General features: G+C 38.1%; 2 protein-coding genes across 2 annotated transcripts; both read right to left on the reverse strand.

Annotated features, from left to right (window-relative positions):
• Positions 1-223: 223 nt before the first annotated feature.
• On the reverse strand, positions 224-28,456 carry LOC113042190 (eukaryotic translation elongation factor 1 epsilon-1). The gene is made up of 4 exons (XM_026200813.1): positions 28,345-28,456; positions 26,704-26,901; positions 4,588-4,683; positions 224-1,522 (listed from the first exon to the last, which is right to left on the reverse strand). Exons 1-4 carry the CDS (start codon positions 28,426-28,428, stop codon positions 1,379-1,381), a joined length of 522 nt encoding a protein of 173 aa, XP_026056598.1. The 5' UTR covers positions 28,429-28,456; the 3' UTR covers positions 224-1,378.
• On the reverse strand, positions 7,033-11,264 carry LOC113042189 (zinc finger BED domain-containing protein 4-like). Its single transcript, XM_026200812.1, has 2 exons — positions 8,775-11,264; positions 7,033-8,188 (listed from the first exon to the last, which is right to left on the reverse strand). Exons 1-2 carry the CDS (start codon positions 10,112-10,114, stop codon positions 8,164-8,166), a joined length of 1,365 nt encoding a protein of 454 aa, XP_026056597.1. The 5' UTR covers positions 10,115-11,264; the 3' UTR covers positions 7,033-8,163.
• Positions 28,457-72,089: the final 43,633 nt, after the last annotated feature.

Here is a 72,089-nt window from a genome sequence, read left to right on the forward strand (position 1 = left end):
CCACTGTGGATATCTCCATTATCTGGTCACAAGGCCTGTTCTGATGACTGCAAGATTTCTGTCGCTTCTTCAGTTTGCTATCCCACAAACACACATTGCTTTGTTTCCGCTGCGGTTCCTCTATGAACACACTGAATGTCAGATGAAAATTCTTCGAATTCTGCAAAAAAATGGGTTGTGTCATATATCCAGAAGGAGGACTCATAAAAAAGGACACTGATAGTTCTGTTTTCCCTTTTTCATTTATTGGCACAGGACAACATTCTGTTGACATTAAAGAACACAAACTTGAGCTTGAGAACAGCAGACATTTCATAAAGAAGGCTTACAGGGAAAGGAAGTATAATAAAAAGAACAGAGAGATCTTTTTGTCAGCATATGCACAGCAGATAAGTAAACGTGCAAAAACACATCTCCCTTTCATAAGATGAGGATTTTCCACCATAAAGGCTACGGACAGAGCAGCTCCAAACCAGATTGGCCACATGTTGTATGCTGTCTGAAGCATTTGGTTTCCTGAAAGATGTTTTAAGTCAACCTTTTAAGATTAATAAAGCTGCCATGTTCTCAGGAACAAGTCTCTTGGAACTGGAAAAGCTTTTTTTTTTTTGTCTTGAACCCTTTATATAAAAAAAAAATGCTTTACATTTTGTGCCAAGAAAACACAAGCACAGATCTTCAACAATGCCTGATTCAAAAATATGATTGAAATAATGATTGAAAACCTTTGACGCAGCCAGTGATTTATATAACAGAAGTGGATTAAGCGATTGAATACTTTAACTGTCTAAAAAAATTCTAAGCTATCAAATAAGGGGATTTTGGGGAAAATTACACACTGGTTGTGGATGGATTGAAAAGTACATGAAAATCCGAACACACCAGCGCTGTCTGTGCAGCTATAGCTGGTAGTCTGCCCACTGCCCCAGAGGAAGAACATGACATCCTGTCAAACCTCAGAGTACTGCCCACACCAGCGCCAAGACTAGGAGAAAGAGGCAAACGAAAATGCCAAATGAGAAAAGATATGTGTGGCTTGAAATGAGGGATATCCATGTTATCTTAAATAATGACTTAAATTAACTGCTTTTCCATTTGCAAAAGTTTTATTTAACCGCAGCCACTATTCTCATTGTTGATTCTTAGGTCCTCTAATCCACATTATTTGAATAAACCTATCACAAACTACACTCATTCTTAACACACAAAAATAACACTGCTAATGGACATGAACTTGCTCACACCAAAAAAAAAAAAAAAAAGAAGGTATTTAGTCTTCTGACTGTTTGGGTTAACATTAGGTTTGTGGTGTAAAACACCACATATTGTGATCATTAGTTCAGGATTATTTGACAATCACAACTAGTTATCAAGGCTTTCAGTGGTGACCACTTGGGTAAACTCTGTTCCTCAAAACCACCACAGGAGGTAAATGGTGTCGTACGCCTGGATAGTGCTGGATATGATCAAACCACCTGGTGATATTCAGATATCGCTCTTTCTCCTGTACAGCCAATTCCACCTAAGAAAAAGTAAGGACAAACATGATAATGTGAACATTAAAGGCAAAATGAAATGTATGTAACACTAGAGGCATCCAATATAATGTCTACAAGAAGTACTTGCCTCCTTAGGCTTTATTAATCAAATGCATTTTTACAGCACTTATCTAAATTAAGATAATATTGACCTATTACAATAATTATATATATATATATATATATATATATATATATATATATATATATATATATATATATATATATATATATGTTTCTTAAGACTAGACTTTTAAGGGTCTTTTACACTGAGAATGATGCAAAAAAGTGACACAAACCACTATCAAATGATTGCTTTTAGCTAATTCAGGCCTACACGAGTTGGCAATAATAAAATTGCATTTCATACCTGGACAAAGGGTGGCGCAACTGACCAATCAGCTGATCGTCCTATCATTTTTAGATCAGTGAGAAGAAGAATGACTTAAATATTGGCACAAAGCACACACAAACTGGTAATTCAGGCCCAGTTATACCCTCTAAGCACTCTAAAATGAAAGCAAGAACACACCTAGTTGAAGGTTTAATAATAGCTATATGGATGAAACAGATTTGGGAAACACTCCAGTTGTTATTGGTGTTTATGTTCTGTGGTGCACCAAAGGTTTCTATTTACAACATGTGTGTGCAGCGTTGAGCAAATTCGCCAATCGCAGACATATCTATTGGTTTATTGAAGACAATGGCCAATCAAAGGTGTCTCGCCGCTGAAAACACGGTTTTGAGTTCTGCAAGCTCGCTAATCCATTCATAGTTTCTAATCAAAAAAAAGTTAAAAGAAAAACAACTACAAAAACAAAAACTTTTATCAGACATAAACATGCTGCAAAGTTTCAAGAAATGACATGCATATTTCTGCCGGATTCCCTCTTGAAATAGCAATGATTAACATAGAGATAAACATAACATTGGACAGGTCAAAAACATAAGTTAAAATGTGCTTTAAAGGGTTAATTCACTCAAAAATGAAAATGATTCTGTTATTTACTCACCCTTAAGCCATCCTAGGTGTATATGACTTTCCTCTTTGAGACAAATCCAATTGGAGTTACATTAAAAATTGTCCTGGATATTCCAAGCGTTACTATTGCAGTGGGTGGGTGTTTCTCTTTAAAAGTACAAAATACATTAAATATAGTGCACACATCCATAATAAAACATCCCTCACACTGCTCCGGGGCATGAATAAAGGCCTCCTGTAGCAATTACATGCGTTTTTGTAAGAAAAATATCCTTAATTAAAACGTAATAAACACTTTTCTCTCACTTCTGCTGACTGGTGCGCACATAAGCTGTTCCGGCAGATGACGTAGGACATTGCATGCGCGAGACTATGAGATACACTAGTCACACATTTTGTTTACAGAACCAAAGTTTTCTTACTTTAGCATAGGAAAACCAGTTTCCTCGAAATCCTCTGTCATTTTTCTAATTCAACTCCTAATTCATGATCTGCATTTTGTTTTGATCTCTCTCCACATTCATCACTAATCCTGCAACGCAACATCCTACATACTGATTCCGCGTATGGCAGAGGTCATAGAAATATGTCACTTGAAATATGGATATTTTTCAAGCTTGGATTCGCAACTGGAGGTCTTTATTCACCTCCTGGAGCTGTGTGACGTACGTTTTATTATGAATGTGCACACTTTATTTAACGTGTTTTAGAGTGTTGAACAGAAACATCCGTCCACTGCAATAACAGAGCTTATAAGTGCAAGGAAAATTTTCATTTTTGGGTGAACTAACCCTTTAAGACTAGATCACCCCTCACTAAGTACAGAAGCACCCTCTGTGATTTAATTCTGAAAGTGTACAAAGAAAATGGATTTCTCTACCAAAAGCAGAAGTTGAGTTTTTATTAAATGAAGAAAGGAAAATAAATAGATGGTGTTATTGGGTACACCCTATTCTTGAGAAAAGAGAAAAGGATGGGGCAACAAAGAATGTTGCATTTTTATGAATGGTGTTATATACTGTTAAAAAAAAAAAAAAAAATCTATATTTACACTTCAGTTTATTGTTAGTTTTATATCTCATTCTTTTGTGCAACAGCAGCACCTCCGGGGGTGTGATCTAATGCTGCCTTCACGTGCTATTGTAATTATCATAAATACCAGTTTCCTAGTCGGCAAGTTACATTGATAAGTTAGTCATGAATATTTGCATATATAACCATTTTATGCATATTGTATTATTGAACAAAGCAAAAAAAAAAAGTATTTATTTGAATGAAATTTAGAAATCTTCAGCCAGCAATATATTTATATGGCTCTAATTTAAAAACTGTTGGATATTGACTTTTAAAAACTGTTGAAGTATCTCCTATACCGTTTGGCTTTAATGAGATTTCCCAAAGAAACTAGCAAGAATGAACTCATGAATGGACCATCAGTTTTCATGTGAATGCAGCATAAAGGTAAAATTTGATTTCCACAGCTTGTTCCATTACAGGGTGACAAGGGGGAAAAAAAAGACTCTAGGAAACTTGTATTTGTCACAATGATGCAACTGGCTCTACAACTTGGATAAACAATTGTGGAAGTAGTACTTTCCACCATGTCCACCATGTTTATCAAAAGCCAAACACTGTGCAACATACAGCAAAAAAGGACATTACCAGGGGGTGAATATATATATATATATATATTTTTTTTTTAGAAACTGTATGTCTAACTGACCTTATCTTCAGGAGATTTAAACTGAGTGACACACTAATGCCTTCTGGGTAATGACAACTGTCTGTCAGTCATTTAGTCAGTGAATTAGAAACACTGAAATGGAGAGATGTGATCTTCTATTCTCTTTCTCTCTAATTCTCATTTAATCCCTTTCTTCCTTTCTCAATGGGCTCCTTCAGGCTCCTTAAACTTCCTTGGCTGCTGTCCTGGGAAATGACATCACTACATGTCTCATCTTTTCTGCCGTGTCAGGTTTCTCCTGTGCTTTAAGCATCTTACTGCTTTAATTGGGCGCCCTGCATCACTTCTCTCAAACGATTGAAGTTCACTGCTGAGGGACTTACAACAATGTGGTGAATGCCGTAATACATGAGGATGTCTGCCAGGGTGAAGTCGTTCCCAGCCAGGTAAACTTTGTCCTCAAGGTACTGGTTAAGATCCTGCAAGGGAAGTATAAAAGGACGTCACTCTGGGTCTGCTGTGCTGCCAAAAATGGGAATTTTGGAGGGTTAATGGGACGTCTAAAAAGCCATTCTTAAGAATAAAAGAAATACATCTGCAGATGCATTGAACATGAACAGATTCAAAGCCTGCTTTAAACAAAGCACATTATATGGTACACCTACAATGAAATTGTTTAACGAATAGTTTAGCAGGATCACCAACATATAAAAGCACCATTACTGTTAGAACACTGTTGTTCCATTTACTGCTGTTTAAGAGATCACTGGCAGTATAACTGGGCTCCAGACTGAGAATAGAATAAGCACACACTATACTTAGCAGACTTTTTAAGTAGAATTTTCACCAACTGACAATATAATCACCACAAGTTCCTTTGCATCAGTATGATGTTTGTTAATTGCATATTTAAACCACATGCAAGTGTTTCTTTCACTGCTATATGGCATCTTTATTTGCTTTGCTTACCATATGCAAAAAAAAAACAAAGTAACCCATGATAAAGTCAGTCAGTCTTGGTCTCCATGTATTACAAGCTATTCTTCCATTTACATCTTAGGTGAAATTAACCCGAGGACCTGAGATGTGACCTTTCGTTTTTGAAAACTTACATCAGTCTTATTATTATTATTAATGTCTCATTGTTCTTATAAAACATAAATAATAAATGGCATTCCAAAGCCATTTATTTGATTATTTGATCAGATATACAGTAAAAACATCAACATTGTGAAATATTCTTACAATTTTAAACAACTGTTTTTTTTTTTTTTCAATCTTATTATATTGTAAGATGTAATTTATTTTGTAATGGCCAAGCTGAATTTTCAGCAGCCATTACTCCTGGATTCAGTGTCACATGATCCTTCCGAAATCACTGTAATATGCAGATTTGATGCTCGAGAAAAAAAAATATTATTGTTGAAATTATTTTATTTTATTCATGTGAAATAAAAGTATTTTGTAATTATACATGTCTTTATGATCACTTTTGATAAATTTAATCTTTTATCCATCAATTTAATCAATCCCTGTGGGATAAAGTAATAACTTATTCAAAACACAAATTTTACAGACTCAAACCTCTGAACGCTGGTGCATATATTAAATATTGGTGTATTATTTTTTTTTCCATTGCTGTTGCCACCATTTGATAAAAAACAATAAGGCCAAGTGCAATAAGGTCCATTTTACGCAGTGCTTAAGAACACCCACTTTCTGTGGTAAAATCACTGCTTGTTGCTTTCTTGATCACCTTAAATCATCCGATCTGCTTTTACAGCTCAAACTATCTGTATTGTTAAAGGCCCCTTGAGAATGAAGGACCTAAAGCTTTGAGGTATTCGAATACTTCAGTGACTGTTAAATGAACAGAAACACTATTTCAGGGACCAATTAGTTGCGTATTCATATTGCTGCAGTACTTAAAATGGACCTTTAAATAAAGTGTGACCAAATTAATTGTAATATGTTGTAGTATTATTGGTTATATGATTGATGGAGTGCAGGCATAGTACAAGTGTGTGTGCTTGTCTGAGTGTGTGTAAAGTGTGTTTCATCTGAACACTGTTCACTGCCTCCATTAGCCCTCAAGACAATGTGCTGTATTGTGCACAAGTGCTGAAGATGCTCCTGTCCCCTGAGACCTGTACAGACACACACACATACACACCACCCCTGCTACAGTATTTAGGCTTTAGAAAGTTTTACATGAAATTCACTCTTGCTTTGTTCAAGGAAGAGTGGCTGGGCAGCCTACAGACACATCTGTGTTACGCTGGACCATGTAGAATTATAAGATGTTGGCCAGGGGGCTATATATTCTGTCTGAAATGAAGCTCAACATTGTGCACAGCTCTGCACTGTACCCAGTGATATGATTTTATTACTTGATTTTATAACTACTATATACCATCAATAATTTCTACATTTGGTTGGAAAGGGATAGTTCACCCAAAAATGAAGATTGTCGTCATTTAATAACCTTCAAGTCATTCCAAACCCTTAGAACTTGCCTTCATCTTTAAAACATAAATTAAGATTTTTTTTTGTCTTTTTATGAAAAGCAAGTACAGTTGAAATCTGTTCATCATTTAAATCTATCGTGTCTCTATAGAAGACTTGTGTTCAGCCACTCGATTCATATGGATTATTTGAAGCTAAACATTTTTGGTTGGTTTTTATTTGTGTTTAAAAAAGAAAAAAGAAAGAAAAACTTTTTTTATGGGTTTTGAACAACATGAGGGAAAGTAAATTGTGACAATTTACATTTTTGTGAACTACAGTATCTAAGGTGCACAAAAAAGGGCATCAATGTTAATGGGACTCCAGATTTATATCCTAAAATGACTAGGGGTGCTCCGATCAGGATTTTTGGGGCCGATCACCGATCCCCGATTGCTGGAAGCTGTATCACCCGATACCGATACCGATCACCGATTACAGGGTCTATTTGAAGCCTTCTATTTATCATGTAGCATAATTTTTTTAACAATATTTAACAACAATGCACATTAAGTATTACAATTAAGAGAAGACAACGCATCATGAATTGACAACTGTGTATTTATTTGGAAGCAACATTTCCAACAAATTAACTTAGCAGCATGTGTTTGGTTATTAGGAACAACTTAGGACTTGACTAATACAACTTTCCTGGAGAATATAATATAAATAAAATAAGATAAGACATAACATCTGAGTCTTTAAATTTAGCTTTAGGCTACTTTTAAAACTGCAACAAAAAAGGCTATAGCCAAAATATTGTTTTAAGTCAGTTAGACATTGGTTATTGTAAAAGACCATTTCAAGGAGCACAGGTAGTAAAGTGCACAGCAACAAAACATTCTAATAACTAACAACTTCCATATCTGTATATCTATAACAGCTTTCTGAGATACTCATTCAGATTTTGTGGGCATTTAGGGAGGTAGAGAGAGGTAGAAAAAGAGAGAGGGGGGATAGAGATTATTAGATTGCCCAAAGCTTACTTCTTAAGCATCAATGGCAGATTTTTCTTTATAAATATAAGCATCTCTGCATTTTTGGCTGACAGCTTGTTCCTCTTCTCATCAATAATATTCCCTGCTGTGCTAAAAAGTCGTTCGCTATCAACACTTGTACACGGTGCACAGAGGTAGGTGCGTGCTGCTTGTGCGAGAGCGGGAAAGCGGCTTTTATTGTTCTGCCAGTAAACAAGTGGCTGTCCACTTTGAGCGATAACTGGCTCTGACAGGTAGAAATTCAATTGCAATGATGCTGAGCTGCTGTTTTCACTGCTACCACATTCCTGATCTCCACCCAACAACTCAGCATACATAGCATGCAAGGAGCCGGTTCGTGGTACTTTCTCTGGGGGTCCGGACCCGCTTGCAGCCAAACTCGCCTCACCATCCTGCTGCTCCAATCCAGTGGCCAGGACATTAGAAAGCAGTCCACGTATCTGGGGCTTGACTGCGTCAGAAAAAATATCTGTCTTTGTACCTTTAATTTACAAGAAAACAAAACATTCATTAATTTATTTAAATTGAATTTGAATTTGTCAAAAATCAGAATCAAAAATACTTTAATTATTGGGTTACAGTTGCTCCATGTTAGAAAAGAAATATGTAACAGCACAGAGAAATTACAAGAAAAATGGAAAATCTATACTAAGAAAATGTTCTATTATTTAATTTTGAAGGTTATGATTGGCTCTTGCTATGATTAGTCAGCCTAGCATACTGCAAAAAATATGCTTTTTTATTATTATTATTAATCTTATTAATAACTCTTCTAAATGCTCATGTTTACAGCAAATTTAACAGAATTTGAAGGAAATACCAGCCTACCCAAAATAACACAATTACACTATTTCAGTAATAATAGCTTCTTGTATCAATCATTTAGACCAAATATGCCTATTCTTGCTATATGAATTAAGGAGCTTACTAGAATAGTCAAAAATATATATATTTTTATCAGTTATGAATTAAAACGTTTGAAATACTCATTTGCATGCTCTTTAATACGCTCTGACGCGCGCGCGCACACACTCACACAAACAAATGTGTAAAATAAGATTTCTCACCTCGGATCGAGGATTGTAGCAATGCTATACAGGCGCTCACATTCAATGTCACGGAATCTTTTCTGGACCGCTTCCAACAACGTGGCTTTTGAAGTTTTTACACCGTGGTCAGTCTCTGCTGTCTTCTCAAGAAGACGAGTTAAAGCTCTGATGGATGGTATAACATCTGCAGCCGATGCAGTGGATGAGCTGATCTGCTGCGTGAGCTCTTCAAATGGGGCGAGTAGCGAAATCATATTTTCAACTAATTTCCACTGGCTACTGGTGAACATGGAGGGTAAGTCATAGTCGGCTACATAAGCACACAGGGCACGTTTCTGTTCCAGCAGACTCTGCAGCATGTATACAGTACTGTTCCACCTGGTAGGTACATCTTGCTGTAGTCTCTTGATAGGCTGGCCCAGTTGTTTCTGAATACTTTGAAGTCGTGAGTAAGCAAGCGGGGAGTGTTTGAAATGACCGACGATGCGTCTTCCAGAAGCGATTATATCAGCGATGCTGCGTTGTGACATGACTCCCTCGGTCACGGCGAGCTGGAGTGAATGCGCCATGCACGGCAGGCTGGGTAGATGGGCATCCCTCATGGCCTTTTCCATGTTCTTTGCGTTATCCCTTAGAATAACATGCACTTTTTCCTTCGGGATTCCCCATGCTTGAAACATGTCGCTGAATGCAGCAACAAGAGCCTCTGCGGTGTGTGACCCTGAAAACTCTTGAGAATGTAGAACAACTTTTTGTAGTTCGAAGTTTTGATTAATGAACTGCGCAGTGAGGCTCAACATGGACATGGGGCATACACTCGCACTCCAAATGTCACTAGTGAAACCAATCGATGTTATGTTGTCCTTCATAAGGCTGTCGACATATGTAAACACGGTTTGGTATAACTGCGGCAGGCACACATCAGTGAAATATTTACGCCCTGGCAGAGTGTAACGTGAATCTAAATAGGACATGAGTCGCTGGAACCCTTCGTCTTCCACAACAGACAGAGGCTGGTGATCTAGGCAAATGAATTCCATTATTTTGTCTGATATCTCTTTATGCTTCTTACTGTCCCTGCTGTAGGGTTGCTTTCTTTGAAATGTCTCTGTTACTGACAGCTGAGTGAGTGGCGCTTGAGTTGCTGAACTGTCTCGCTCTCTCTTTGCGCTAGCTAACTTTGAAAACTGCTCATATTCCTTTACGTGACTAACCTTCAAATGTCTGATGAGGTTGGTGGTGTTAAAATGTTTTGCGTGCTTTCCGCCTCGTGGGATTTGCTTGGTACACACGTTGCATATTGCTAATGTATTATCTTTTTCGCACACCACGTAGAATTGCCAGACCGGTGAAGCCATTTTTAGCAGCGCGTAAAAAAATCGTCTCGCGAGTTTTGCGTCATCTGATCGGCTTTTCTGGATCGGCCTTTATAGAGACGGCCGATCAAACATCCCAAAGCTATAATCGGCCGATTATGATCGGCGACCGATCAATCGGAGCACCCTTAAAAATGACATATTTAGAAGCAATTTTTTTTTTTTTTTTTGCTGAAATAACAAATCGCTTAATATAGAAGACTTTAATTTCACACACCTTAAAGTTTTACTCTGAAACAAAGCTCTCTCTTAAAGTTGATTCATCTGATACATTCTTCCAGGATGAGATCTATTGTGGTCGTTGATGACTCTCGTCATTACTCTGGTGTTGATTCCTGTCAGCTGCAGGACTCCTTTTTCTCCTGCTTTAAATGTTGTGATCCTGCCTTACTGAGTGCAGTGAGTTGGTCAGACAGTGCGTGCCGTGGGCGTCATGTCAGCCCTTCATTACTGTTTAAACTGCCACTATTAACCAGCGATCAGCAGCACTCTGGTCAAGACCCATGCTCGGACAGCCCTATGCCACACACTGACAGCTACTGCCGAGAGGCGTCCATCCTGCTGAGAGCCTGTGTTAACGAGACTGCCTCTCACTGTCCACAGACAGACGTTTTCTACCTTTAATCTCTTCTGAACTGATCTCAGGACAGTGTGTGACCCCTGTTACCCTCTGAATGTCAATTAAAGCCCATGACAGACTGCGGTGTGGATGATTCAGATCCAAACCTCCAATGCTATTATTAAGAATCCCCTGTGACCACATGGGTGCTGAGTTTGGAGTGGCATTCTTTTTGGACACTCAACTGATTCAATGAGAGGATGTCATGTCAATGTTTTTAATCCATTTTAGCTGTGAGTCTTCATATATTTTTCAACATAAAAAAAAAAAAATGTTGATCTTATAAAAACATGATGTTCAATGACATTAATTAAAGTTAAATTAAAATTAAATTAAATTAAAGTTCTGACTGTCTTCAGAAGAGGCTCAATGCCATTTTGCTTTCATCTTTGCTCCATGTAATACCTTATAAAGTATGCCACGTTTCCACCGAAATTACTCAGAACATTTGTACCAGTAACTTTTTTCCCAGGAACCCTCCCCAGACCTGTTGCTTTCTGCGTTTGCAACACGGTGTAAAGTACCGGGAAGATTAGGCAAATAGTCTGGTGATGTAGGTCTGTCAATCAATCAATGCGCATTTGACTCGGGAGTGTGATGTCCACGACAACGCAAATCCGGTAAATCTGCAAACAGCTGCGTACTTGATAACATCAGTTAGCTCGCCTTGGCTACTGCTATTTTCCTCTCTGTATATTTACAATAAAACGAAATAGAATATCAAATACCACTGCCTCCTTTCGTTTTCATCTAAACATAATAACAGCTGCTGAAATTTACTTAGTTCAGGGATATGTCTATATATACAGTCATTACAATGAAACAAAATATATAAATTTTCCTTTTTTTTACTTTCATTTTAACATATAGATAAATAGAATACAGACCAAAGATAACATGTTAGATTTACCCAAAATTAATTATATTTTATGTTTTACCACTAAAGAGACATCAGAGCCAGCAGCACACATCAGAAGGTATAGCCGAGGTGAGGCTGCTTCTCGGCGGATAGATGATCACTGAGCTCTCGCCGATCGCTTGGAGCTAACGTCTCTGAGGTCGGCGAAACACATTTTTAAATAGGCGCTGTCTTTATAAATAAACCACAGATTTGAGTTTTAAACAACTACATTCTCGCTTGAAATACTTTAAAAATTTCATTTCATGACACTGTAACAACAATGAGTTTTACATAGTAATTAACTCAAATGATATATAGGGAATTTGAATAATTAATCAAGAATTTGATTAATATATATCTCAGATGACAGTTACATTTAATTTTATTGATTATGAAAAATAGCTCAATTGCCAATACCAATACTAATCACAGGGCACTGTAATTTACTCATTAATATGTCAATATTACATTCTTCATATCAATTATTGTGATATCTCTTACTATAAATTACTGCAGATCAAACCGTGGTATGTCCTGCACACCACTGTAGACTTATCAATTTTCAATAAAGTTATCACGCCTTATAATTCAAGGAAAAGTATTCTCTGGCCATGAAAATATTATCCTATCCTTATGATAAATTTAGTTTCTAAATTTAGAGCTTGTAGCTAAAGACCAAAACATTTCAGTGACTCGTAATGTGAGTGGGGTGGAGTCCAGGCCAATCGTCAGTATATGGTTTTTTAATAATTAAACTAGTAATACATCAAACTACAAATCACACAGAGTAAAATATGCGTACGAAAATACAGACAATAAACATTTAAGAGACATAACGGAATCCAAATAAAAGAGAGAGAGAGAGAGAGAGAGAGAGAGAGAGAGAGAGAGAGAGAGAGAACGAGAGAGAGAGAGAGAGAAGTGTAGAAAGCGAGAGAGATCACAGAATGAGCTCAGGTATGAAAATCATAGTCAGTAACTTTTAGAAGCCAACAACAAATCAGATCATAACAACACTTTAAACCAGCATTTAAATCTCCATAGAGAAAGTGATACTTGCAGAAGTGTCCCATGTGAGTGTGGCGTGAGATCGGCGTCGAGCTTGTGAGCCTTGCGCGTTGAAACAGCCATGTGCCATGAAACGGAGGCCATGTGACGCGCGTGCACGCTGCGCTTGGCGTGAGCGTGGAGCACGTGGTCCTTTGTTCTGTCCTCGCGCGGTATTTGAAAGGTTCAACAAACATCGTTCCAGAATTCGTCTTCCTTGCGTGGAGAGGCGAATAGTTTAATAAACTTTAGTAAAGAAAAGAAAAGAAAACGAACGAAACGAAAGCTTCCAAAGGAGCCATTAAAATGGCTTTTTCTCTCAGCCCCTGTGCTGAGGGGGTTCGCGCTGTGAGCGCGGCCTATGGCCGCGCGGAAACAACGTTGGAGAGCAGCGTATCCGAGAACGGGGAAGAGGAAGAAGCAAAAAGAGAAGGGTGGACCTTGTTTGGTCAATTCTTATAGCTTGAAATAGTTCACGCCCATTTTCGAGGGAGCATCCAATGAATGTCCGCGATCTGAAGCGGAGGGAAAGTTCCTTTGTCTCGGTTGAGACAAACCCCTGATGATTTAGGGCCTGTCCGATTTCATCAGGAATATTAAAGCAAGTTCATTATTCCAGATTAAATACATTTTTCATTACTTTGCTCTAGATAAATGGGTCTGTCAAAGCATGACGATTAGAACAAGACTAAACATAATAGGTATATGTGATCAAAACATGAAGTTACATTAAATATGTGTAATTCTACATCTGAAAGATTTGCTTAACACATGATAACACTGCAGATGTTGGGAAACATCTAAATGTACCAAAAGGGAATACGTAATACATTTATACAGCATAAAAACTAACAGGTAACAAATTCATTCCATAGAATGCATTGGGGAGAAGATTTGGCTTCTCTCCTCTCCAGTGTGGTCGTAAACTTTACGACCTGCAAAAGTGGGGGTTGCAGAGACATGGCTCTCTTTGAGGAAGTTAAAGTGAGGAAAGACATTTCCTAAAGTATAAGCTTGCAACTTATACTCTTCACATAACAAGGATTAACCATTTTATGCAATCCATAAACATAATTAAAATACATATTAATAATAAAATGAAAGTAAGGAACTTATACGAAAAGTTCCTTTGTCTCCAGTGTTGGAAGAATTTGGGTTGGGGGTTTTCGTTTCTTCTTTGAAGCTCGCATGGGCATCGTAAATAGTTTAAGTCCAGCCAGGCTGGCATTTAGTACCAACAGTCTGAATTTATAAAACAGAATTTAACCCATGAATCGCTGACCTGCATATCTGTTACATCTCCCCCTTTACGTCAGATGAAGTCCCTGTGTGGACATCATCGGACGGCAATCATCCCGGATGGGCAGATGACAGGTGAATCGTGATGGTCATGCAGCAGGTGGGTCATGATGACAGGTGGTTCCTGAAGCTGAGGATTCAGCTTGGTGAGGTTCGGTATTGTCTTTGACTTTGCGTCCCTTTTCCGGGGATTCCATCGGAGACCTCCAGCCACAGTTGTCGTGAGTTTGGCTGTAGAGGTTTGCATCTCGTTGAGTATCCTGTATAGGATGAAGGTCACGCCAAGAGTCAGGGCGGGACCAATGACGGTGGAGATGCACCGTGCAGTGTCGGCAGCAGTCCAGGCTAGGACCGCAGATGACTGGTTCAGAATGGGCTGTCGAGACAGTGCTTGGAGGGCTGTATCGACAGGAGTAATGTCAATGTGTTGGGTGGTACCTTTCAGTACTTGGTCCAGCAGGTTGGCACGGGTGGCGGTGTCATGCTGGTCGTAGGTCAGCATAGCTGAGCGCACAGGAGTGTTGACGAGCCATCTGTTACCCACAATCTCTGCTTGCGTTTCTGTGACTTGTGTACGAGGCTTGGCTTCGGCAGGGCAGCGCGTATCGCTGACCCAGGGTTGCAGCTCGCAGATTCCTTCAGAGTTGTGTCTGAGGAAGGGTTTGCTAAGGCAGAGATAATGAATGTCTTTGGTTAAAGTACACATGTGCATGTTTGGGGCCAGGTACAGCTGTGTGTTGCTGTCGTGGTAGGCCACCACATTTGGAATGTGTGTTTTGGTGTGGGTGTTGCTCTTCCACATCCTGACACTGACAATGTCTTTAGGTCTGTAGACTTGGTTTGACTCGCTGATGAGTTGGTTCAGGAGCACGTTCACTTCTCCCTGTTTGGGGTTTGCGTGCCGTAGGAAGGCGCTATCCAGAGAGTTGGCCAGGTGCATTCGTAGCAGGTCAGCTGGCATGGTGATGGCGTAAGACAGCACAGTTAACACAAGGCTTAAAGATATCATGTACGGTGGGGTTTTACTCGTGGTTAGGCTGTCATTGGAGGAGCTAACCTCCCACAGCATGGCTGTTGTTAATGCTGTAAACAGCTGAGTCTGGGTAAAGTTCTTCTGGAAGACAGTAAACAGTGGTTTCAAGGAGTTTACAGTCTGGTTCGCTGCATTGACACTGGACATAACAATGTTAACATTCTGGCGGCAGCAGCGGCTCTAAGCAAAGCTCCCGGGAACTGTTTGGAGCGGTGGTGGTGTCCACCTAACTCCATTTGTGTAACCGTCACTTTCTCATGTTGGCTGAACAGGTGTTTGACATCGGCCTCAGTGTGAGTGAGGGAGTCCTCTCTCCATCGGAACCTTGTACAGCTGTATTCGGTTACAGTGCTGGGGTAGTGTGCCCTGTCATCGGTAGTCAGGAGTCTCAGCGGTTTTCTCGGTGGCAGCTGTCCTCTCTTTGGCTGACAGCACAGCACGGCAAACCACAGCAGCATCCTGGTACAGATAATAGGGAGAGAGAGAGAGAAAAGGGGAGAAAGAAACAAACAAGGCCTGTCTTTGGTTGGACAGGACAGTCTCTTTGCTTCGTGGGCGGCGACTGGGTTTAGCTCGCCCTCGCCCATGTTTTGCCACATCTTGCTGCTGGCATGACGCTTGCCTCAGTGTTGTGTCAGTGGCTCTGGTGCTGCGTGGTGCAGCACATGCTGCGTCATGGAAATATATTGGCCTTATCCCCCTTTTGCTCCGTGGCATTACACGCCCTGGCATTGTGATGTCAGACGGTGCACAACCCACAATATTGTTCTGTGCACGCAGCATGGTTTGTGTATCATGCAGTGGTCTGGGGCTTTGGTTGTCAGTGACTGTTGACTGGTTGCCAGGGTGGATGGAGGGGTCTGAGAGGTGGTAAAACAAAGTCATTATCAAGGTTTCAGAAGCCTGCATGTCCGCTATGTTGGTCTGTGTAGACAACGGAGCCTGCGTAAGCGATTCTGAGGTAGGCAGTTTAGCTAGTAAAGTTCTTGTGCTGTGTGTAATCACTTCAACCTTGAATGTGGGTGGGTGGGTTGGGAGTGACCACAGAATGTTGTTTAGTGTGCCAGTTTTGGCAAGGGTGTCAGTGTGATCTTTAAAGTCCTCGTCTAGACTTGGTAACTTTGAGTGTCCTTTTTCCTTCTTCCAGTACAAGATCACATTGTGTGTTTTTGTGATGTTATCACATTGCTGGAACAGGTGTTGGTGTTTGACATGCTTGTTTGCAAGTGTGAGTCCGAGTTCCACACATTCAGGTGAGGATTGGAAGAAACCCAGCGTGTGGTGTAAGGTTTGACCACCTTGCAGGTTGAGTCGAACAGCGACCCCTTTGGTGTAAGCTGGTACCACCGTACCCTGTTTGTTGACTAAAGGTACAGAGGCTTGAACTTGGGCCTGTTGTTAGGGCGTTGTACTCATGGCTGGCTGCTGGGGTTCCCGTGACCTCTGTGACCTGACCGTCTGGCTCTGTGGGAGTTCCCGTGACCTCTGCGACCTGACAGTCTGGCTCTAGCAACCTGTGTGGCTGGAGAGAAAGAGGTTCTCGCACTTGAGCAAAGTCTTTTAGCTGTTTGAAGTTCAGAAAAGGGTCAAAGTGTTCTAGCAGGTCTTTGTCGATGAGCAATGTATGAGTGTTCATTGGTGGGACATACATGGGATGTATTAGACTCATCGGAACGAATGTCAGGTGAATGGAAACAACCTGTTCAAACTGGATGTCATCCTGTCTGTACACCTGTACATTCAGTTCATAAGTTTGAGGTGTAAGAGTTCGATCTTGTCCCTTAGCTTCAAATTGGAGTCTTTTGAAAAGGTAAGATGAGATCACCGTCAGGTTTAATCCTGTGTCGATCAGGTCTTCCCTGTTGACTCCTTTTTGACCCACCCCCTTTTTGACAGGGCTGCCCAGGAATGTTGGCATTAGGGCAGGTGGGACGATCGGTGGGTGATGAGGACCGGTCTTGTGTAGCTCGCTGCGAAGGCAGGTAGTCGAAACAGCATTTTCTGGTACCTTGTGTTTGTGGTACCTGGCGTGAGGACCTGTGCTGTCTCGTTCAGGGTGTGCAGGTGTTGACTGTGGAGCTTGGGTGTTGCTGTCACCTTGTGCTGTGACAGTTAGCTCTGTGGTCTGTAGATGACGGGCAGTGTTCTGGGTGCTTGGCTCATCTTCCTTGTGAGTTTTCATGTGAAGAAGCACTTTCAGCACCCTCAGGATCTCTGCTGTCTCAGACGTGGCTGCACTGTGTTGCCCTCTGCTGGCTTGGAACGGTATTGACTCTCTGTAAAGATGTCTGTGACTGTGGTGTTGTAGAGCGCCATCTAGGGTTAACTCCAAGCAGTGCTCAGAGACAGAGACGTTGGGGTTTTTCACAGTCTTTTCACAAATAGTCTTTTGCTTGGTGCAAGCTTTGTGGGCTAAGTTCCGTAACTCTTGTGTAGTTCTGTTACGGGGACACGCTGGGACTCTGAGATGAAAACTCCAACTGGCATGTAGGTTTGGGAGGAACAGAGTTTTTAAGTTGAAATCCTGTTCCATACCTGGTTCGTTGCATGCTCCGAAGTAGGTGTTTCGTAGCTGACTACAGAAAGTCTGTGGGTTTTCAAATCGGCCCTGTTTGAGGTCCATAGCAATAAGGAGCCCATGATCTGAGTTTGGATCAGAGAATTCAAGAATCAAAGTCTGTAGCAGTTGCTGGTAGTACGCTTTGACAGTCTCTGGTTGACGATCCAGAAAGCAATGCACATCACGGCTGGCCGTGATTTTTAACAGGTACAATGTGTTCACATCTGTCACGTTGGCGACCGTTTGCAAATGAAAGTCAATGGCTTGTAAAGAAGCATGAACATCATGTCCTCCTGCAGGATCTGGAATGAATGTAGAGATGCTTCTGGCTAGCTTGTGAAGTTCTCTGTGAGCAGTGCAGGGTTTGGTGACATGCGTTCTCTGGGAGGGTTCTCTTCCCTCCGTTGTTGACAGATGTTCTTGCAAGCTGGCTGGTGATTTCCTTAGAAGGGAGATTACACCCCCTTTTCCAGCTCTGGGTTCTTGGCTGAAAGGGTTGGAGTGGCGGCCCGGGAGAAATTTTGTGGTGTGCGTTTCTCCGATCCAGCCACTCTGTAATCTGTGAGATTGTCTCGATCCAGCCACTCTGTAATCTGTGAGATTGTCTCAGTTCTGTGTGAACAGTGTCAAGTTCATCTTGGAGCTTGTTGAATTTAGCTCGGGCCGCTTGCAAGTGTGTTTTGCAGGCCCAGGTTTTATAGACTCTTTCTTTCAATTCAGTCTCTGCTCTTTTTAGGAGAGCGTCACCTTGCTGGAGTTTTTTGTTGAGTTCTTTTCTGGCTTCTCTCTCCAGATGTTCTCTTTGATCTGTGTCGAGGCGAAGATCTTGCAGGGCATTGTGAAGTCTTTCAACTCCTTTCTGTAGCTCTGGATCTGTGTCGTCCTCTTTCTCGCGCTGGTTCTGGGTCTCGAGGAGAAGCTGATCAAGATGACTCTGGGTTGGGGCCTGGTCCTTCCAGGCCTCCTCCGCGATGTTGCTCCGTTCACTGAGCGGTGCCTGGGCGACGAGAATGGGAACTAGGCTTCCGAAGATCCTGGCGAGTTCTCTGTAGTAGTCGCTTTGGTTTGGATCGCGTGCCATCAGTTCATCTAGCTCGGTGTCTAGTTGCTCTGGGTGCTGCAGGTTAATGGCATCCTTGGGCAGGAAGGGGGTCGTCACTGCTTTCAACCATGTCGAGAGGTGGCCCCCGTGGACTGCTGGACTGGATGCCTGGAACATCCTGATTCTCTGTCGGTGAGAGAAGCACAGCACACACACACAAAAAGACCAATGCAAGTTCGTTCTACGTTTAACGAGCTATATTCATACGGGCTGTGCCGTTTATGAGAATTTTGGGGCTGACTGATGCAAACAGTCAGACAGTTAAGTAGCCAATTAACTTGGGTCAACGAAGGACCTGCAATGGAGATTTGACAGGCAGTAGCCTAGCGGGTCGTGTGATGACACCGGCTGCTGGTGGTCGCTCTACTATTTAACTTCGTTGGTGGCTCCCAGGTTACTGTCTCTATGTGAAATGAAAGAAACAAATCACAACAGAACAGGTGGTAGAAAAAGATCAAAGTGAAACACAACACTTGAAATGAGATGAAAACAATAGAAACACAACGTGTTAGTGAGAATAAGGAGGCCTAAGCCTACTGCTAGGTTTTAAGATAGGGCCAACAGGTGAGTGGGCTATCTGGGTAGGAAACCTAGAAATATGGTGTGGCTTAAAAGAAGTAAAAGGGTCAGAACACTTAAAATATATCCGGGGGAATATCTAATATTCTGTGGCTTATAATAAGTGGATAGGTTTTATCATTTTTGTTTCACCTGGTTGAATTGAAGTCATTCAGGTGGGAACCAGTGGCTTGGTCAACCTCCCCGGTGCTCCCCAAACACTGAACCGCAGTGTCCCCGGTCCTCCGTTACTCTGGCGTGTCGCAGGACAGCACGGCTTGTGACTTTTAGCACAACCTTTGGAGTGCCAAAATTGCTGATGTCTCTTGAGACAAGAGGGACCGAGTTTCACTCGCAGCCAGTATCGGTAACACCGGTCGGGCAGCCTTGCTCACTGGAAACCTGAGATGACTGTCCAATCACCAAGGGAGTTCTACAATCAAATACACAAAGGATGAACAAAGGAAACTTAAAGTTAATTAAGGTTTGGTTTGTTTAACATCAATTGAGTAACTATATGTAGAGAGGAAAGGTAACAGCTTTACCTAATCATGATAAAACAAAACAAAGGAATTTATGATAATAATGGTAATTATCAAAATAACCTAAGTCAAAAGAGAGAAGCAAAATAATAAACATCAAATTAAAAGACAGTAATGAAACAAGGGAGAAGGAGTAGCTGGTTTTCACCACAAGGGGGGGAAAGTACTGTTTATCGGTCTTTAACCTGCTGAGCAGAAAACTTAATTCAAATTAAAAATTCAAAACTGGTTTAAATCAAAATTTAAAATAAGCATGTAAGGATTAAAAGAAAATCTGAATAATATCCTATAATAACCATTGATAGCTTGTAAGTTATCATTAATGATCATGAAATTAATCAAACAGTGTGAGATTAATCAAAGAGGGTAAAAGTGGACATGCAATTCAAAACAGAATGGAAAAGACATAGGTCTGTTAGTCGATTTAACAGGAGACTGCCACTAGATGGCTTACCTTCTAAGGGGTCAATCAGTGGTTGACCTGACACATCTAGATTTCCACTATTAACAATTACATTTTAATTCAAATCATGTTTGAACCAAACTCAAAGTAAATGTAAACAGTCAAAGGCAGGGAACATTCTTTTGTTTCCCTGTAATAATATTCGCACGAGCAAAGCTGTAAATGCAAATAATTATCGAGAATTTAGACATCCAATTCAAATATACATCACAGGGGATTCGAAATTAGCAATCAGAGCGCATTATCTGAAACGGCCACGGGATGGCGACTTTGCACTCATGCAAGCTGGAATCAGAAAGCAGGGCGTAACCTGAAATTTCTGAACCCACGCTTTCCCTCTGGTGTTTAGATAGCGGAATTACAATTTCAGTAGGACTTAGAGATTATCTGATCGTTTGTCAGGCTGATTTTCTGCATCAAAAATCACAAGTAACAAACAGATAGTTTTGATTCTGTGGTGCTATATTAAACATAGGGTGAAGGAAGGATCCGTTCACTTCCAAAACACAAATGTAACAAACAGGAATTTTCCATCTGCTGACTCCAATAAACATTTATCAAAATAGCACTTATGATCTAAATGTTTTAGGTTTAAAAATCGGGTAGCTAAGCCAATTTTAGACCAGGAGTTTTTATCGTTTTATTTTTGAATATTATTGTGGTTTACCACGAATTCAATAACGATATTTAATAACAAGGCCTTTTTACTGAATCAGAGGAACATCGCTCATGTTCAGATTTACATGTTGCAACTAATAAAATATTTCTTCATCTTTTAATTATTCATATTAAAATGTTCTCACTGTAAAAAGATTTTGGTCTTTCTTAACAGGATACTTTTAACATTATACTGCAGATTACTTTCATTAAAATTAACAGTGACTATACTGTTAAGTTTCTATAAATACCTAGGTGCTTACTGACCAGCTTTTTGCCTCAGTCAGTTAGGAGTGAGTTCGCGTCTTGCGACTCATCTCACAAGTAACGTTACATAATTTCATAGCGCACGTGCAGAAATTATTAAAAACCATATACACAGATTGATTGCTCACAAAACGAAGTTTGAAATAGCCGCGTTCCTCCACCAAAAATATGTAACAACAATGAGTTTTACATAGTAATTAACTCAAATGATATATAGGGAATTTGAATAATTAATCAAGAATTTGATTAATATATATCTCAGATGACAGTTACATTTAATTTTATTGATTATGAAAAATAGCTCAATTGCCAATACCAATACTAATCACAGGGCACTGTAATTTACTCATTAATATGTCAATATTACATTCTTCATATCAATTATTGTGATATCTCTTACTATAAATTACTGCAGATCAAACCGTGGTATGTCCTGCACACCACTGTAGACTTATCAATTTTCAATAAAGTTATCACGCCTTATAATTCAAGGAAAAGTATTCTCTGGCCATGAAAATATTATCCTATCCTTATGATAAATTTAGTTTCTAAATTTAGAGCTTGTAGCTAAAGACCAAAACATTTCAGTGACTCGTAATGTGAGTGGGGTGGAGTCCAGGCCAATCGTCAGTATATGGTTTTTTAATAATTAAACTAGTAATACATCAAACTACAAATCACACAGAGTAAAATATGCGTACGAAAATACAGACAATAAACATTTAAGAGACATAACGGAATCCAAATAAAAGAGAGAGAGAGAGAGAGAGAGAGAGAGAGAGAGAGAGAGAGAGAACGAGAGAGAGAGAGAAGTGTAGAAAGCGAGAGAGATCACAGAATGAGCTCAGGTATGAAAATCATAGTCAGTAACTTTTAGAAGCCAACAACAAATCAGATCATAACAACACTTTAAACCAGCATTTAAATCTCCATAGAGAAAGTGATACTTGCAGAAGTGTCCCATGTGAGTGTGGCGTGAGATCGGCGTCGAGCTTGTGAGCCTTGCGCGTTGAAACAGCCATGTGCCATGAAACGGAGGCCATGTGACGCGCGTGCACGCTGCGCTTGGCGTGAGCGTGGAGCACGTGGTCCTTTGTTCTGTCCTCGCGCGGTATTTGAAAGGTTCAACAAACATCGTTCCAGAATTCGTCTTCCTTGCGTGGAGAGGCGAATAGTTTAATAAACTTTAGTAAAGAAAAGAAAAGAAAACGAACGAAACGAAAGCTTCCAAAGGAGCCATTAAAATGGCTTTTTCTCTCAGCCCCTGTGCTGAGGGGGTTCGCGCTGTGAGCGCGGCCTATGGCCGCGCGGAAACAACGTTGGAGAGCAGCGTATCCGAGAACGGGGAAGAGGAAGAAGCAAAAAGAGAAGGGTGGACCTTGTTTGGTCAATTCTTATAGCTTGAAATAGTTCACGCCCATTTTCGAGGGAGCATCCAATGAATGTCCGCGATCTGAAGCGGAGGGAAAGTTCCTTTGTCTCGGTTGAGACAAACCCCTGATGATTTAGGGCCTGTCCGATTTCATCAGGAATATTAAAGCAAGTTCATTATTCCAGATTAAATACATTTTTCATTACTTTGCTCTAGATAAATGGGTCTGTCAAAGCATGACGATTAGAACAAGACTAAACATAATAGGTATATGTGATCAAAACATGAAGTTACATTAAATATGTGTAATTCTACATCTGAAAGATTTGCTTAACACATGATAACACTGCAGATGTTGGGAAACATCTAAATGTACCAAAAGGGAATACGTAATACATTTATACAGCATAAAAACTAACAGGTAACAAATTCATTCCATAGAATGCATTGGGGAGAAGATTTGGCTTCTCTCCTCTCCAGTGTGGTCGTAAACTTTACGACCTGCAAAAGTGGGGGTTGCAGAGACATGGCTCTCTTTGAGGAAGTTAAAGTGAGGAAAGACATTTCCTAAAGTATAAGCTTGCAACTTATACTCTTCACATAACAAGGATTAACCATTTTATGCAATCCATAAACATAATTAAAATACATATTAATAATAAAATGAAAGTAAGGAACTTATACGAAAAGTTCCTTTGTCTCCAGTGTTGGAAGAATTTGGGTTGGGGGTTTTCGTTTCTTCTTTGAAGCTCGCATGGGCATCGTAAATAGTTTAAGTCCAGCCAGGCTGGCATTTAGTACCAACAGTCTGAATTTATAAAACAGAATTTAACCCATGAATCGCTGACCTGCATATCTGTTACACACAATAACAGTTATATTTTGAAAATGATCCGAATAAATGGTGGTTGAACCCAACCAATGCTGCGTGAACTCAACCAATCAGGATGTTTAGCGCCCAAGTCCCACCCCCAAAAGTTCCAGAACTTTGAAAAAAGTAGGGGGGGCATTTTTTTACCCGGAACTTTATTTAGTCTCTGGTTCCTGCGGTGGAAACACACCGAGTACCAGGCCAAAGTCCCTAGTTCCTGGGTAAAGTTCCTGCGATGGAAACGCGGCAGTAGTGTTCTTAATCACATTGCTGCTTGTCCACAGAGGTTACAGGAAACAGCTCTAATTCTGCTGTTCAATTAGTGCCACCTAGTGTGAGAAAGTGGATTTACAGAGAGTTACATTTAAGGGGTCATATGATGCATTTTATTTTTTTTTATTTTTTTACAAGCTGATCGTGAATAGATAAGATCCCTAACATTGCAATGACTGATGTCTCAAACCTGCCCCCCTAAACGGCTCATTCTAATTCGGCATAACTTTGATTATCGCTGTTGCTGCCAGGGCCATGTTGTGAAGATGCTATTTCTTTGTGTAATTGTTTAGCCTTCCAAAAGAGGACCCAACTAGAAATCAGCGGTTAAGATGTCCCAGAAGAGTTTAACCCAAATATTCAGGTGTGTGCAGCACATTTTATGGAAGACTGTTTCCTGATCCTGGGAGAAAAGACTACAATCCTGGCTGTTCTGACTCACAGTCTCTAAGGGTGTACTCACACTAGCCAGTTTGAACCATGCCCGAGTGCGTTTGACCACCAAAGCGCGGTTCGTTTGATTAGTGTGAGGGCTCCGAACCGTGCCCGGGCGCGGCTCGATTAGCCGGCCCTGGCCCGCTTGGAAGAGGTGGACCAGGGCACGGTTCAGTTGGACTCGTGCGCGGTTCGCATGCAGTGTGAGCGCTAACCCTGCCGGAGCACGGAAAAGGACGCGTTGCGTCACAGTTTTGCGACGCTCCAAAACAAACATGGCAGGGAAAGGGTCGCTTTGGTCTACGGCAGAGGTGCAAAACGCATAAAAACTAAAAACTGCGAAGTCCTTGCTGCACTTCAGCTGGTACCTTGCAAACATCCTCATACGAGCAGCACGATTACGTGAAAATTTTCGTGTCACTAAGGCGACACATCTGTTTAACAACAGGCTGTGAGAGGGCTCTGGACCAAACGACACAAAATTATCCACAAAAAAAAAACAGAGCGATGGACTCCATTGTGTTCAGAGAGCGCCGCTCTTCCTGTTTATCCCGAAACCGTCGCACCATAATGACGTAAGCGTGCTCCGGCACGAATGCTGAAACCCTATATGTGAGTGCAGGCCAGAGGGGGAGTGGGGAGGGGGGACAATCGTACTAGATCCCGGTTCATGGCAACCGTGCCTAGTGTGAGTACACCCTAAGTACGTTTACATATGTAAAGGATTTGCCACTGATGATTCAAATGTGAGTTTTAAGCAGTTTAGAGTAGCGCTTAGAGCAGCGCTTGTTGTTTGTCATTTCTCCAATCACAAATGCAGACACGGTTTTACTTTTATGCATAAAAAGACAGTACAAGTAATTATAATCCATAATTATGTACCCACTGGATGCAACAAAAGGTTAGTTTCTAATGGGTTTTATTGTTTCTGTTTTGGCAAGGGGCGTAACATTTCTGTCACACGCTTGAGGCATTCGGCCAATAACAACACACTGGATAGCTGGCCAATCAGAGCACACCTAGCTTTTCAAACCGATGAGCTTTGTAAAAATCAACACGTTTCAGAAAGGCGGGGCAAAGATGAAAAACAATATTATGTGGAAATAAAATTGTTTTTTAACCTTAAACTGCATAAACACATTTCATAACATACACAAAATAATGTTCTTTTTAGCAACATAATATGACCCCTTTACATACAGCCTGTGAACAGTTTTTGTCTGAAATGAGATGTTTACCATTTTATAAAACCTTTTGAAAGTTTTATTTTGCACATCTTATTAGATAAACTATAAAATCGAGACATCATTGGTCATTGTATTGTTTTAGTCTTTTGCAAACAAAAATTCATTTATTTGTCGTTTGTTGATTTTAAATATAAAACTTGGTGAAATGATTTGTGTGTTAGTACTTTTTGAACATTTTCAGTACATTTTAAAAATACCGTGATAATACTGATGACCATGATAATTTTGGTCAATATAACCGTGCAAATAAATTTTCATACTGTGACATCCCTAGTAGTCATTTAAAACAAATATACAGAAATAATTTGATGACAGACGTTGCTCAGGCATTTCAGAAAGATCAAAACAGATGCTGTGCAATGAGATCAGCCTGCTGGTTAGTCAAGTTATCCAGTCACATCATGCAAAATCACATGACTTTTAATGCGCATGGTGGAATTTATTCAATTAAAGTGTTTCCATTGTAGTTTATGTGCATTTTTATTACTGGTTAAAAAACAAATCCTATTCAATTGTGTGCATAAAGAAACATAGCCACCAACACTGGCAAGTAATAAACACAGACAATTTATTATTAATAATAACTATATCTCAGTCTGTAAGGGCTTACAGTTGTACTTAAACAAACAAAAAAACAAACAATACGTTGACTTGCTTATTTGTATTAATCTGTTTGTTCCTAACCTTGTCCTAATGTTAGTTGGGGTTCTATGATTTCCGCTATGCAGAAAACGCAGACACAATCAAGGAATCAGGTCAGAAAAATTTATCATAGGTCAGTACACTTAAAAAAAAAAAAAAAACACTAGTGTCTGTGAATATTAAGCGGGAAAAATACTATTTAATATAACTGATAAAAGACACATTTTGTATATTTATAGCCATGTCATGATGCAATACGCGATATCCATACAGAGTATGTGCTTTTTGCGTATGTGCCCTTTCAGCTGTTACTTTATTTTTGTGCATTTAGAATACATTTTTGAACAAAAGTTTTTAGTAAATCATGATATGTTTGGTAAAAAGTTCTGTGTCAAATAAACATTTGCTTCTTGAACAAAACAGTAGGTTGAGATTGTATTGAAGAATACAAGGGCACAATAAGTTTAAAAAAATATGTGCATGGATAAATTAATAATAATAAATATAGCAATATTCCATAAAAAAAATAATAATTGCCTATTTTGATGTCAAGGTGACTTTTAATATGATATCTCACAGTTCTTTCACATTTAATCTTAATGTTGTCTGAAGCATTGTTGGACATACAACAGTGCAGTATTGTATAGTGTACTGTTTTACTCCAAATCATTGTCACATCTTACCTTCAAAATAACTTTGACTTCTTCTTTAGACGAGTTATCTAGTCGTGTTACTCGGTGTTCGAGCCATTGCTGGACCACAGCTCTTTGTTCAGCGCTGTCTCCTAACAGCTCAGGTCTCTGAGCCTCATGGACCAGATGGGACGCTATAGTGACCAGACCAATCAATGCGGGCCCATTATTGTTTTGGAGAACAGGGACCTACAAATGGACAAATAATAATAAACAAAAATTGTTAAAAATCTACCTGAAAGCAATCAGCAGCAAAAAACCTGATTTCCTAAAACCTAAAAAAAAAAAAAAAAAAAGCTTTATTTTCATGACTATGAAAATTGTAGAGTCACACTGAAGGCATCAAGGGCTATTTGACCAACAAGGAGAGTGATGGGGTGCTGCGCCAGATGACCTGGCCTCCACAGTCACCGGACCTGAACCCAATCGAGATGGTTTAGGGGTGAGCTGGACCGCAGACAGAAGGCAAAAGGGCCAACAAGTGCTAAGCATCTCTCGGGGAATTTCATTTCAGGTGACTACCTCTTGAAGCTCATCAAGAGAATGCCAAGAGTGTGCAAAGCAGTAATCAAAGCAAAAGGTAGCTACATTGAAGAGCCTACAATATGACATATTTTCAGTCATTTCACACTTTTTGCTATGTATATAATTCCATATATAATTCCACATGTTAATTCATAGTTTTGATGCCTTCAGTGTGAATCTACAATATTCATAGTCATGAAAATAAAGAAAACTCTTTGAATGAGAAGGTGTGTCCAAACTTTTGGTCTGTACTGTATATAAACATTCAAGTGGTAGGTTTCGCTGTCAAGAAATTGGCAAGTGTTTCATAAAATTCACAAATTCATATTAAAGAACTAGGCTAAAGTTTGTTAAAGTTTGTACAGGTTTTCAGGTTGATGAAAAGATTTATCACTTAAACATTTCAGAATTTGCTAAATTAATTTCCTTTACTTCATATTGATGTACAGTGCTGACCAGTCACACTCACAGTTATCTATAGTTATAGTTAAGACTAATATTAACATTGATATTAACATGAATATTATACATAATACATTTTATATGTCATGTTATTAGTGTTGTGGTCATGGCTGCAGAGATTTACATTTAAAAATGTTTACTTATATATATATATATGGAGGATCAGACAGCTATTAATGACAGAATTTGAATTTTTTTTAACTAACCCTTTAAATACAATGGCCGTGAGTGTGTGTGTTTTATATGTGCATCTTTAAAAATAGTATATTATATGTTCCGAATGCTCTTTAACATGTTATCTGAAACAGCTTATAAATGAAACAGTTCTTTTATTTTTTCCACATTTCTTTCTTGTTTTCGGTGCTTCAGATCACAGCCACAGCTCACACTAACACAGATCTGACAGTAAGACTACAACTAACACATGATCGCGTGTTTAAATAAATACAATAAAATAAATTTATGAACTTTTGAAACACTCATGCCAAAATCCTTCTTAATACAAATCTGAAATAAATCCCCATTGATTTTACACCAGTCATTCATTCATACGATCTCTAATGTGTCATACCACACGAAAACGCATCTTTAAAATTTATTACAGCCTCGTATCTCCACGTATTTCACATTCATTGTTTGATTCACCTTTTTCCCTCCTTGCGTGCTGTATTTATTTGGCTTTTTTAATCCTAGAAATCTCTCCAACGAGTTTAACTCCCTTAACGCCATCTTGATCACACCGGAAACAAAGCGGACAAATAAAGCGCTCGCTGATTGGTGGAGATCCTCCAGTCGCGCCTCGCTTACGTCATGATGGACAGTCATGTTTATATGATCTTATTATTTTTACTTGGAACTATTAATTGGAATAAGGTCTGGTTGTTACCTAATAAATATATTCTTACAAATAAGATTAAGGAAATTTCGTTCAAGATACTGCATAAATTTTACCCTGCTAAACATTTTCTATCCAAATTTAACAAAGACATTGATGTAAATTGCTCATTTTGTTTTTTGCAGCCAGAAACTGTACCTCATATTTTCTGGCACTGTCGGTATACCAAAAGGCTGTGGTGGGAAATTTCTAAATTTCTAAATAACAAATTAGATTGTAATTTTCTTTTGTTATACGAACATGTAATATTTGGTTTTTTACAATATGAAAAGAGTATGGAAAAGGAAGCGTATAAGTTTCATATTCATAGGTGCAAATTTACTAATCAGAAACCTTTATTTTCTGTGGTATTGAAAGATTTAGAAAATTATATGGTTTCCATTAAGGACAGTACAAACAAAAAAGCTGTTAAAACCATGTATTTGTTGAATAATTTTAAGATTTTGTGAAATGTCAAAGCCTTTAATTCTTTGTTTGGTCCATTGAGTTTTATTTCTATTCAATTTTTGTATTTTACATTTGTGTATCTTTAACCCTGGCATTTTATTTTATTTTCTATTTTTATTTTCTATTTTTATTCTTTTTGTGTGTGTGTGTGTTCATTTTCTGTAATTGTTATTCATGCAATAAAAAAAAAAAATAAAAATAAAAAAATCTTATTATTTTTACTTGCACATTTTTCTTTTTATAAGTTTTCATGCGGAACAACTTGACACAATACGACTTCCAATTAAATAAATAAAATTAATTAAAATATTATATTTGAAGAGTTTGGTTCCAAAATGCGATAAACGCCTTTTTTATTTATTCATTTATTTATTGAGTTTCCGCCAAAATCAGTATTTAATCTGAACGGTATTGAAAAGTCAATTTTTAATTTTACGCAACATGCGATATCCGTGTTATACTGTCATGTTTTCTCTCTATCTTTCCAAACCGCGACAAACGCCAGTCACCCTTCTCTGCGGAATGCCATACATCCGTTCAACCAAGCACAGCGCACCAATCCACCGAGCGGCAACCTCCCGCTCTCTCTCGTGAGGCCAATAAGGAAGTGACTTAAACTGCAATTGATCGACTGGCCGCTTGAGGCTGGCTGCAGAAGAGAGTCAGTCCCATAGACTCCCCATGTTAAAATGCCCAACTTTACAGCAGAAAAAAAACATGTTTACAGCCTGGTTCAAAAAATGATTTTGGTCTATATTGCTAATTTTGCCCTTCATGACAACTGTGAGGGGGATGAATGTTTTTATAACTCATCCGTTTAATTTATATTAAGCCTTAAAGTTCTGCATAATTAAGGGCGTGGCTACTTGAGTGACAGGTGGATTGTGGTTGCTGACAATGCAGTCGCACTAGGTGGGCGTGGCTTCAGCAATCAGTTCCCGCCTTTTTGCCCATTTTCGATTATCCGGGAGAGTCACGCGGTGACGCGCTTCCAAGATGGCGACGGCCCGCTCTGCACACTTTAGGCTTCAAAACCATAGACAGTAAAAGTAAAAAATGGACACAGCGAACCCATTGGAACTCAGTTGAGACAAGTGAAGCCCATTTTTAGCGTTTTTTAGCACTTGCGTTTCAAACGAAGCTTGACGACGTCAGTAACCTGTCTGACAGATGTAAATCTTCTAAGTGGCTGTGCGTGCAAACTGCCATCGTTAATCTTGCAGAGACGGCGAGCTTGAGCGGGGAGTTCTTTGGTGTGAGTGAGCAGGAGTAAGTATTCTGATTAATTATTTTGTATAGTATTTTAAAATGTAACGCCAGTACGCCATATTAAGTTAATTGCCTGCGAGCTTGTCCTCCTGTCTGTACGGTATTGCGACAGAGAGTCGAGTGGTTATGACACAATCGTTAGCCTATTTTTTACAAAAACTGTTTATAGGGGGCCATAATGTCACATAGAAGGTAATGGAGCCCTTTATATATTGTCGTGTATCTTTAGAAATAAATAATGGACAAACGGAGTCTTTAAACGCCTCAGATGTAAAGTTATTCACTGTCAAAGTGACGCCAAAATGAATGGGGGTCAATGGGAATGCTAACTCAAGTGAAGTTCTGCTAAAAGATGGCAGCCCCCACCAGACTTCAACTTCCGGTCGACTTCCTTGCCGCCTGTTCAAAACCGCTTTTGAGCAGTCTATGGGTGACATCACGGACACTATGTCCATATTTTTTTAAAGTCTATGCAATCCACGCATCATAACAGTGGCGGACAAGCTAAGCAATATCACTTTTCATAATAGCAGATGAATCATGTTGCTTGTCAGTGATCTACAACTCTGTGTATTAAATGCCGCTCCAACTGAAAGCGTGAGATGGAGATTTAGGTTAATACTAATCACAGAACCGGTGTTCTGGCTTGACAGACTATATGTGCATCACAGTTGCATGCGAATTATTGTTCAGCCCTAAAAAAAAAAAAAAAAAAAAAAAAAATATATATATATATATATATATATATATATATATATATATATATATATTATAATAATAAATCATAATTTTTTTTTATTATTATTATAACCTAAAGATGCTATGTGAAAGTTAGTGATTTTCATCTTGCCACTTTCTTGGTGAAGAGAACACTTTTTTAAAATCTTTAGAATTAACACAAAATTCTATTACTGACATCGTAATTTCTAAGGGCTACATTTAAAAAATGCCTCTCCTTCTTAATTTGTGGTCAGCCACAAAGGATAAACTACAGTCCTACTCAGCAATACTGTTTGACAATTTGTCAAATTTGCCAATTCAAGCATTTTGGAATTATCTTCCCAGTGAAGCACAACGTACTTAACATGTAAGTAGGCTACATACATACATACATTATTATTTTTATCATTGTTATTATTACTTATGCATTGTTAAAATTAAACTAGCAAACATCTTTGCATTCATAGATAACTCATGGATTCATTCCACTGTATTTTTTATTTTCCAGTTTATTGACATTTAGGCTACTGAGAATATATACATTTTAATTCACAATGGACCCACTCAATCAGCAAATTGTTGAGCGAGTCTTTGTTCTTTTATTGTTCCAACCACAGTTAGGATTTGTAACTTGTATGAGTGTTCACTGAAACAAGACCCATCATACAGATCAAAGAGATGCTGACTTCACAGGAAGGACCCACCGACACAGAATCCAGACTGGTTTTTAGATCCCGTATGGATATATTGTAAACACAATTTTCCCATGTTTGTTTTCATGCAATCATAAGTATCTTCTTGATGGAGATTTAAGAAGAAAAATAATGCCTGTGATCTTGCCATCAGTCATCTCAGGCCCAACTGTACATCAGATGAAAGAGTTGCAGTGCAGTTTATAGTAGCATATATGTATTTACTCATTGTTTTTCATCTAAATCCTAGAAATTTAAATCAAAATGACAGCAAGGGTTTAGAGTTTCCCGAGTCCTGCAGCAAGTTTCCCTCTGCTTCACTTGGCTGTCTGTTTCCCAGCATCCTCCTGCTCGTCCTCCGTGCGGCGTGTCTGTTTGGATTTACACAATCACTGTATGACTCCTCCATAATGAAATGTCAGCTATCAATCAAACCGGCCTCATTAACTCTATAAGGTCCAGGTGTGGGTGACATCATGGAAAGCGAGTGCAACTTTGAAAGTATTGCATGCTTCTCGTGCATCCATCAGTCAAATCACTCTCTGTCACAGATTTTGGTTGAGACTTTTTATTTTTTTATTTGAGGAAGACAGCATGCAGAAAATGCTTCTGATGGTGCTTCTTTACCTAAAGGGTCAACTTGACTACATTTTTTACCTGCTCAAAATACTGGTAATTTAGTCAAGGTGAAATCCTTTTCATTTTAGGGTCATGCATTTTTTTTTTTTTTTTTTGTCACTCCATCATTTACCTCCATTGGTTGCCATGCAATTTGCCCAAACTCAACACTTTGAATAACAAAGAATAATAAAAAAGAAAGAAAGAAAGAAAGAAAGAAAGAAAGAAAGAAAGAAAGAAAGAAAGAAAGAAAGTTCAATTATTGTAGCTTGTCAAAAAAAAAAAAAAATGAAATACAAAAAAAGGTAATTATAACAATTCACATATTTTAATATATTTTTTTCATATGTTATAGTCCTGGCAAGCTAGGGGGTTTCTGTTTTTACATGAATCTTCTAGGCCTACCCAGTTCTTGAGCACAATAGGAGGGGTTTAAAACAATATGACAGAATTTAATCCTAACCCACAGATCCTAAACAGAAACACAAAGCCCTTCTGTGATGTTGTGTCTTGTTTCAGGAATATGCAAGTGTATATCCACAGTCCAATCATAATCATACTTTGACAGAAATTGCAGATATATAAGCTTCAAACTAGATATGCCTATATTTAAACACCCCTTTATGTTATTCTCGTTCTCTCTCCCTCTTTCTCCATTCTAAAAATTGTTTATGGAAACGAATGAAAATCAAAACAGCTGGCCTAATAACACGCATAATGAGCACATATGATACACAAACTATCACAAACGATTAGGTGCCCAGGAACAAGGTAAGACTAATTCTGTTGTTTTCTGCCTCTGCTTTTGTTTGCGCATCGCGGTACGTCAGACAGTTTTCGCCCGTAGCACTATCATGAATGCAGGCCGGCAGCGCCGCTCAGAACGCCGCTGCTGCGCAGTGCCCGGAGCTGCCACATCCAGTATGAGCCGGCATGCAGGACAGCGATCCCCACTCCCGGGAACAATCCGTAGCCTGTGGGAGTTTTCCAATGCCAATTGCGATACACAACGCGGGGTCACATTAGTTAGAAATATTGTGGGGTCATCGATGGTGCCTGTGGGGCTATTCCGCGCTCCCACTATCCCCCTCTTTCTTTATTTCCTTCCCGTTATCCTGATTTGTCTAGTTGAGCCGCGTGTCTCGTGCATAACTGTCTGCACTGCTACCTCTCATAACCTGTAAGTGCAGCGGCTGTATATTTAAACGTACAGCGGGATCGGGCGCAGTCAGATGGGCAGCGGTAGCAGACGTGCTGCCTGTCAGGAGGCATCGGGCAGATCGTGTCTCGGGACGGGACTCGGAACGACTGTGTGACAGGAAGAAGAAACGCAGGCCTGACGCCACAAGAGGCACATATCAGCTGCGGCGGCCGCATGTTTGTGATTGCTCCGTATCTCTTTCTGTCGCCGGTAATCCGTAGATTTGCACGGCACATCACACCGCAGAGCTCGAGAGGGGAGAGTAGGTAAACGGGAGATCTTAAAAAAAGAACATGGCTGTTTTTGGGTATATATATATATATATATATATATATATATATATATATATATATATATATATATATATATATATAAACACGTATAGGCTATTCTTTTTGCATTTTGGTAAATAATTTGCATGATTCCCTAAACATATCAACAGAAAATTTAGAACCTTAAAGACTTTTGAAATGTACAGTTCCTGAAGTCAACATGAAATGAGGTTTTTGATTTTATTAATTTTGAAATTGTTTTCGGTATGAGGAGAGCTAGTCCCTCTTGTACTCAGTTGCTCGGATGGAGCATGAACTACAGGTAGGCTACACACAATTTGAAATCTGCACAGCACATTGGTGCCCAGTTCCACTAACAGATTTCTGTGAGTCAGTCGTCTGAGCTGATTGGCTGATGGCAAAACAGTCACTAGCAACTGTCCTCGCAAACAACTATGGTTGCAAGTTCCGTCATTACCAGTGGAACTTACCACCATAGTGAGCTAGCAATACTTTTGCACCTCTGAGTGTCAACATCACAACAATGCAGTATGCTGTTTCCACGAAAGATCACGAAACAATAAAATAGTAAATGTATGAATTATTTCAAATAAATCATGTACAGAAACATGCATTAGGAAAGTAAAAATTGTGTTGACTTTGAAGTGCAAGGAACAAGCTATTGTTGTGTGAACACAGAGAACCTTTGGCAAAGATGCACATGCATCACACATGCATGTGTGATGCAACACATGCAAATGCACTGCAAGGAGCGAGTAAAATGGCTGGTGACAGGAATAATGGAAAGATGACGGAAATTTGTTGGCATCTCTCATCCTTTCCATCTCTTTTGTGACACAATATTAACATGTCCACCCGACAGAGGGTGAACCCTGGAGACACAGAGAATGCAGGAAAACCGAATGCAAGTGACAGCACAGTTCCTCTGTTTCACAACACGCAGAGCAGCCAAAGGCCGAGGGTCACGCTAGGGGCCTTGGATCCCAGACCGCCGCTCACACCCAGCGCCACTCATTTATGAGTTTTAATTACGCTGTGAAATCGGTTTCCTCCAGCCATGAGGGAAAACATCTACAGGGAAGATGTTGATTGTTATATATTCTGAAAAGTCAATTCATCTTTGTTGCTGGTGCCCACTGGCCATGCAGGTTGTCTGCGAACGAGACAAATTCTTGGAGGAATCCTATAAAGTCATACTTTTTTGCATTGCCCGTCTGAGTAATTAAACATGCACACAAAATATCGGTGTGACAGACACTGTTGAACATACATTGTGCCGAACACTCATACACACAATTACATCACCGAAGAAAGCAGGATTTTTGACCAGTCATCCTTAAACCAATGAACTGGGTTATTTTTTTCAGCAGATCCAGCAGGGAGCACTGTGGGTCTTTCGAACAGCCACAGTTACAGACCTGCGACTGTGATAGAACACAGTCCGTTTAACAGGCAAAAACTTCTGTGAAAGGCAAAGACAGGCTGCTCACAGCCTACTAAATGACAGAAACACATCACGAACAGAAAGGGAAAATGCCCGTTATGTGATTTTACCTGACCAAAAAGAGCATAAAAAAAAAAAAAAATTACATCAACAATTTGTATCTATTAGGAACACAGATGTTGATTTATTGGCATGCATAAGATGTTGTCTGACAAAAAGAATCCATAAAATATAATCATGAACACTCAGAACACTCTAGCAATTGCAATGCAATAGGCCTACTGCAATAATTTTGGTGGATGTTTAATGCATGCGTGTGTTTTAACAATTATGCATTTTTTTTACTTTAATAATTATCTGCAATTATGAATTAAAAAAACAAATTATTTTTGTCTTATAACCAGGAAAATACTGTATATAATTTTCTCTCACAGAACAAACTCAGCACAAATTTGTGTAATTTAAATGCCTTTTTTTTATATATAAAAATCAACACATCCGCCAGCCCTTGTGCATTTGATAATTAAATATTTTGCCTAGTTTGCTAATGCTTTTAGCAACCAATAAAATAAAGTGTAGTATTTATTATTATTATTATTTAAAAGTATTTTACAGATTTCCAAAAAAAAAAAAAAAAAAAAAAATCTGGACCTACAACTGACTCTTACCCCTGCCGAATATTATGCATATAAAATGCATAAATATCACTGTGATAAACCTAGTGTGTTTCCTGTTAAACTGTTTGTTTGTGTTGCAGAGGGAACAAGTGTGTATGTCTGTTTGTGTGTGTGAGAGAGAGACAGAAGATGGCCCAGGTGACAGGTCCACCCTTAGCCCACTCAGTTGATCTATATGAGCTCAACTTTATTGCCAATTTCAGCTTTGGGACAGCTGAGGCTCTGAACATCATAAACACACACACACACACACACACACACACACACACACACACACACACACACACACACAACAAAGAGGAAATAAAGGTCTCAGGGCAGACAGGCATGTCCACAAAGGGACTGTACACATTTCAACACATGTGCACCCAGAGGAATCTTTTATTGCTCAGAGGTTGCTCTTTCAGGGCTCATGTGACTTAAGGGAGCACTCATTTATGTTTAATTTAAATGTCCACATTGTCTCATATACCTCTCCTATAAGGAGAAATAAAATTAGAAACATTTGTTGCCATACAAACCTAAAGAAGAGGTCACATTTTAATGAAATTTCTGGACAAAAATGGTCTATTGTCAATAGCAGTGCACAGATCAAACAGAAATCACTTTCAAATCAAGCAGGCATCTACTGGCCAATGCAATGAATTTGGGTGACCAACTTTAACTGGAGCAACATCTATGTTGGTGCATATGCACCCTTTTGCAATACTGCAGATTGCGCAGGAGATACTTGCAATACTGCACAATGTCCTTATTGAAATTACTCAGTTTTGACCTTGAAAATGTGCTGAGCAATAGCAAATACCTTCAGCTTTATTCATGAAGAGCCATATAGCCAGGTTACTGTGACTTGCTAATATGGATAACATAGCTCAGATACTTTAGTCTTGGGAGAATAGTGAGAAACTGAATTCACAAAGAATATTGTTGTGATTATGTATTTTTGTAGGCAAAACTAGAAGTTAGCTTCACACTGGTACCTTCTCCTTATTTCAGGTAGCCAAAAACCTATAAATAAAAAAATAAAGAAACTTGACGACTTGAGGATGATGACTTGAGGACACACTAAGTGCTAAAATGCTAACTTGTTTCTGGGGTTGTGACCTACAAAAATACACCCCTGCAGCACTCTATTGAAATGTCTGACTTGCGAACTTTGGTATTTTGACAAATGTAAGCATTTTTGCAGTCTCTTCTGGACAATTCTGAGGTCTCTTCTAAAAATCTCCATTTGTTGATTTGCAGATTTACTGAGATGTCAGTTATAAAATGATACAAAAAGGGTTTTGCAGCGCATGCATAAAACAGTGCAGCAAGCTACACATGCTTACAGTTATATACATGGTTAATGTACAGATTTGCATATAAAATTCATAATCATACAAAAAAAGCATCCATACAACATCATAGTAATGAACTCATTTTTTAAAACATTATTCTCAAGTCTGACCGCATTTGAGGCGGCCCTCCTTAACATATTCTTCTTTTTTTTCCCTGTGTGAAGCACGCTGGGGGAAGTCTCAGTGAGCTAGCAGGACCGCCACACTCTCACAGATTTGACAGTGCCTCCTCGGGCTATTCCAGCACGGCTGGTTTGAGAGACAGAAGCTTCTGTAGTGATGAACACCATGAAATGGCCCTGTAATGAATAATCACTTTGGTATATGTTTCAGTCAGGCCAAGACGCCATTAGCAGAGTCTGTCTCACTGGGCGAAATCAATTCACACACAAACACAGACACACACACACACTCATGTTCTCTGTTTACAACACTGTCACATCTGAACTGGATGACTGTGCTGCAAATGCAAAACATTTTGTCTTTTTATCCTTCCCAGCACTAAGTGATCAAGTCAACAGTTTACAGCGCTGACCTGAACGAGATCAGAGTGATTTCATGGCAAATGAAGAGCTTCAGTGAAAAATTCACTCAAGATGGCAGACAAGTCGAGAAAAATATTGATTATAAACATCATTCATTCTGTACCAAAGAGTATTTATGAAAGAAGCTTCCTGTGTTGGACAATGTGCCCAGTGTTTATTTGATGCTGATGTATTGTTGTGTCGTTAGCTTAGCAACATGCTAACATCAAATGGCATAGAAATCAATTGTGTCTCCTGTGCACTTCACGTTGAAAGCTATTTTTTCACACATACAGTTGCTGCCTACTGTACAAATAATTTTCTGCATTTGTACAGCCTCTTGGTTTAGGTTTTACTATCTAGAAAGCAGCTTACTAGGGCTTTTTGAGAGTGTGTGAGTAATTGTCGTATCGCCTTGATTAGGTCCATGATGTGGTCTCTCTCTCTCTCTCTTTCTAATTAGGCTGATCAGATGCTGCTATCATGACATTTAAAGGCCTCATTCTCTCTCCAGTCATGAAGGCCGTTGCCATAAAATGAGGTGACAGGCACACACATCAGATGAACCATGTATAAAAATTTGAGTCTTTTACTGATAGCGTTAACATTCATTTGTGCACTGTACAACTGTAAAAAAATAAAAATAAAATAAAATTAGCTCCAAACCCAGCAAACAGTTTTGCTGTTTACTATCTACATCAACATTTTAAGGTTGCATGCTGGAATATGTTTGTAACAGTCTACATAGTGGCAATTTTTCAACAAAGTTTGATGTTAGCATGTTGCTACACTAACAACGTGATACCCTAATAAGCACAAAAATACAGAGCACAGCCAAATATTGAGTTAGAAATTGTTCATTTTGTTTAGATAGAATTTTGGTAACTGTTAACTTTTGATAAATGAAATATAAACACATTTTTATTAGACGTTGATCTAAACTTGTCTTTCCAAATACAAGATGAGTGTACATATTTTTTTTTTTTCAAACTTTCTATTAAAGTATTTTGTACATATTTTGTCATTATGTATTAATAGTATTTTGTCATCCATACTTTAAAGACATTAAAAGTAATTATGAAATTACATAAAAAAATATGTACTTAAGTCATACTTAAGTGGGGTCCAATGTTCAAATAATTTTATTTAACATAAATTTAGACTGCAATAAACTTTCATTTATTTGCAAATAACATGCAATTAAGTGTCCGGAAACATTTAATTCAATTCAAACTTAAGTATGTTGTTTTAAAGTTCATTATTACCATATTACATACTGTACTCTTTCTAAAGGTTAAAAAGTGTACATATTTTCACAAGAGTTAGGAATTCTGAGAATACTGTGCAATATTGCTTCGTATCCTTTTGGAACGGCCCTTTTGTCTGGAGCGTGTATTTAATTCCTTAAAATGGTGTCAAGATAGCTCATAGGTGTTGTAACTTAACTAATATTTTGGTATTTGAGTTTGGTTTGAAAGCAGTGTTATTAGTGTATAGCCACACATTTAGAAACGGTCCATCATATGAGACTCTGTATGTTTTTATGGTAGAGACTAGTGCATCCGTACTTGCCTAGACCTCTGGACCCCTGGCCACATCCTCCATCAAACCTCCATCAAATCTGAGACATTTTCACTCACTCACTCTCTCTCTCCGGCCCTTTCTCTCCGCTTCATAACCCATTTATCTCCAGATAACTTTGTCAGATTGTCAACCAAACTCTCCGGTGGGAACTCAGCCCAAAGCCTATTAAGGAGGAATAAACTCCGTCCTCACTGGGCACTGACAGGCAATACCTTTCCCGGAGCGTTACTGTGACGATGTTAACAGCGCTCTTGTTACTGTAGCCACAGCCAGACGGGCCAGTAATCACATTTCCAACAGTAAACGACAGACATATTTCATTGATTACATAAAAGAGTAGAATTGCTTTCCCCTGACCAGATGTAAACCTGGTTTAACATGGCTTTGATTGCGTTGGATGTCTTGGCATGGATTGAGGGATGCTGGATAGAAATGTATAGATTAATTAGGAGATGCGGTGCGGTTTTCTCTTTGGCCACTGTGACTCCAGCCTCATGAATAATTAGCGTGTGTTAATGTTGAGTGTTGCTGATTGAGTCAGAGCCGCTTTTGAAGAGCGGTCTGCTGAAGGGGTTATACCGACAGGAGGGAAACGGCTGCCGTAATTGAGTCAGGGAGAGAGAGGCGGAAAAGAGGAGGGAATTTTAGCCCCGTCTGGCCACTTTTTGTTTTTTTGAACCCCTTCATGTTCTAGCCTTGGGAATAGACTGTTATTTCTCACTTGCGTGAACATCTTTGCCCCACATTTATGTCCATAATAACTGAATCCTCCTTGAGAAGATTCATTTTTGTTAAAGAGGACATCCAAATTTGACACAAAAAAAACTTTCACATTTTGCTGCATTTCTAACAACACTTAGACATTTGCCTCTTATGTGAAATGACAGTGATGACAACAATGGCAGCCATGAACCACAAAAGCGGCAGTCGACCACCGCGTTCTTTTCTGCTCTCTCTCCAATGAAACCCCAGTTTAGCGGTGTAATGACCCAGAACTAACGGTGCCCCATTCATTTAGCTCTATCAATGTCAACGTCATACACGCTCACACAAAACCGCATACATCTACCCCATGTATGTATGCACGTATGAGAGTCATTACCCACTATTATATTACCTGAGGTTAGCTCACTAAAGTATAGTTAACAGACATCTAATGCATGTTGTCAGGACTAGTCTCACTTAAGTGCTGAGATGTGAGGTATTTCACCTCTGTTGAAATATTTGTTAAGTTAACATTTTTTATTTTTCATACAGTACAAATGCTAGTTAAAGATAGTGGAAGAACCGAATTTTGTGTCAAATCAAATGCCGTGGAGAAAAAATAAATATGCATCAGCCAACCTCTAAAAAGGATTTAATTTGGGAAGTTAGTACAAGGAAAATTCAGTATGGAGTATGACATTTTCCTATTTTACTGACCCCAATGCCATTCCAAGCTTATATGACATTCTTTTTTTTTCTTTGATTTCAAAGGAGAAATTTAGAACTTAGCTCAAACTGATCTTTTACAAAGAAAGCATGAAGAGATCAGGGGCTGCCCATGTCCAAAAAGCATAGAAACGCCATTCAAGTACTACTCTTTCCTACTTTTCTAAATAACTGTGTGAAAAAAAACAAAATATAACCTGTTAACTTGTTTTGTGCCAAATGCTGCAAGCTCCAAAAAGAAAATTATAAAATAGATACCATCTGGAGATGCATCACAAGACTGTCATGAAGTTACTTGGGTTTTTTTTTTTCAGCTGTGCTGTGTTAGAGCGTGCACAAAGAAAGAGAACTCATCCATGCACTGCTATGAGTGACTGTTGGTTATTTCGCTCAACATGCACTTTCTTCGTGGACAGAAAAATTGCTTCTTTCTGGAATCTTGTGGTGTCAGGCCTGGTATAAATCATAATCCACTTTCATTGTATGGAAAAGAGCATAGACATTCTTTAAAATATCGCCATTTGTTTTCCATCGAAGAAAGAAAGTGAAATATACTGTAGTGATACACATATGATGGAAAAGTCCATTTTCATTTTTGCGTGAAATGTCTCTTGAAATGTATTGTTTATACTGCTCTGCCTGTGACACAGTAGAATATTATAGGATCTTACTGTCCATGGTTATTCAGTGCTGCGTTCAATGATTAAGTTAGAATGTAAAACATTTAAAGGAAAGGGGAATAAAAAGCAACACAGCTCTGCGTTTTCATCTTTCTGCTTGAAATGCACATCTGTTCCTCTGTTACAGATGTGAGTTAGTGTTCTTAGTTAACTCAATTACATGAAGCTTCCTCTTACCGAGCACAGCGAGACTCTCTGACTACTACAAACAAACCCCCAATATAGCATAAAGTTTGCAAGACAGTTAAGATATTTGGGGAGGAAGTTCACTGTTGTGTGAAAGAATTAGCAAGAAGAACAACCGAGATTCAAAGATGTTGTTCAAAGCCTTTATTCTGCCTCTCTCCTTTACCCTGAGGGCACATAGAGACCATCCGTTTTAAAAGCAGCCATATGCATTTAGGTAGTTCCTATCTACTTATTTCCTATTGATATTATCCACTTAAAGAAAGGAACCACAATGATGCATATCTCATGGACTCCTACTTCCTGGAAACGATTGTTCATGACATAGTGTTGTGGCCAGCTATCAGACCTGTCAGTCATCAAGAGAAATGGACGCCATTTTCATTCAAATACTTACACTGTTACTCATAATGCTCTCCAGGGAAGACCATAATCACTGTGAATATATGAGTGATACTTAAGCACATGCCATTAATTTCAGTGAAGTGTAATTTCATTTTTACTGGTGTAAGTTGATGTATGTGGTCTTTAATATCAACAGTTTCATGCTGTGATCAACAGTATTACCTACAACATTTTCATAATAATTTTTAAAAAGCAAAGAAGCGTCTCAGAAACAATGTCAGTTGAGTTCCCATGGCTTACTACTGATGTAATAAACAGCATACTGACTGTAGTGATATATTATTATTTTTATTTATTTTTCTAGTTTTGTAATGTACAAAAGTAGGAATTTCCATGCACCATTAAAATATAATTCAGTTTAATAAATTGTATTATTATTATTATTATTATTATTATTATTATTATTTTATTCTGAGAAAATGTGGAAAATGTCGTTGTCCTTGCACTTTCTGTTTGACCATGTTATGCTGTGACAATTACATTACTGACTGTTATAGGTCTTGCGCAATGATATTTGCTAATTACACATGCACTGGTCAACCCTGTACCATTTAACCCCATAACATTATGAAGAATAATTAATAACATTGTTAAAATTAATGTAATATGTAATGATTAATATAATAGTAAGTTAAAACATGTTAGATAAGAATTAGAGGATTAGTAAATATTTAACAAATTTTACAATTTAACAAAGATTCAGAAGTAACTTGAAAAAAGAAAAAAAAAAAAAACTATATATATATATATATATATATATATATATATATATATATATATATATATATATATATATATATATATATATATATATTAGGGGTGTAACGATACGCGTATTCGTATTGAACCGTTCGGTACGACGCTTTCGGTTCGGTACGCGGTACGCATTATGTATACCGAACGGTTCGTTGGAGTAATTACTTATATTTGGAAAAAAAAAAAAAAAAAAAAAGAGAGAGATAGAAATATAATGATATGCGTTCAACAAGGTAGCCCAATAACCCAAACAACGTAACAGGCAACGCCCCTGACACTCCCGAAGAAGAAAAAAACACCATCTTATATGTTTATGTTAGGCTACTCAGCAGGCGCTCGCTCACTCAGTACACGCTGAAGGCTCGTTGCAAAATAGCCAATGCGTTTAACAGACTAGAAATGAGAAGATCACCCAATAACCAACAGGTCTGGTGTTTGGGTGCACTTTGGATTCCCTTTAAGCTATAATGGTGATGGCAAGAGAGTGGTGGATAAAAAAACAACGGTATGTCGCATCTGCAACATGACAGGGTACACCAGCGGGAATACAAAAAAAAAAAAAAAACACCAGCGGGAATATCTGGGATATATGCGTCAGTACTATCTGGGAAAAGACGAAAAAAAGGAGAAACATGCACGCAGCAAACTATCCCTGCAGCATTTAGACACTATAGCTTACAGGGAATCCAACCCAAACACCAGACCTGTTGGTTATTTTAGGATCTTATATTTCTGGTCTGTTAAATGCATTAGACATTTTGCAACGAGCCTTCAGCGCGTGCTGAGTGAGCGAGCGCCTTAGGGGCCGTTCACATATCGCTCCTAAAAACGCGTGGAAAACGCTAAGCGCGTCTTTCTCCTCCTTTCCAAAGTGCTCGGGCAGAAGCGCTCATGAGGCGTCTGTCTTTGCTAAGCAACAATGACGTGCTCTCTCCATGAGACGCGGAAATTTCAGCGAAGGATAAATGGATTTGCAGCTCTAAAAATCGCTTGCAGTAGCTCTGCTACTAAATTTATTTCAAAATTGCAATCCATATACAACTATGATCAGCTGTTCCTTCATCTTGGCTGAGCTCTCAACCTTGTTACGGGAAAGGATGAAGCTGATTGGTTGGTTCTTGTCACATGACCCGCGGTGCGCTTGCGGCATTCTGAAAAGTTGAGATGTTTTTACATTTTGCTGTATCTAAAACGTATCGAACCGAACCGAACCGTGACATCAGTGTATCGTATCGAACCGAACCGTGAATTTTGTGAACCGTTACACCCCTAATATATATATATATATATATATATATATATATATATATATATATATATATATATATATATATATATATATATATATATTTACACACACACACACACACTTTTTTTTCTGTATTTATATTTTGTAATTAAAGAAAATACGTGAAAATCAAAAATAAAACATTGACATGGTGAGTATAATTTTAGGTGTTTGAATTAAAAATCTGCAAGCACACAAATAGAAGCATCCCATTTTCTTAGGAAGGGTCTTTGTCTGTCTGTGTGTCAGGGCTCAAGTGTCCAGTATTGGCTCAGCTAGTCTTTATTTCTGTCACAGTTATCTGATCAGAGCCTCAATCTCTGTAACTACACTCTCCCTGAGTCCTGCCCAGCCTGAACCTCCTGACAACACACATATCATTATACTGTCTGAGTACTGCGCTACCTCTGAGTGGAGCTGACACAGTAATATACCTATACATCCCCTGATACAAGCACCTCCGTCCCTGTCTCCCTCTCTCTCTCTCTCTCTCTCTCTCTCTCTCTGTCTCTCTTTCCATTTAGTTGTACACTGACCCTGTTTTATTGGTTCCTTCGAAGGCAGAGGGGGTGGCAAATGCATTCTCTGCTCTATCTGTCTGTCTGTCGCACTGATCAGATCATTTTTTTCCACCAACTGCACATGGCAGCGGCTGCGGTCGGACCTGCGCACATCGTCGGGATGCTTGTTGCGCTAATGAGGGTGCAGATGCAAGTGGATGAGTCTCTCCTGGTCTGAGACAAGGAGAAAAGAGGGAGGGCGGAGGGCTAGGGTGCAATAGAAATGTCAGTTCAAGAAGGAGGTGGAATCAGTGAAGCACCTTGGCCCACCCATCCCAAGACTGAGTGGACCAGGAAACGTGGTTAGAGCAATTACTCAGATCAGATCTGATGGTATCATTCCAGTTGGCAAGTGAACCCAGATACTTAGGCCTGAATCCAGTGTTGGGAAGGTTACTTTGGAAATGTAGTAGGTTACAGATTACCTGTAATTACCCTACTTAAAATGTAATAAGTAGTGTAACTTTTCAATTACTTAATTAAAATAATGTAACTGATCACATTTGCTTATTTTTGGTTACTAATGGTTTCAACTGCTAATAATTTTCAAACATGTAAACAAGGCAGGCTTAACCTTGCAGTAGTACTGAACACAGATTACTGTCAGACTTTTGAAATCCTTCATCATTTGAATGAAGATAATAATATTTAAATTTTAAAGGAGACATCCAAAATATCTTCATTTGCATATAAATTGCATATAAATATAATAAATTGCATATCAATAATCAAGCCATTTTGATTTTCTGAGCACTATGATGTCATATTGCTCAGGCCCCTTCCACAACTGCTGACGTACTATCCCATATTAGCATATTTCCGCACTCAGATTAGTTTTTGATTTTGATGATAATGCACCACCGAATCTGTTTATGTCTGCACAAATAATTTTACTCCTGACTGCTTTCGGAAAAAAGGAACTATTCAAGGCAGGTTTTGTTAAAACGCTAAATCTCAAGGTTGGCTCAATACCCATTGTTGTGATCCAGCTGCACCTCCAGAAGAAGTAAATCTCACAATTTATATTTTTTACGATTTTTTTGCAAATCGCCTTTGCTCTTCCATGGAAGAAAAGGGTGGGGTGAGCAGAGCTCATTAGCATGTAAAGAGACATGCACCGAAACAAGTCGCTGTGAACAAAGCTGTTTTTGACAAGGTAAAAAGGACGTTTTTATTCAAAACCACTGAGAACATCCTAAAGAATCAACAACTTGTGTGAAATCAAATTGTTGCATAGCTACAACAGAAAACACTGGAATCTATCAGTGCCTCAGTATCAGTACTCTATGCAAGTACTGTAGGTAGACATGAACTCCTCCAGCTACACAAGCTGTTTTGAAATGTGACAGAACGCAGTTTACAACTTAAGTACATGTTGCATTCTCAGCATTGCCACAAGGGGTGCTATATAGCCAACATATACATAAAGGTCCCCTTCTTCGTGATCCCATGTTTTAAACTTTAGTTAGTGTGTAATGTTCTTGTTAGAGTATAAATAATATCTGTAAAATGATAAAGCTCAAAGTTCAATGCCAAGCGAGATATTTTGTTTAACAGAATTCACCTACAAAAAACGATCCGTTTGGACTACAGCCTTCTAGTTCCTGCAGTAATGACATCACTAAAACAGTGTTTTGACTAACCTCCGCCCACATGAATACACAAACAGGGGGGCGTGGTCTTGTTGTGCTCCAACGGAGAAGAAGGAAGAACTGCGTTTGTGTTTGCCATGTCGTTGAAACGCTGTTATTTTCATCTCGGAGTCCAATCATCTTTATTTGGCCTTCCCAGGGACGCTGTACTTGGAGATTAATGGTTACAATTTATGTTTAACTCGGTTCCCGAAAATTATAATCCACATGTAAAACTATGTGCAGCACATTTTGCTGAGGACAGCTTGCTGAGTACAACTTCCTCAATCAGTTTAATGCCGGATTCGCACAAAGATCATTCCTGAAAGATGGATCAGTTCTCTCTTTGTCTGGAGAAGGCGTTGTTTATGGACCACAACCGGTAAGTGTATTTTATTATTTAAGTTGGTGTGTTTAACAGTTTCTGTAACTTATTACACAAAGGGCAACACCGTTTAGCTTTGTTATCTAGATGTTAGGGCTGTGCAAAAAAATGAATGTGATTTTCATGTGCATCTAGTCAGTAAAAACGCTCCTGTGATTATAAGTACATCTCCAGCACGCGCGTTCTAGCCCAATCGCATTTCCAGGAGGGCAGTGCGCGCTCAGCTGCTGTCGAATCAAAACGCAGGTACCGCTGGCCCAATCAGAACTTGTTACGTATTTCTGAAGGAGGGACTTTATAGAACAAGGAAGTCATCAGCCCGTTTTTATGACAGTGAAAACAGCGGTATACAGATAGGTGAATTGGGTGAAAAATACTGTTTTTTTTTGGACACGAAACATGAACACATGTTATATTGTACACTGTAAACACAATCAAAGTTTAAAAAAAAGCGTGAATAATGGGACCTTTAAACTCTTCAGGGCAACTTGCTACAATTTGAATAGAATCAGTGAAAGGATCGCTGATAAAAAATGACAACCGCTACTACTTTTGAATACTAAGGTTACTAATGGTCGCAATAAATCTCAACGTATACTTTGGTTTTATGCGTGGCAGAAATTTTGTCATCAGCACTGCATGCTGGAATTGTATACATAGTCACACATAGCACATTTTTTCTAACCACACATACTCTGTATATGCTCAGCTGTTATTTGCACAAGGTGGCAACACTCACCTATTGCTTTCTTTCCAATTCAAAAAAGACCCATGACAGACAGAACAAGCATTTTGTGATGGGGTTAGGAGATAATTAGGGCCAGGACTTTAATGCGTTAATTGAGATTAATTAATTACACAAAAAATAATGCGTTAATTAAGATTAATTAATTACAGAAAAAAAATCCCGCATTTTTTATAACTTATTTTTGCACCGCGGAACGTTTCTCACTGGATGTGTTTCGGTGGACCGATTATACTGGAGCACCAACTAGCGTTCGCATATCACTGCACCACATCGAGCCTCAAGTATCACCTCAACGCAAAACATATAGCAGCTAGCGTGGACTTTACACTTTATGTTGAACTATGTATTATTTTGTTGGTGCAATTGGCAGTTTATGTTGAACTCTTTATTGTTTTGGCCAAGGTTATTGAGAGTTGGACTTAGTATGTTATGGCCTCTGAAGCAATGTACTGAATGTAATTGACAGTATTGTGTTTTACTTAAACAGACGGTTCCAGCACCTATAAGCTACCTGAATTTCTGAAATGTACTATTTCTAAATTGTTTCTAAATATGCTATTGCTACACTTAATGGCAAAAATCGCACTGGTCTGCTAGACTTTGTTGAACAAAAATAAACAATATTTTGTTGCTTAAGCTTATGTATTATTCAATGGTATACTATAAATCCATGTGAAAAAAAATGACTTCTCACTGTTCTCAGGTCAAATATTTATATGCGATTAATTTCGATTAATTAATTACAAAGCCTCTAATTAATTAGATTAATTTTTTTTAATCGAGTCCCGGCCCTAGAGATAATTCTACTTTCGTTTAAAAAAATGCAAAGACATTTTTATTACACATAACTACTGGAGAGAAATAACGCAGACATGAGTCAGTGCTATGAAACTTTCTAGTATGAATATGTTGAGCGTCTGTGTTTGTGGCAATGTCAAATGGAATATACTGTTGTTTGAAAGGCTATGCTTTTGGGTGTAGGTATACGGTAAGTATACACATCCAGAATTAAGTTTACTTTGGTTTAATGCAAGAACATTTGTTAAATATATATTCAATGTAGGGAGGTCTATTATATCTGAAGAGAGCTTTCTATTTGCATTCCCAGATACATTTTTTGAAACAATTACCTGAGAAAAACTTGAAATATTTCACACACAAGCATCTTTTAACATTCAAGCACATTCACCGTGCAGTAACGACCACCAGTTACATCCTGGATTCTCAAGAAATCCTCTTACTTTTGTAGTTTACCCTCTCTTTGTCTTTCTAGAAGGGTCATTATCCTGTAATGATGGGTCTTCATGGGGGGTCTTGAAGCACCCAGAGATCCTGGCGTTGTTAGTGTCACCCCTTCAGTCTCATCCATCACCAACACTACGCCACTACCACTTCCTCACTGTGCGCCAACTCCACCTCATTTACTGCGATTAGAGTTGTTATGTCCCTCCGTGTAGGACGTACCTCTGACAGGAGAAGGATACTCCCCGTATCTCTGTCTGTCTGACTGTATCTGCATCTCTCTCCCCCTGGTTTTCATTTGTGGCTTTTCTCTCAGTTTGTCCGTCTCTCTCTGTCAGTCAGAAGCACATCTGATATCTTAAGGGAATGTGTATTCGACAAAGGACAATTATCACTTTCAATGAATACAAAACAGTATTTAACATAACATTTTTATTTAGATTTTTGTAACAGCACAAGGAGTAAATTAAGTTTGCCATTTATATAATAGTCGAAATAAAAAAAGAAGCTTTAAATGCTGATTTATGATTTTGTTACTATTCTTCTTCTTCTTTTTCTCCTTATTTTAAGTTATACAAATAATAATAATAATAATAATAATAATAATAATAATAATAATAATAATAATGTGGTTGCACTTTATTTTACAGTACGTGTACTTGCATGTACTTATAGTGTACTTACAGTGTATTTATCTAAGAAAGTTCTGGTAATACAAGGTAACTACATGGGGTAGGGTTAGGTTTAGGGGTAGGTTCAGGGTTAGTACCTAATTATTACATAGTTATTGTAATTACTATAGTAAGTACATAGAATGTACATGGGGAACAGGACTGTAAAATAAAGTGCTACCAATAATGTTTCTGTTGTAAAGCTTCTAATAAAATAAAACACCACTGTTCATGGTTTTCTGGTTTCACTTTAATTATTTTATTGTTCAGTAAGGCCCAGCCTAAAGTTAGTTTGTATATTTCACATGAATTAAAGTTAAAATATATGTTTTATAATTATATTTTAACATAACTTTGCTTATGTGTGGGATGAATGACTTGACAAGCAAACACTAAAATATGTAAGGGTAAAATGCAAAAACTAATCATTTTATGGCCATTAAAATAAAATTACATTTAATGACCATCAATGTGTTTTTAATTCTATGTTACATAATACTACTAACCAAGATTTATATTCGTTTTTCTCTTGAAAGAACATTGAGATTTTGGAGATGCCAAAAGATCAGCAGTGTTTGAAAACTACTTTCACAGTCAACTTTACAAAACAAAGTATCAGGACTATGAAAATGTATTATAATGATATTTCCATAATGCACGCTTTATAGTATGTTAGTATTAATTTATTTTGGCTGTGTGGAATTCGCATCAATGATTGAACCGCAGGAAATTACACACAAAGAGAAGAGAGGTAAACAATCATTAAAGTAGCATTATAATGTTTTTTTGTAAACACATCCATGTATTTACAAATGATATGCAATCTGACACGCTGTTTGCGCTTGTCATATAACAGCACTATAATTTAAATTATGGGACTGTGTCTATTTATTTGTGCCTTTTCTTTCTTGAATATGAACTCTAAAAATAGGATAGAATGACAGTCTACAGTGGAGATCACAGATCTTTAGCTCCGGGCCTTTTACCATCCCATCAAAAAACATCTCATCCGCCTCCTCCTGCTACAGTCATATGTAGTTTTTCTAATCTTTACATTATAAATTGAAAATGACAATTGGATTAAAGCAGTGAAGAACTGAAGTCCTTTAGAAAAGAGTTTCTAGAAAAAAAACAACAAGGACTGCAATATCACATATTAGGTCTGAAACGTAAGCTCGTCGTATTGTTTGTGAAGTGCCCAGTCTAACTGTCACCAGAAGGAGATGTCTGCATGGAAGATATTATTTCTGGCTAGTGTGAGTGCGTCTCCAGGCACAGTCTTGGCTCTTTTATTTTACGTGTCATAATGCGATGGTGGAGTTTTCCCTGCGAGGCATCGTGGCTATTGGAAAGGCGAATAACATATGTTGTGTCTCAAATGCATCTCTCTGCTTTATTCTGCTAGCGCAGATGACCAGTGAGCTGTCCAGTGCCAAGGGCTGAGGGGCAGAGGGACAGCATTCTCTGTTTGTCACTGATACACTCGTTTATCTGAAGAGAGAGAATTGTGCTTGTTTATCTGGAGAAGATGTGAGGGTAGAAATGTGGCCTACAGTAACAAGCCCTCATCCATAAATACAATAGATAAATACAATATCCAACACTGTGCTGAAACTAATGATATTTTCACACAGTATCACTTTTTTGGGATTGACAACTGCATTAATTTATGAGTCTTGAAATGCCCTGTTCACACAGCAGTTCAAAGCATCTCAAATACTGTCTAAATTACGTTAATGGGAGTCAAGCCCACCTTTTGATACGACAAGATCTCAAACAAGGCACAAGTTCCATCAAATCTTCATTAACCAACAGCACCTTTTATGTTATTTGGGTGGAGAGCAGAGCATGTGAGTCTGAATGGGAGCAGCTCTGGTGCTGAACAGTGACTGGGTCTAAAACCTTCAGATGACACACATCTTATTTCTGCATCTCTGACTCTGACGGATTCATTCACATAGGGCGAGTTTTCTGAGAATGCGTTTGTGAGTCCTGAAAATTTTCAGGGGTGAGTTTGGTTAAAGAATGCAGTTGTCACCTTACTGTGTGTGAACATAACAGTAAGGACTCAAATACAGGACTGAACGCTGTATTCTGCTGCTGTGTGAATGTGGCCTAAAAAAGTGGTACTTGCCTAGTCAAGATGTTAAGCTAGCAATGCAGTGAATGTAGTGGAGTCTCTTTCACAGATTCACAGTGTGAAAAAAGCTTTACTCATCAGGTTTATTACACAGCGGGACCACTGTCTCTACCTCCATCCTGCTGCTTTTGTCCTTTTATCTTTGAACCAAAAGAGAAAACTAATACAGACTGTTCTTTCTTTGCATGTGGAATAACTATGGAGGAGATTGAAAGGAAAGAGTAAAGTTTAGAAAAAAGGCCTTGAGCAATTAAGGAACAACGAGGAAACAAGAGCAACATAGTAAGTCCTACAAAGCTAATTACTGATGGCATCGGATGAGTGATTTAATATTTGCCCCCAAGAATGTCAGGAGACCACTGAGTCCATGATGTCCGTCCAGTAGAAGTCCAGAAAAAAACAGTCCATAACAAATGCAGAGTGATACAGGAGCTGTAAACAAGCGTTGTGTTTTTGCCCAGATGAAGGGCCACCAGCGGCCACTGTCATCCCTTGTAAACCCGTTCAGATCATGTGGAATATCTGCGGTGATAATCACCTGCCCACAGGCCCGTACGGCCCTGTGCTCGCCTGTAATTGGAGGTCTCTTTCACATACAGTGGCACACCTAACTCCCTCTAAATAAACGCCAGACCAGGGGCTGAAATGATATGCGCTTATCTTTTTAATTTTTTTCACAGTGAATGTATTTTACCCAGGGCTTTGTCTGGGTCAGAAGTAGTTTACCTGCACTCGGCCCTGTGGTGTTTATATGCATGCATTTGTGCATGCGTATTTGAGACTGCTGACTTTAAGGCATAGACGACAAATACATTGGCTGAGCACCACTTAGCATAGCTGCTACTGAAAACCCCTCTGGCTCCTGTTGTTTTTAGAGACATTTGATTCACATGATAATGCACGTATACTCTATATATAAATGCTTAGGAATCCACATGAATTCCATCTGCAGTGTAAAAAGGGAATATAATTGAATTCAAATACTGTGCGTTCACGCAGATAACAATTCTATATGTGGTCAACTTAATATATTTAGACATTTAAATAAATACATAAATATAACACATATATTGTATTGCAGAGCACTGGGGATGCAGTATTTAACATGAATCATGCCAGTCTGTAAATGAACACAGTGCTGCTCTTCACTTTGAAACATGCAGCACAACGTTTATTTTTATTAGTTTTTTATCATATCCTGTGATTTCATAATAGCGATTTGATAAGACAGATGATTTTGTATTCATTTCAATTAATTGTGCTGCTCCATTTCTTTATTTGGAATCAGACAGAAATAACATAAGGGTAGCTCTCTGCTATCTGCATATGCATCTACCTTCTGAATTAAATTATGACCTGAAACACACAACTGATTCCAACAGAGTTTGGTGTTAAAATTAAATAAATAAATAAAATTAAATTAAATTTATGCATTTAGCAGACGCTTTTATCCAAAGTGACTTAAAGTGCATTCAGGCTATCAATTTTTACCTATCATGTGTTCCCAGGGAATCGAAACCCCTACTTTGCGCTTGATAGCGCAATGCTCTACCAATTGAGCACCAGGAACACTAAACACTAGTGTTAAAGTATTATTACCAAAAGTATTATTATTATTTATTATTTTTTTTTTTAATTTATTTTAAAAAAAAAATATATCCATATTTTACTTTTTTAATTTCTCCTATTTATTTTTCCATGCGTGGCCCTCGTCTTCCAACTGTCTGATGATACTCTAAAGGTCCTTTCACACCAGTCAGTCATTGAATGCCATCAGCTGAAAAATGCCATCAGTTCAATTGAAACACTTAAACTGAGTGAAGTGAGCAATGTTTCGATAGTCACAGTGTCTACAAATGGCTTACAGTTGTCTTTGCATATTAAGCTGTGGTAGAAGAAAGTGTTTTTAACATCAGAAAAATTACACACGTCCCATTTAAACTCTCCAATTTGAGATGATAAAGGTAGTTATTTCATGCCAATGTTAGGTTGATGTGACTCACTGTCTGTGTGGGTTTTTGATGGTGTCGTAATGAGCAGTAAAGAAAGAAAGCCCTGTGAATTCATCCTTGACCTGTGAGTATGCATCATTAACTCCATTTGTCCCTCTGCAATTAACACTGCCTGCTTGACGGCCCGTCCACTCCCTCGTTTCTTCCACACATCCATCTCTCCATCACTCCATGTACTCCCAGGTTAACCCCAGCCTATTTCTCCACCCCCCATATTACCCATCACCCACTCCTGCTCCCCATGTCTGACCTGATTGTGAGAGTTCACGCTCCTATTGTGGTCCCCAATTCCTGCTCAGTCTCCATCTCCATGGCAGCCTTCATGGTTGTCACAGTGACAGGGCTGACCCTGTTGTCTGGGGCCAGCCATTCGGTAAAGAGTTGGAGGCCATTGGCCACTGGCAGGGGACGAGCCTCATCCCCTGATTACTCTGATCTCCGACCTCATGCTAAATTTCAGCTCATTTACTTACACTAACAGAGCCCCACTGAACACTAGTAAATGGGTACAGTGACCATTTAAAGCGGACCAGTCTTCAAGGAATAGTTCACCCAAACTGTTTAATTTTGTCACCTCCTGTTGCCTCATTTCCTCACTTATTTATTTAATTTCTGTGGAACACAAGATGACATTTTGATTAATTTTAAACATAAGGACAGTTTTTATCCCCCCACACACACATATCACTAAAAATATATAGATTATTCTTGTTTATAGGGCCTGGCCCATGAGTAGTGATGTCATATAAGCGAATGGGAAACTCTGCAGTTGAACCATTAACATTCCCAAACCAGTTCTGTCACTGGTGTGCCATCATCAAAATTCTACATTGTGCAGTAATGCCATGTCAAGATTTTTCTAATTACTAGATGGCAAACCAAACACTGCACTTGGAGCTGTTCATATATTCAGTAACACTTAAATGGCAAAATGATTGTTTTGCTTTTCAAAAATTCTGTAGTTATTTACTCACCTTCATGATGTTCTAAACCCGTAAAACATTAAATCATCTTCAGAACACAAATTAAGATATTTCTGATGAAATCTGAGAGCTCTTTGACTCTGAGCAACACAATTACAATGTTCCCAGGTCCAGAAATGTAGCAAGGACATCGGTAAAATAGTCCATGTTACATCAGAGTTCAACCGTAATTTTACAAAGCTACAAGAATACTTTTTGTGTGCAAAGAAAACAAAAATTACATCTTTATCCAAGAATTCTTCTCCTCCTCCTCCCGTCTGCAGTGGTGTTTCACCATTGTGGAAAGAGTAGTAGGAAGCATGCGCTTGCTTCTGCTTCATGTACACTTTATCTGAATTTACCCTATGTGAATTCTTAAACAGAAATGTTATTGAGATAACTGCAATTTACTTCTAAAGCCGCTGACATTTTGTGTGTTTCCACATGTTGTAGCAGTAAAAATCTGTAAAATTTTAGTAAATGAAGATCTAAATGTGGGTCTGTTCCTCACACAAAGCAAAATGCTACAAAGCAATGACATGGCTTCAGAAGATTTTATTTTACAAGTCACTTGGACTAGCTGTGTTTGGTGTTTTCATGTCCCTTTTTGGATTTGAAACAACATATGTGTGAGTAAATAATTAAAGGTATACGCAAATTTTCATTCATCATTTATCATTAAAGGTTAAAAAAGTAAATTTTCTATTTTTATTTAACATAAAATGTATGAATATGAGTAAACATATCATATAACAGTGCTATATTTAGAATTCTACAGAGAACCACTTATTTTCTCTCATTAGCACATCATGAAGAGTCCACTGAAAAAGAACTGCCATAAGCTGAACCAAGAACCCTCGGAAAGCGACCAGAACAAGAGGAAAGCAAAGTGTTTGTAGTGTTGAGGGACTCTTTAGGCAGTGCCAAGAGCTAACACACTAATTATATGACTGGTACCCCACTCACAGACACTCATCACAGTCCTACTGAGAGCCCAAATGAAGACTGTGGAGAACAGAGAACAGACAGATGGCGAAGAGACAAGTAAAGGGAGGAAATGCAAACTGCTGGAGAACACAAAGAAAAAAGTGGTGGAAGAGGTCATGATGACCATGCAGCAGACAACAAAGTTTAAGGTTTAAGGCCGTTTGAGACTTGTTGGAAAAATGCAACTTGTTCAACCTGTTCAAATCATGCAAACATCATACAAGAAACAGAACAAACAGAGACTTAAAACCATTTATTATCCAGTAAAAATAATAATGTTCTCATAATTTGGCCACCATTGTAAGTACAAACACCTGTGAATGTACACTTAGAATATCCACTAGAAGCAGTAAGCCATACAGACCCCTATTTTCAAATTGCTATGATCTGGATCTAATTCTAATCATACATGCCACACAAATATATTGTAATGCATCTTATGTGAGCATCAGTGACCAAAATGCATGTTTGCGTGCTGACAGCGGTGCATCCTGCATTCGCCACGGCTGTCAAAAGAAGAAAAGAAACAGAGGCTTCACATTTGAACAGGGCATTTTGGCGAACGCCTTGTTGATGGCAGATGACTGTTTTTAGACTTGCCGTTCCTCCCCGGTGACAGATTAATAGCTATCCCCTCGATATCATTATGACACACTTTCAGCATCAAGGACAATCCAAAGAGCAATGGAGCAAAAATATAGAATGTAATATGTTTTGCTGTACCTCAGGGAGACAGCGAACCCTTGCACGGCGAGTCTGTATCTGAGACTGTCCCCAAGGAAAGAGCCGGCCAAAGCACTCCAACCAAAGCAAAAAAAAAAAAAAAAAAAAAAACTTTTACTTGATCTCAATTCAATTTTCATGATGATTCCTCTGGAAAATTAGAATTGAGTTAATTAGCCTGAGAAACATTGTTTTGAGTGTGCGTGTGTATCTTGACTTTCATGTGTCCGGCACTCACGTAAGATTTTGAGGAACGGATCTTGAGACTGTTTATTTATAGCTGGTCTACTTTCTTTCTGAGAAAAATGGTCCAGTTTCCGTGCAAAACCAGCATTTAAACTTGAGGAAGAAATATCAGTAGCGTGTCCGTTTTCGTCATAAAATGTCTCCTGAATGTACCCCATAGCAGAACTAAATGACATCATAACACACTTTCTCTTCTCTTTCAATCTCTTTTTTGATTCTTATATAGCCAGCTGCATAAAATAAAGCGTAACCGAAAAAATGACCCACAATAAATCGAAATGTAACACTTCCCTGAGTCAAATATATTGTTTTATTGATTACATGTGCAACTGCCAGTAGTGAATATGTTAAAAGCAAGTATTTCCACATCTGTCATGTCTACGTTCTCCAGGTTCTCAGTAGCTCTGTGTTCCGTCGGGAGGTTTGGATGTGCTGCTTTAAATGGAGGGTGATGACAGCACTATGGAGGTGCTACAACAATGGAGTTCTGTATGAAGCCTTAATTCTCTGACAGCAGATCCTGTTTTCCTCTTTAAAGTCCGTCTTCTAGAGGAAGTCCTTTTCTACACACACAAATACAGAGTCGCAGCCTCAATCCAGCCTTTCTCCACACATCCAGAGCGCTCCGGTTGGATCTGATACACCTGCCAGGCCTCTCTGTTTCATTCCCAATCACACAATGGATTTCCAGTTCTACTGCTGGCTTCAGCGTGTGTCTCTGCGGACATAAACGTGACCTTAAATAGTTCTTCATTTCTTTCCACTGCTTCTCTCTGCCAGCTATTCTTTCATAAAGAGGATCAGGGCTCACAAATGTTGTACCTTAATGGCCAGCTTTCTGCATCATGAAAGAACCTTTGTTGTCCTCTGAATAGAGAGGTTTACCTTCAAATCTAAATGAAATAGCACATTTCAGTACCATTTCATTGTACATTCATTTATAATAATTAGCGTTGTCATTTGAATGTGTTAATTTTCTGTGATTAAGTATATTAAAATAATGCAATAAAAAATGAAGGCAATCTATCTTCCCCCTGACTAATACATAAAATTGTGATAATTAGGGATTTTCATACCATCAGTGCAATTCAGGCTTGCAGTACTTCTTTGAAGCTGCTATTCTTCTCAAAACCATTCATACTAATAGAATAAAGTACAAAGTGAGGAACTCTCAGAAGATTTGCTCTCGCAAAGCTCAACAGAATTAAGCCACATTTAGGGGTATCTAAGAAAACCTTTAACTTGTAGCGGTGTTTTTACTATGTCATATGTTGTTTTGTACTGCATTTTTTGATTTTCCACTAATGTACTTTTTTTTCATCATGCAGTGGAGACTCTTTTGAAATAGAAGTAACTTTAGCATGCTTTTAAAAAGAATACTTAATCGTTAAAAAAAGAATGCTTAACAACATACTTAAGAATACACCTAAATGCAAGTTTAATAAAATGTTTTCAGACTCCTGAAAATGAAATTATAATGTTTTAAATAGTTAAAATTTATACTAAATGCAATTTGTTGAATTTTGGGGTGCTTTTTGACTATTAGACTTAAGTACATCTTTATATGTAATTTGATGATTATTTCTATTATCTTTGAAATATTATAATTTATGGTAAACAACAATATAATTTAATGTCATCGCTTCTAAAACCTGCACTCAGAAATTGCAAGTAAATTATATATAGAGTCACAGAGAAACAGCATTTTTTTTTCAGCAATAATTTTGTCATGCATTTAAATGTATTTAATTATGTAGTTGAAATTCATTATACATATTATTATTATTAATGTTTTATATACTATCAAATGCTGGTTCAACATGTTTAAAGATTGTGTTTTTTACAGTTTGTCATGAATTTAAGTGTATTTGTAGTTGCACATTTGTAACTATGTAGTTGCAATTCAGTATACATAATATATAAATGAATATATCTGTAATACTATCAAATACCCAACAAATGCTGATTCGACATGTTTATCAAGCGCCGACCAAGGCCAACAGATGGGTGACAGGTTGACAGTTGTAGCAAACTGATAACACACTGTCAGCATATCTGTTGTGTTTACCTGCATCTGTCAGTGCAGTGTGAATTGGTTTGAAGAATAATTTAAAATATATTTTCCCTTAGGTAGCTTCTATGTCATTATGTTAGTGTAGCTAACTAGATTTTTTTTAAAAAGGAGAGCCTGACAGTATTATCAAAATACTCATAAATCCAAGGTAATCGAGTAGAGTGAAAAATGTAAAAGCCTTTATTCACATGGCTTTAAAATTTAAAAATAACACATTTGTGTCCCGACGCCTTGCAGCTAAACTCGCCATTATCAGGGTGTCAATTTACAAACAAGGTTCATTTAAACAATCAGTTCATCACATGGCATAGTCACCAGAACATGTATCAAAGCAACAATATGAGAGTTAATTTTAATTATAATCATTAAATCAATTCCCAATAAATTCCCAATAAATAAGTCCTGTCTCCTCTCCTTATTAACCACAGAATATGCTCTTTACCCACTATTTTAAATGTACTGGGGTTACCATGATTTTTATCTCTAATGTAAAGTCATGGGATATTGAAAATTACAGATTTTATATAGCATTCTTACATTTTGCTAATCTCAGCTTTAATTTCCTTTTAGTCATCCTTATGTGAAAACAACCACATGGACACTCCAACCTATACACCTCGGATGAAGTATCGCAGTTAATAAAATAATTTACCTTAAATTTACGGTCTGATGTTATATCAATAAATATATCCATCGTATATTCTCACAATGATTGCAATTACCACATCTTTAATTTCACACATTTGAACATAACCAAGTGCTTGAACTTCTAGAGAAAAGATGAAATGGAAGGAGATTCTGATAGAACTTCCCCAAGGTGATAATCACTCATCAAGATTCCAAGATTTCCCAGTTAGTTTATGTATGTATTTATGAACTGTATGTACTGTATTTTGTAATAAAGTAAACTGAATTTTCAGAATGACTTTACTGTTTTCTTTTTACCAATAACTAATCTCTACTAATGCTATATTCATTGTATACTTTATGAATCACACTGTTTTTATATCCCTGTTCTTTAAATCTTTGAATCACATCTTGGGCCTTGATGTTGAAATCCTCCTCCTTATCACAAATTCTTTTTAACCTTTGAAATTGTCCATAGGGATGCTCAGTCATCCTTAATAGATGAAAACTGTCTGCTCTTAGGATAGTATTCCTGTCCGTTTCTTTTCTGAAAATAGTTGTTTGCAGTTTACCTTTATTATCTTTAAATATTTTTATCCCTTAACAAGTCCTTGGGGTCCAGTTGACCAGCTGAGAGATTCCTTCATTTTTTAAAAGTGTTCCCTTCATTTTAGGAGCATGAAACTCTGTGACTTTTCCTTAATAATCTATCTAAACACACACACACACACACACACACACACACACACACACACACACACACACACACAAAATCTGGACTTGATTTGGTTGTTGTAAAGGTGTGTAAAAAAACAAAACCAAAAAAACAAACAAACACCCCATTGTCATTGAAAATGAATGGGAAAAGTGAAAGACTTTTTTTTTTATATTTGTCAATAATAATAATAAAAAGATGTAAATCCAGTATAAATCTGACATGTTTTACATTTTGTAAAGTGCTGGAAATAGAGCACAAATGGAAATTGGAATGAACATTCTATCTCATGCACACGCGCACACCAACAAACACACACTACACGACTACAATAGAGTGCATTTTTATAGAAATTGGCATATAAAATTAACAAATTTGGCATACATCCGAGAATTTCCACTCATAAATGAAGGACTGGTGGTACTAGAGCACAAATGCAACATGGAACACGTGTGTCACACACACACACGCTTGCACACACATACACATGTGTGTTATAGGTGTACAGGGCTTTTTCATAAGCCAATTTATGGCCTTGTTGAGTAATTGTGCATTTAATAGATAAAAAACTATCAAATATCCAAAAAATACAGCATAACTTTTTATTCTTATGCAATCACTCTGTAAAATTTGGGGAGAGGCTTCCCTCTCCCTAGACACTTCCTCCAGCTCTACTCCAGCGGCTCTACTCTGAGCTCTTCCTGAGTGGCCAAGCTCCTCACCCTATCTCTAAGGTTGTGCCCAGCCATCCTACAGAGAAAGCTCATTTCAGCTGCCTGTATCCGGAATCTTGTCCTTTTGGTCATGACCCACAGCACATGACCATAGGTGAGAGTAGGAGCGTAGATCATCTGGAAAATCGAGAGCATCTTCTTACAGCTCAGCTTCTTCTTTACCACAACAGAATGGTAAATCGACCGCATCACTGCAGAAGCTGCATCTATCCGCCTGTCAATCTCCTGCTCCATCCTTCCCTCATTCATGAACAAGACCCCAAGATACTTGAACTCATCCACTTGAGGCAAGAGTTCTACACCAACCTTAAGGGGACAATCCACCCTTTTCCATCTGAGAAGCATGGCCTCGAACTCGGGAATGCTGATTCTCATACCAGCCGCTTCACACTAAGCTGCAAACCATCCCAGCACACACAGAAGATCCTGGCTTGATGAAGCCAAAATTACAACATCATCTGCAAAAAAGCAGAGACAAAATCATGTGGTCTCCATACCAGACACCAGGCCCCCTGGCTGTGCCTAGAAATCCTGTCCATAAAAATAATGAACAGAACCAGTGCTGCTGCTCCAGTCGCACAGGGACCAGACATCCCTTAGCAGAGGTCCCTGGACTCCATATTGCCAGAGCACCCCTCTCAGTATGCCGCGAGGGACATGGTTGAATGCCTTATCCAAATCCACAAAGCACATGTGGATTGGTTGGGCAAACTCCCATGAATTCTCCAGCACCCTGGAGAGGGTATAGAGCTGGTCCAGTGTTCCATGACTGGGACGAAAACCACATTGTTCCTAATGAATCCAAGGTTTGACTAACAGCCAAATTATCCTCTTCAGGACCCTGGCATAGACTTTCCAGGGAAGACTGAGCAGTGTGATCCCCATGTAGTGGGAACACACCCTCCAGTCCCCCTTCTTCCAAAGAGTGACCACCACCCTGGTCTGCCATTCCAGAGGCACTCTCCTCGACTGCCATGCATTGCTGCAGAGGCATGTCAGCCAAGACAGCCCCACAACATCCAGGGACTTGAGGTACTCAGGGCAGATCTCATGCACCCCCAGTGCCTTGTCACTGAGAAGCTTCTTAAATACCTCTGTGACTTCACATTGGGTGATGGACAAATCCACCTCCAAGCTCTCGGCCCCTGCTTCCACAATGGATGACATGTCATTGGGGTTGAGGAGATCCTCGAAGTATTGCTTCCACCGTCTGATGATATCCCCTGTTGAGGTCAACAGCTGGCTTCCCCTTAGTGAGGTGCCGTACAGGTTCGTCAGATCTTCTTCGAGGCCAACTGATAGTCTTACTCAAAGGCCTCACCAAACTCCTCCCAGACCGGTGTTTTTGCCTCCACAACCATACTTGGCCTGCCGGTACCCGTCAGCTGCCTCAGGAGTCCCAAATGCAAGCTAGGCCTCCTTCTTCAGCTTCATGGCATCCCTTACTTCTGGTGTCAACCACCGGGTTGGGGATTGCTACCTCAACAGGCACCGGTGACCTTACGGCCACAGCTCAGAGTGGCCGCGTGTACAATGGAGGTGGAGAACATGGTCCACTCAGACTTAATGTCTCCAGCCTCTCTCGAAATCTGGTCGAAGCTCTGCCAGATGTGGGAGTTGAAGATCTTACAATACTTTTGAGTTTCCTCCCTCGCCATCAGATCCAACTTACCACCAGGTGGTGAGGTGGTGATCAGTTGACAGCTCCACCTCTCTCTTTACCCAATTGTCCAAGACACATGGCCGGAGGTAAGACATACGACAACAAAGTTAATCTCCAGCCTACGGTGTCCTGGTGCTACCTGCACTGATGGAGACCCTGAGACCCAAAGGATAGTGAGAGACCCTATAGGGCAGGGAAGCGACCCTCTAGTTTACTGGGGTAAACTCCAACACGTGGTGGCTGAGTAACCCCACACCAGCCCCAGAGCTGTAGAGAGTCCAGCCTCTCTCAAGGGGCGTGGTTCTTGTACCTTGTAGGCGAGCTCAACTATCTTCAGTCGGTAACTCTCATCCTCCCACAAAAGCTCAAGCTCCTTCCCTGCCAGCGAGATGACATTCCACATCCCTAAGGCCAGTTTCTGTGTCCAGAGATCGGGTTGTCGGGGACACTGCCTTCCCTTACAATTCCTCCCACAGATGGGGGGTCCACGGGAGGTCGGCCCTGCATTGCTCTTTTGGGCTAAGCTCGGCCAGGCCCTGTGAAGGGAGGCCCAGCCACCAGGTGCTCGCATTTGAGCCCCAGCCCCGGGCCTGACTCCAGGGAGGTCTTTGTTTTTATAGCCTTCGTAAAGGGCATCTGAACCGCTCTTAGTCTGACACATCACCTAGGACCTGTTTGCCTTGGAAGACCATACCGGGGAATATAGCCCCGGACAACATAGCTCTTAGGATCATTTGGGTACTCAAACCCATCCACCATTATAAGGTGACAGTTTAAGGAGGAGCCCATTGCTGTACCCCTAATTTGTTTATATAACTGATCTTGAAAAAAAAAAAAAAAAAAAAAAAAAACATTATTTTTGTCCATTATGCAAGTTGTAAAATAAAACTAACCGGTGGTTTCTCTAAAGGTATTCTCATTTCTAAATAATGTGATAATGCTTCAACACCTTTTTTGTGATCCATATTTATATATAGTGATTCCAAATCCACAGTAGCCAATATAGAGGTTTCTGTATTTTTTATTTCCTTAATAATATCTAATACACACGTTTTATCTTGAATATAGGAATGCAGTTCACTAACCATTGGTTTTATAAAGCTGGTTCTATAATATACCCATTCCCACTTATTGTGGGTCTCCCTTGTGGACTTTCTAACTGTTTATGTATTTTAGGCAATTTTAAAAAGTAGGAAATTCCAAGACTCTTTACAATAAATAAAAAAAATTAAAAAAACAAAAAACGTTAAACTCCTTTCAGTCGGATCAAATTTCAGGAGCTGATAACACTTACAATTCTGAAGTTGTCACAAGGCCTCTTTATACTGATCTCTGCCCGAAGCCACAACAGCACCTCCCTTATCCACTCTTTTTATTACAAGATCACCACTGTTTAAAAGCCAATCCAAAGCTTCAGCTTCTTCTTTTGAATGAATTATATTGTTTTCTTCTTTTAGAAGCAAAAATCTGAATTTTTTTTTTTTTTTTTTTTTGGTTTCTTGTTTCTCATTTTCCTCCTGACAATAGCCAATAGATTGCCTATGGGGTTCAGGTCTGGTGAGTTTACTGGCCAATCAAGCACACCAACACTATGGTAATTTAACCAACTTTTGGTGCTTTTGGCAGTGTGGGTAGGTGCCAAGTCCTTCTGGGAAATGAAATCAGCATCTTCAAAAAGCTGGTCAGCAGAAGGAAGCATGAAGTGCTCCAAGATTTCTTGGTAAACAGGTGCAGTGACTTTGGTTTTCAAAAAACACAATGGACCAACACTAGCACCCCAAATCATCACAGACTGTGGAAACTTAACACTGGACTTCAAGCAACTTGGGCTATGAGCTTCTTTACTCTTCCTCCAGACTCTAGGACCTTGGTTTCCAAATGAAATAGAAAACGTGCTATCATCAAAAAAAAAAAAAAAAAAAAAAAAAAAAAAAAGGACTTTGGACCAATTGCAACCGTCCATTTCTTCTTCTCCTCAGCCCAGGTAAGATGACAATAGTAATAATTAATATAGATATAAATTATTGAACCAAAAAACACTACACATAATATCATAGATTACAATTTGCAACTAGACGGATGTACTGTTACTTCCTCTACAGTCAAAAATCTGGGTGTTATATTAGACAGCAACTTGTCTTTGAGAATCATATTTCCCATGTTACAAAAACTGCATTCTTCCATCTTAGAAGCATTGCCAAGCTACGAAACAAGTTGTCTGTTTCTGATGTAGAATAGCTAGTTTATGCATTCATGACCTCTAGACTGGACTATTGTAATACACTTCTAGGTGGTTGTACTGCTTCTTCAATAAACAAGCTACAGGTAGTCAAAAATGCAGCAGCTAGAGGCCTTACCAGGTCAAGAAAATATGATCACATTACCCCAATTTTACAGTCTCTGCACTGGCTACCTATTAAGTTCCGTATCAGTTACACATTATCATTACTTACCTATAAGGCCCTAAATGGTTTAGCTCCTGCACACCTAACTAGCCTTCTATCACGCTACAATCCATCACGCTCCATAAGGTCACACAACGCTGGACTTCTGGTAGTTCCTAGGATAGCAAAGTCCACTAAAGGATGTAGAGCTTTTTCACATTTGGCTCCCAAACTCTGGAATAGCCTTCCTGATAATGTTCGTGGTTCAGACAGACTCACTTTCTTTAAATCTAGATTAAAAATGCATCTCTTTCGCCAAGCATTCAAATAATGTATCTTAAATTGTGAGTGTAGTTGCATCTGATTAAATGCGCATTTTTATTCTCTAGCTTGGGTTAAACTAATTAGTTTTACTTTGTTGGATCATCAGCTATGCTAATGATGTCTCTATTTGTTTCTATGTTTTGGCAAGGGATTTACATCCCGTGGTAACTAGGATTTACACAAGCTCCAGTCTGGATCAGAACACCTGAGAAGAGATGATGCTGACCCTCAGAGAACCCCATAATCAACAACAGCACTAACAAATATTGATACAAGTTTGATTGCATCATATAATAATTATTAATTATTAATAATATTAATTATGTTCATCATCTGGCTGACTACGTCTTGTATTAATTTTCCTACAAATCCTGTCATATGTGCACAAACTGACAGTCACCACTTTACATATTTTAGAAACATAATTTTCTATTAAAGTTGCTTTGCAACGAAAGTGCTATATAAATAAACTTGAATTGAATTGAATTGAACTCTAAGTGTGTTTGTTAATTGACACCCTGATGAAGGTGTTAGCCATAATGCGTCGGTGCACAAACGTGTTGTTTTTAAATTTTAAAGCCATGTGAATAAAAGCTTTTACATTTTTTTCACACTACTCGAGTGCCTAAAATTTATTAGTATTTTGATGATACAAAAGAATCCCGGATCTAAAGAGCACCAATTTATGGATTTTTTACACCCCAGCAGCAGTTCTTTTTTTTCATCATTTTGAATGCATGAGCTTGACAGTCGTTTAACTACTTTAAATTACAAGGAGCTTGTAGCTTCCCGAACATTGTTATTAATCATGGCTCATGTGTGGTCGATTGCACATTTTTTTGTGAATAAATACACATATACCTAAGTAGCCACATCAAGAATATGGAAAACTGCACATTAAGTGCACAGTTGTTTGAAGTGAGCCTCACCACATGATTTTCCATATGAAAAATGTGGATAGCGACAAAAATTTAAAATTCAGATCACTTTCCTTGGGGACTCCCATTTACAATGCACGGCTATAATGTATTTGTTGTCTTTACCACTTAGCCCAGCCATTGAACATCATTAGGTAATGTGCAGTCGCTGGTCGAGAAAAATAAAGTGTTTATCATCATTTGCTGTGGATGTCATTTGAGTGCCCCAGACTGACTTAAAGTGACTTCACTGTGCTCTATCAGAAACCCTGGCGTACTGCCCAACTCATCCCATTCATCATCGGACCTACAAACTGGTAGCTTGTGGAAGAACATCATTAGTGTGGTCTGTTTATAAAGGAGAAAGCAATAGCATTTGAGAAAGTATACGACAGCCTGCGGAGAGATACGTTAGAGGCTGTTTACGCTCTTTAGCATCATTTGCATTGAAATACGATTAAAGCAGTTGTGTCGAAGACCCGCCACCTTATAAAGTCAGTGGTCCACGTTAAAAAAATACTTCCATTAATATCAAACCAATGCATGAAACTTTAATGAGAAATTTCTACTTGTACTACATTCTAGTACTGATAAAAAAAATAATGTTATTTGATATTTACCTATGCATAGATTTATTTAAAGTGACTACCCCCCCAAACAAAAAATAAAAAATAAAAAATAAAAATAAAAAAATACTGTCAAGACTTACTGACCCTGAAGTCATTTCAAAATGGTATGACTTTCTTTCTATTTAAATATTGAAATAAACATCAAGCTGATGTCCTCATGGAAGTTAATTGTCTGTGTCTTTATGAACATCCTTTTCAGAGTCATATTAATTTTATATATACAATACTTTACTTAATCCTCTTCATCCTATGTGAGACATAAGGCATATTTTTATAGTCACTTAAGTTAAGTTATAATGACTTAAGTCAAAGTGATTGTAGTTCTGTTCCTTAAAATACAAGAGCATTTTTAAAAGTTACAGAGTTCAAACACAGAACTAAGATGAAGCGCCTACTGTTTACTTTTTTATTTCATTTCATTATTTGTCCTACAATGAGGGTCAGTGAGTCTGAGAACACAGAGTTTCTGAAAATGCCATGCTACATTATTTCCATTAGCTTCAGTGAAACACTGCAGATCATTTCCTATTAGTTAACGGACTAAGAACACAAACCTTCTTAATTACAGTGTGGATGATGCTCCATATGCCTGTCAAGTAAATATGCAGCTAATATTGTTGTGCAAGAAGTAAATGTATCCAGATGGGAAATAATAAAGGCTAATATCCCTGGCTTACTTTACAGAGTCCTAATATTTGTTATATTGGATTATGATTATTGAGGCCAGCAAACTACATAGAGGGCAAACCCCAGAGTCTAACACTGCCCTGAAGCAAACTACATAAAATCTTATTTCGCTATTTTGTTAGCCACATAGACAGACTATCCATGTATCAGACTCTTAATAACATATAGATGTACTAGACATATGAGACTATGTACTAGACAGTACTACACCCCCATTCTGCTATTTCCAGATATCAGCACTAATATTCACTGACATTCACTCGAAGAGCAATAAACTGGATAAAATCTTAAATTATTTGTAAGTGCTTGAAGGAATAGTTTAAAGAGTTTTCAGTAGTTTTGAAAATGAAAATATTTTATTATAATATTTTAAATATTTTATTATAAACTCTATGCTGTTATTTTTCATTTGAAACACAAACAGGGGGATTTTGTTAATACACCTTCAGGACTTTAGAATTTTCTAATATTTTAATGCATTTTTAAAGAAGGGTATAAAATTACTTTTTTTCTGAAACATGTCACGTTTTAACTAAAAAGGTAAATGTGATAACAAAATGTCCTTATACCTTAAATAAGCGACTGTATGCATCTTAAAGGTCCCGTTCTTCGTGATCCCATGTTTTAAACTTTAGTTAGTGTGTAATGTTGTTGTTAGAGTATAAATAATATCTGAAAAATTCTAAAGCTCAAAGTTCAATGCCAAGCGAGATATTTTATTTAACAGAATTCGCCTACAAAAAATGACCCGTTTTGACTACATCCCTCTAGTTCCTGCAGTAATGTAAAACAGTTTTTTGACTAACCTCCACCCACATGAATACACAAAAAGGGGGACGTGGTCTTGTTGCGCTCCGATGGAGAATGAGGAAGTGTTGCGTTTGTTTTTGTCGCCATGGCGTCGAAACGCTGTTATTTTCATCTCGGAGTCCAATCACTTTTGTTTGGCCTTCCCAGGGACGCTGTACTTAGAGATCAATGGTTACAATTTATGTTTAATTCGGTTCCCGAAAATTATAATCCACATTTAAAACTATGTGCAGCACATTTTGCTGAGGACAGCTTTCTCAATCTCAATCTCAATCAGTTTAATGCCGGATTCGCACAAAGATTATTCTTGAAAGATGGAGCAGTTCCTTTTTTGTCTGGAGAAGGCGTTGTTTATGGACCACCACCGGTAAGTGCATTTTATTATTTAAGTTGGTTCGTTTAACAGTTTCTGTAACTTACGCTCTTTAGCTTTGTTAACTACTGTAGATGTTAGGGCTGTGTAAAAAAATGCACATCTCGTCAGTAAAAACACTGTGATTATATGTACATCTCCAGCACATACTCCTGCCCACTTGCTTCTCAAAACTAGCCCAATCGTGTTTCCAGGAGGGTCTGCTCTCAGCTGCTGTCGAATCACAACACAGGAACCGCTGGCACAATCAGAACTTGTTACGTATTTCTGAAGGAGGGACTTTATAGAACAAGGAAGTCATCAGCCTGTTTTTATGACAGTGAAAACAGTGGTATACAGATAGGTGAACTGTGTGAAAAATACTGTTTTTTTTTACATGCGAAACATGAACACATATTGCACACTGTAAACACAATCAAAGCTTCAAAAAGTGCGAAAAATGGGACCTTAAAAAAATAAAAATTAAATTAAATTAAATAATAATAATAATAATAATTTACTCTAGTTTTCAAGTTTTGTTTTAAGAGATATAAAGAAATAATCCCACTGTAGCATCTTTTAAAAAAGGTAACCTATTATGAAAACAATATACTTAAATAAATGTACATACGTGAAAATTTAATTTTTTTTATTTTTTTTCTCAGACACTTAACTGTAAATGGAAGTTTTTAAAATATTAAATTAGTTGAACTTTTTTTGACCTACTTAAGTAGGACTTAGGTCTATTTTAATATTTCATTTTATAATTGTTTCTATTTTCTTTGCAATGGGGTTAAAATATACAAAAATATATATATAAAAAAATATTTTTAAGTTGTACTTTTGGAATTTCCAATTTAGAAAATTTTATGCCATGTATTTGCCACACATTTGTGATGACAAATTTACAATTTATATATTTAAAATGTATTAACTTTAAATTTAATATTGGATAACACACTACAGTTCAAATTATAATCAAGTATTTTACATGAATATGAAAATCATCAATACATGAAAACAAGTGTACTTCTTTTAACCATAACAAAACATTCAAACATAAATATTTAAAAGTGTACTTGGAAGTAAAAATATTAATTAATAATATTATATGATCTAAGAGTACAGTTTTTAGTTTCAATATATTTTTAAAACACTGCAAGTGCAATCGATAATGTCAGTGTAATTCAATACAATTAAGCTCACTTCTTTTTTTTTTACAAAGCAAGTTCTATCACCACTGCCACCATCCTAATTAATTACTGATAAATAAAAGTCCCACCCAACCTTTTTTGATTGAACATCCTGTTTTATTAAAAAATGCCATATTACAGTATACAATATAAATTCTGTCTTTTTTTTATGTTGAATGTTTTCACTTTAATTAAATCTGCGGTGAATTAAGCAGTAAATTACATATATTGTACAGAGAATCTTGAAAGCTTTGAATCATGTACTGTAGAAGCTCTTGCAGATGTTCCTGCCTTCATATATAAATGAGTATGCATTCAAATATGCTTTGTTACATGTGCATAGGTGTATCTTTCATCATTTTCCTTTATCTCTCTTTGTGGCCTTCATTCCCCTCTTTGGCTCTGTCTCTGTCTGTGTAATAGAAGTGGACTGCATCTCCCAGTCTCCTGGACTCTTTCTTGCTCGCAGGCAAACATCCCTGAGCATTTCAGAGCACAGCATGCACCACAGTCTGCAGGCTGCGATTGGAGCGGATGGCTCTCTGTTCCCGCGCTCTCTGCTGCCCGCCATCCTGACACGCCGTTGTTTAGAGTCTGTAAGATCTTGACATATGCCTCAAATCATTTGCTCTCGCTGAGCTGTGTCCCATTCCTTGCATGTGACGGGAGACAGCGTATGGCCATCTCCTGATCGAGATGGGAATAAAAAGAAGGCATGCCACACATACTTTGTCTTCTTTTTACAGTTCTTAAAAAAAAAAAAAAAAAAAAAACACGTGATAAAAGTCAGAGAACATGGAGCTTTTGTAGTGGTTTGTGAATTCACTTTTTGCCACCACAAAGTAAATTATCCAGAATTCCAAGCAATTCCTTTTGGCTAATGCCCCGTTACTCTTTGACCTTTTAACTATAGACAGCCGCTGGCATTTAGTGTCATAACAGATGAACGTCATGGTGTCTACTAACGTCAAGCCACCTTAAAATATTAAGGTAGTCGCAGAAAGTTGCTAACTGTATAAAGCAGCCCTTGTGGAAAAGAAGTACACTTTAGCATACTTAAAAAAGTACTTATTCTCAAAATAATAAAACATAATGTTGTTTTCAAACTATTAGACAACATTTAAATTAAAATGTATTTAAGCTTCCTTTTCAAAAAAAAAAAAAAAAAAAAAATACAATTAGACAACATAGAGAGTGCTTTAGAGTGCTAGATCAACTTAAATAAGACTTATGTACAACTGTTTATGTAATTTCATAATTACTTTAAAGCATTATGATTAAAGTGTGGCTATGATGTACTGAATTTATGGTAAAATAAAATACTGTAATGACATTTCGGTAACAATTTATTTTAGGGTCTCTTAACTAGTTGCTTATTAACAAGCATATTACTAGAATATTAGCCATTTATTACTACTAATTAAGCACATATTAATGCCTTATTCAACATGGTCTTATTCTACATCCCTAATCCTACTCACTGCCCAAACTCAACAACTGCCTTACTAACTATTAATATGCAGCAAATTAGGAATTTATTGAGGTAAAAGTCATATTTCAGTTATTAGTGAATATATATTACCTATTCTAGAGTGTTACTGACATTTATATTGAAACTGGTATGTCACACATTTATATGTGTAATTACACATTTGTAATGATGAAGTATTATTAAGATAAACTAAAAATTAAATGTTATATTTAAAATGCATACTCTTAAAATTTTATTCAAATACTGTACATGTCCTGTAGTAACTAACTTGTAACTATGATTATTGAAAAGCACATTTAAAATGTCAACTTTTAATGTGATATTACAAAGTATATATATATATATATATATATATATATATATATATATATATATATATATATATATATATATATATATATATATATATATATATATATATATATATATATATGTTTATACTTTGCAAGGGTGGTCTTAAGAAAATACTTCAAAAGAGCTTTGAATCGTTTCTGTTCCTTCAGGTTTCATTTATACAAAATGTCTTAAATGGAGATCATTAGCTGTATTTCAAAGCTTCATTTACTTTTTTTTTTTTTTTTTTTCAGGCTACATTTCACTTTTATAAATGTCTTCGTAGTCTGATCAAATAATAAGTCAAGGATATCATTTTGGAAAATCATGACTGTAATTACTTATGGTTCATTCACCACACTGAAAATGAAAGGTCAAGTTATGCATGTTGCTTTATATGAGGTACAGTATCACACAGTGTTTATTCTGTATACTGCACATTTTAGCAAATGTATAAGGTCATCTGGGTATTTCATGCATACAGAATTTTTTTTTTTTTTTTGCATGCTGAGCACAGTCTACACTATATTATTAAGAATGGGTTTAAGATGTTACTGTATAGCATATGCAACATGTCATGATAAATATCTGTCAACCATTAGAAATTTTTCTGTATCGTTTATATCATGCTAGATGTTTGGTGTTCATTGGACAGGACTGCTTCACATTATATACGTAAGCGTGAAACAGAGCGGGAAG

This window comes from Carassius auratus, chromosome 24, assembly GCF_003368295.1.
Source record: "Carassius auratus strain Wakin chromosome 24, ASM336829v1, whole genome shotgun sequence".
In the NCBI taxonomy this organism is placed as follows: domain Eukaryota; kingdom Metazoa; phylum Chordata; class Actinopteri; order Cypriniformes; family Cyprinidae; genus Carassius; species Carassius auratus.

What these genes read in the sequence shown, in the direction of transcription:
- LOC113042190 (XM_026200813.1), bottom strand. Translation starts at nt 28,428, where the DNA reads ATGGCGTTAAGGGAGTTAAACTCGTTGGAGAGATTTCTAGGATTAAAA. An exon ending in GCACGCAAGGAGGGAAAAAG is followed by an intron (nt 26,902 to 28,344) that starts GTGAATCAAACA and finishes GTCCATTTGTAG; the next exon opens with GTCCCTGTTCTCCAAAACAA. An exon ending in ACGGCATTCACCACATTGTT is followed by an intron (nt 1,523 to 4,587) that starts GTAAGTCCCTCA and finishes ACTTTTTCTTAG; the next exon opens with GTGGAATTGGCTGTACAGGA.
- LOC113042189 (XM_026200812.1), bottom strand. Translation starts at nt 10,114, where the DNA reads ATGGCTTCACCGGTCTGGCAATTCTACGTGGTGTGCGAAAAAGATAAT. An exon ending in GCTACAATCCTCGATCCGAG is followed by an intron (nt 8,189 to 8,774) that starts GTGAGAAATCTT and finishes TGTAAATTAAAG; the next exon opens with GTACAAAGACAGATATTTTT.